This window comes from Felis catus, chromosome B2 (assembly GCF_018350175.1).
Source record: "Felis catus isolate Fca126 chromosome B2, F.catus_Fca126_mat1.0, whole genome shotgun sequence".
Taxonomy (NCBI): domain Eukaryota; kingdom Metazoa; phylum Chordata; class Mammalia; order Carnivora; family Felidae; genus Felis; species Felis catus.
The window spans coordinates 13,112,253-13,184,341 of record NC_058372.1 but is presented as its reverse complement, the minus strand read 5'-3'; the positions used below and the strand labels follow the sequence as shown (position 1 = coordinate 13,184,341).

Here is a 72,089-nt window from a genome sequence, read left to right as displayed (position 1 = left end):
AACGTGGTGGTGACTTCAGGCCCGTCCAGATAACCCAAGATATCTGATTAGCAGGTCAAGGTCACTTGATCAGCAGTCTTAATTTCATCTGCAATGTGAATCCCCCTCTGCTGTGTAACCTGATAAGTTCACAGGTTCCAGGGTAAGAAACATGGAAATCTTCGGGGGGGGAGTCATTGTTCTGTAGGTAGGAAAACAATTTCCTTTCCTTCTCTATAATATTTGCTTCTTGTTATGGCGGTATTTGTTTAAAAAAGATTTTTTTTAATATTTATTCATTTTTGAGAGACAGAGAGAGAGAGAGAGAGACAGAGCACGAGCAGGGGAGGGACAGAGAGAGAAGGAGACGCAGAATCCGAAGCAGGCTCCAGGCTCTGAGCCGTCAGCACAGAGCCCCACGTGGGGCTCGAACTCACAAACTGAGAGATCATGACCTTTGCCGAAGTCGGACGCTTCACCGACTGAGCCACCCAGGCACCCCGTTCCTGTGGTATTTGTGATTCTCAGAGTTTCATAGGATCCTTCTGGCCTCAAACTAGTGCAGCTTCAGTGTTCTAGAGGCCATTTCATTAAATGTCCTCTGGGCCCATAAGGGCTGTGACGCTGGTTTTTCGCTGAAGACACAAAATCTGAAATCGGATCAGAGAGCAGAAGCATCTCTTCTTTCTGCTTTCTAAGCCTCTGCTCCTCACAGCGTCAATATTTCTGTGCAGTTGCCCGTTATAGAATCCTCATCCCACGGTGCTCCTATTTAGGGTGTACTATATGCATTCGTTCCTTTTTCGTATGGCCTCCTTGTCGGAATAAATCCATCTGGGAGCAGAGAGTGTACTTTCTCCTTTTTGGCTTCCTTTTTTCGAGAGTCTGTGGAAACTGCTTAAACTGCTTAACTGTTAGCCCAGCTCCTGGCTGGGACAGATCACCCAAGCTGCCTTCATATTAGAAACTGTCTTAGGCTATTTCAACAGGTGAGAAACGATCCCCTTTCTCTCTTTTCCTCTGTCCTTCCCAATCTCATTGGCTATAACAACATGCTTTCTCATCACTCCATCATCCAAACTGATCACGCTGGAAAACAGACTACTTACACGAGAAGAGCCATGGCAACTGAGAATTCATAAAGAAACAGAAAACAGATGTAAATCGTGCACACTTTGCACTTGACCTGTATTGATTGTCGGTGGTCCAGGAAACCCTGACGATGGAAGTTAATTCCCTATTTTGGACTCTTCGGTGTTAGCATTTGGGTCCCAGTCACCAAAAGATGTCCACATAGAAAGCTCAATGAGGGGCGCCTGGGTGGCGCAGTCGGTTAAGCGTCCGACTTCAGCCAGGTCACGATCTCGCGGTCCGTGAGTTCGAGCCCCGCGTCAGGCTCTGGGCTGATGGCTCGGAGCCTGGAGCCTGTTTCCGATTCTGTGTCTCCCTCTCTCTCTGACCCTCCCCCGTTCATGCTCTGTCTCTTGTTGTCCCAAAAATAAATAAACGTTGAAAAAAAAAAAAAAAAAGAAAGCTCAATGAGCTGTGACCTCATAACTCAGACCAAAACCTCTGCTCTTTTAGTGATCTAAATTTAGCTGAGTGTAGATTCCGTTGTGACCGTGTTAGAGGAGGTCAGAACCTCATGTCTGAAACATGGCTCAGTATCACATCAGAAAGAATCACCATGTTCGAATCATGCTGATTTCATGACTTTTACAAAAGGATGTGGAGTCATTGCTGCAGAATCTATTTGGGGTTCCTATAATCCAGCGGTGGGGGTGGGCATCTGACTCCCCCTGGATGCATTTGAATAATGAGTCACTGGCTTCTGAAGATGCTCTGTTTGGTGCCTGGTGCCTACATATTTTTTGAAAATCTAAATCCAACAAAGGTTTCTTTCTTTCATTCTTTCTTTCTTTTTTTTTTTGGTAAGCATCTCTGCTTCTTTTTTTTTTTAATATTTATTTATTTATTTATTCAATGTTTATTTATTTTTGGGACAGAGAGAGACAGAGCATGAACGGGGGAGGGGCAGAGAGAGAGGGAGACACAGAATCGGAAACAGGCTCCAGGCTCCGAGCCATCAGCCCAGAGTCCGACGCGGGGCTCAAACTCACGGACCGCGAGATCGTGACCTGGCTGAAGTCGGACGCTTAACCGACTGCGCCACCCAGGCGCCCCAGCATCTCTGCTTCTTAAACCAAACAACTGGTTTTCATGAACTCCCAGGCCTCTAAGACTCCTTTCCAGCTAAATAGCGCAAAAGGCACCTGAAGTTCCTTCCACAGTCAACAAGAAGCCTGAACATGAGCTAGAAAGGGTAGGCCTAGAATGGGACAAGGCCTGGCGCCTTTCTTTGCCTCTCTCCCCCCGGCCTGACAGGCGTGGTGCGTCAGCCCTGTGCGATCGGTCAGCGCTGTTCCCAGACATCATTTTCTGACCATTTATTCAACTCTCTTCCCATCATGTCCTTTCTTGGTTCCCTGTAATTACCCAGCAGTGTGCATCTGGGCTGTCAACAGGATCTTCTGAGTGAAATATAGCTAAATAAATTTCCGTAATGAGGAAGGACCACAGTAGAAGGGGAAGCTCTACCAATCCCTTTAACGGTTCTGCTTGGCCTCACTCTCACAAGACGGCTTGTTTATTCATCGCTATACTAATAAGATGGTGTTCCAACGAGGGTGAGATTCTCACCTGGCGTTTCAAATCAAGCCCCCACTCCCAGCCAGGAACCCCTGTGTTAATGTAAGATGTGGAAACCAGCATCGAGAATGTGGAGAAGACTCTATTCTTGATCAGATATTTATGAGAAGGGGCTTTGCCAGCTTGATTCCTTCCTGTTCCAGGCATTAAAAATGTGTCTCTCTGTTGGCTGACATATGATTTTGTGGGTATTAGGAGAGCTCAGCCTACTTTGCTGTCCTTAGGGGAGGACCTCTTGTTCCCCGTGGGAGGCAGAATAATGGTCCTCCATGGATGTCCGTGTCCTAATTCCTAGAACCTACGGCTATGTTACTTTGCGTGGCGAAGGGAATTTCACAAATATAATTTAGGTTAAAGACCTTGAGATGGGAATGTTATCCTGGATCACCTGGGAGGGCCCGGTGTAATCATGAGGGTTCTTGTAAGGGAAAGAAGGAGGTAGGAGAACAGAAGTTGGTACGGCGCAGTTGTAGGCTGGTGGCCACGAGCCCAGGTGGACGGACAACGTCTAGAAATCAGAAAAGGCAAGGGAACAGATTCTCTCCTATAGCTTCCAGAAGGAACGCAGCCCTTCTGACATCTTGATTTTGGCCCAGTGAAAGCCCTTTGCGAATTCGGACCTCCAGAACCGGAAGCTCATAAATTTGCTTTGCTTTAGGCCCCTAAATTTATGGTGATTTGTAACAGTGGCAAGAAGAAACAAATGCATCTCCCCCCACCATTGGCACAGGTTGTAATTAGGCTCGTTTAGTGGCGAGGATTCAGTGCACCTGAAACAAGGAGATGTTTATGCTCAGGAGACCTGTGCCCAGAAGCCCACCCACCAGGAAGAGCAGGATTGGAGATGGTTCCGGGACCTCAGCAGGAGACCCGGTGGCTCCTGGCCTGACTGGGCTACTGGGTGAGTCTGTTTCTCCTTTCCAGCTGGCTTATTCTCCCCTCCCCCTCCCCCCATGTTCTCTGTGTTCTGTTTTTTATTCCTGGTCTCTGTTGCTTTTTCTGCTTTTTCTCCCTCATAATTTGGCCCTGAGAATGATGCATCGTGGCTGCAACTCTATTCCCTTAGCTTCAGGTTCCCTGTTATCTGCTCCACTCTTTTATTTTTTTAACGTTTATTTATTTATTTTGAGAAAGACGGTGAGCACACGGGGCAGGGGCAGAGAGAGAGGGAGAGAGAGAGAATCCCGAGCAGGATCCGTGCCGTCGGTGCAGAGCCCAAGCATGGGGCTGGATCTCGTGAATGGAGAGATCACGAGCTGAGCTGAAATCAAGAGTCGGACGCTTAACCGGCTGAGCCATCCAGGTGCCCCTGAACCATTCTTTCAGTATGCCTTAGTTCACATTCCTGAGGACAACCTGACTGACCCAGCCCAATTACCGTCCTGGACCATGTCATGGGTCAGCCTACATGTGGGCTGTCCTTAGATAGAGTACCACTCCTATTCAGAGTGATGCTGAGACATAGGGCTGCCTGAGAGCTATGTCTTTACTCGAGCATGGCTGTCCAGAAGGGGCAGTGGGTGGGTGGAAGGAGGGGGTGCTGATGATAGTTACTGAAGCCAATTTAGGGCACAAATAATGACGTGGGACATTGATTTTCTTTCTGAATCAATAGTGTAGAGGCAAGTTTATATGGAATTTGTCGCTGATTAATTGTAAGGAGCCTTGGAAAGCATCTGGGTCAGCCACCTCCCCTTCTCCCTCCCTTGCTGACTCTCGAAGCAAGAATGAATATTCATTTTCCGTCCCCATGAAGCTGTGGATTTCAAAGACAATGCGCAGCAAGGTAATACTAAGGCAGTGCTGGTTGTAGAGTTTGGTCAATGGCGTAAAAGACCAAATCAGGAAGGATCATGGCCAAGGAACAAAAGAAAACCAACAGCTAATATCTGTGAAGCCACTGCTCTATGCCAGATACTGTTATAGGTACTTGAGTTACACCTGTGAGCAAAACAGCTCCCTCCTGGGGCTGGCATTCTAGAAAGGAGAGGCGAATACCATCATCATCGTCATCAAAATCCCCTCAGTAAAGCTGGCTGTTCGCTCAGTACCCAGTCCCAGGCACCAGGAGGAGATCTGGACAAGCTTGTGGAAGATCGGAGGAGACAAGCAGTTGCTAGTGGGCCAGGAGGTCAAGGCAGGTGTCAAGGGCAGCGAGCCCCAGTGCTGGGGGCAGTGCTGCCACCAGGTAGTGGAGCACCTTCCGGAAGGCATGAGGTCATGGGCATTGCGGAGAGGACCTGGACGGCTGGAGGATGATGGTAAAAGAGATGTGGTGGTGAGGAATAAGATTCAGAAATAAAATCTCTGTTTCCCAAAAACTCTTATTCTGAGAATCTCTGTTGTAGAACCGGGGAGCTTAGGAAGCTCAGGCAGGTGGGAAGGATGCAGAAACGAGGGCATAAATTTGGAGGCTCAGTTTCTGAAGGATAAGATGAGAACCCAGGCTAGGGTCAGATCGGAATCAGCAGCACGACCCGCTTAGCCACGGAACCCTGAGCTGCTGCCCTCAGGGACTCCCCAGTCCACCCCCCGGGGAGTCTGGAGCGGACAGAGCTTGAAACACACAAGCCAGGCGCGTAGGCCTCGTGGTCCCGGCTGTGCCAACGGGAACAGGGCAGGAATCTGGACAGGTGCTTGCCATCGGCCTGGTCCTCAGGTGCCCTTTCCTTGTGTTCCCAGTTCAGATTGCCAGAGAGCAACAAACAGCAAGTCTAATACTTCTTCCTTACAGCCAGACCTCCAAATATTTGATTTTTTTTAAATGCTTATTTGTTTTTGAGAGAGACAGAGCACAAGCAGGGGAGGGGCAGAAAGTGAGGGAGACACAGAATCCAAAGCAGGCTGTCAGCACAGAGCCCGACACGGGGCTCGAACCCATGGACCACGAGATCATGACCTGAGCCGAAGTTGGATGCCCCACCGACTGAGCCACCCAGGTGTCCTTGAATCTCCAAATATTTTTTTTTTAATTTTTTTTATATGAAATTTATTGACAAATTAGTTTCCATACAACACCCAGTGCTCATCCCAAAAGGTGCCCTCCTCAATACCCATCACCCACCCTCTCCTCCCTCCCACCCCCCATCAACCCTCAGTTTGTTCTCAGTTTTTAAGAGTCTCTTATGCTTTGGCTCTCTCCCACTCTAACCTGTTTTTTTTTTTTTCCTTCCCCTCCCCCATGGGTTCCTGTTAATTTCTCAGGGTCCACATAAGAGTGAAACCATATGGTATCTGTCTTTCTCTGTATGGCTTATTTCACTTAGCATCACACTCTCCAGTTCCATCCACGTTGCTACAAAAGGCCATATTTCATTCTTTCTCATTGCCATGTAGTATTCCATTGTGTATATAAACCACAATTTCTTTATCCATTCATCAGTTGATGGACATTTAGGCTCTTTCCATAATTTGGCTATTGTTGAGAGTGCTGCTATGAACATTGGGGTACAAGTGGCCCTATGCATCAGTACTCCTGTATCCCTTGGATAAATTCCTAGCAGTGCTATTGCTGGGTCATAGGGTAGGTCTATTTTTAATTTTCTGAGGAACCTCCACACTGCTTTCCAGAGCGGCTGCACCAATTTGCATTCCCACCAACAGTGCAAGAGGGTTCCCGTTTCTCCACATCCTCTCCAGCATCTATAGTCTCCTGATTTGTTTATTTTGGCCACTCTGACTGGCGTGAGGTGATACCTGAGTGTGGTTTTGATTTGTATTTCCCTGATAAGGAGCGACGCTGAACATCTCTTCATGTGCCTGTTGGCCATCCGGATGTCTTCTTTAGAGAAGTGTCTATTCATGTTTTCTGCCCATTTCTTCACTGGGTTATTTGTTTTTCGGGTGTGGAGTTTGGTGAGCTCTTTATAGATTTTGGATACTAGCCCTTTGTCCGATATGTCATTTGCGAATATCTTTTCCCATTCCGTTGGTTGCCTTTTAGTTTTGTTGGTTGTTTCCTTTGCTGTGCAGAAGCTTTTTATCTTCATAAGGTCCCAGTAATTCACTTTTGCTTTTAAGTCCCTTGCCTTTGGGGATGTGTCGAGTAAGAGATTGCTACGGCTGAGGTCAGAGAGGTCTTTTCCTGCTTTCTCCTCTAAGGTTTTGATGGTTTCCTGTCTCACATTTAGGTCCTTTATCCATTTTGAGTTTATTTTTGTGAATGGTGTGAGAAAGTGGTCTAGTTTCAACCTTCTGCATGTTGCTGTCCAGTTCTCCCAGCACCATTTGTTAAAGAGGCTGTCTTTTTTCCATTGGATGTTCTTTCCTGCTTTGTCAAAGATGAGTTGGCCATACGTTTGTGGGTCTAGTTCTGGGGTTTCTATTCTATTCCATTGGTCTATGTGTCTGTTTTTGTGCCAATACCATGCTGTCTTGATGATGACAGCTTTGTAGTAGAGGCTAAAGTCTGGGATTGTGATGCCTCCTGCTTTGGTCTTCTTCTTCAAAATTCCTTTGGCTATTCGGGGCCTTTTGTGGTTCCATATGAATTTTAGGATTGCTTGTTCTAGTTTCGAGAAGAATGCTGGTGCAATTTTGATTGGGATTGCATTGAATGTGTAGATAGCTTTGGGTAGTATTGACATTTTGACAATATTTATTTTTCCAATCCATGAGCAGGGAATGTCTTTCCATTTCTTTAAATCTTCTTCAATTTCCTTCATAAGCTTTCTATAGTTTTCAGCATACAGATCCTTTACATCTTTGGTTAGATTTATTCCTAGGTATTTTATGCTTCTTGGTGCAATTGTGAATGGGATCAGTTTCTTTATTTGTCTTTCTGTTGCTTCATTGTTAGTGTATAAGAATGCAACTGATTTTTGTACATTGATTTTGTATCCTGCAACTTTGCTGAATTCATGTATCAGTTCTAGTAGACTTTTGGTGGAGTCTATCGGATTTTCCATGTATAATATCATGTCATCTGCAAAAAGCGAAAGCTTGACTTCGTCTTTGCCAATTTTGATGCCTTTGATTTCCTTTTGTTGTCTGATTGCTGATGCTAGAACTTCCAGCACTATGTTAAACAGCAGCGGTGAGAGTGGGCATCCTTGTCGTGTTCCTGATCTCAGGGAAAAAGCTCTCAGTTTTTCCCCGTTGAGGATGATGTTAGCTGTGGGCTTTTCATAAATGGCTTTTATGATCTTTAAGTATGTTCCTTCTATCCCGACTTTCTCAAGGGTTTTTATTAAGAAAGGGTGCTGGATTTTGTCAAAGGCCTTTTCTGCATCGATTGACAGGATCATATGGTTCTTCTCTTTTTTTTTGTTAATGTGATGTATCACATTGATTGATTTGCGAATGTTGAACCAGCCCTGCATCCCAGGAATGAATCCCACTTGATCATGGTGAATAATTCTTTTTATATGCCGTTGAATTCGATTTGCTAGTATCTTATTGAGAATTTTTGCATCCATATTCATCAGGGATATTGGCCTGTAGTTCTCTTTTTTTACTGGGTCTCTGTCTGGTTTAGGAATCAAAGTAATACTGGCTTCATAGAATGAGTCTGGAAGTTTTCCTTCCCTTTCTATTTCTTGGAATAGCTTGAGAAGGATAGGTATTATCTCTGCTTTAAACGTCTGGTAGAACTCCCCTGGGAAGCCATCTGGTCCTGGACTCTTATTTGTTGGGAGATTTTTGATAACCGATTCAATTTCTTCGCTGGTTATGGGTCTGTTCAAGCTTTCTATTTCCTCCTGATTGAGTTTTGGAAGAGTGTGGGTGTTCAGGAATTTGTCCATTTCTTCCAGGTTGTCCAATTTGTTGGCATATAATTTTTGATAGTATTCCCTGATAATTGTTTGTATCTCTGAGGGATTGGTTGTAATAATTCCATTTTCATTCATGATTTTATCTATTTGGGTCATTTCCCTTTTCTTTTTGAGAAGCCTGGCTAGAGGTTTGTCAATTTTGTTTATTTTTTCAAAAAACCAACTCTTGGTTTCGTTGATCTGCTCTACAGTTTTTTTAGATTCTATATTGTTTATTTCTGCTCTGATCTTTATTATTTCTCTCCTTCTGCTGGGTTTAGGCTGCCTTTGCTGTTCTGCTTCTAGTTCCTTTAGGTGTGCTGTTAGATTTTGTATTTGGGATTTTTCTTGTTTCTTGAGATAGGCCTGGATTGCAATGTATTTTCCTCTCAGGACTGCCTTCGCTGCGTCCCAAAGCGTTTGGATTGTTGTATTTTCATTTTCGTTTGTTTCCATATATTTTTTAATTTCTTCTCTAATTGCCTGGTTGACCCACTCATTCGTTAGTAGGGTGTTCTTTAACCTCCATGCCTTTGGAGGTTTTCCAGACTTTTTCCTGTGGTTGATTTCAAGCTTCATAGCATTGTGGTCTGAAAGTATGCATGGTATAATTTCAATTCTTGTAAACTTATGAAGGGCTGTTTTGTGACCCAGTATATGATCTATCTTGGAGAATGTTCCATGTGCACTCGAGAAGAAAGTATATTCTGTTGCTTTGGGTTGCAGCGTTCTAAATATATCTGTCAAGTCCATCTGATCCAATGTCTCATTCAGGGCCCTTGTTTCTTTATTGACCGTGTGTCTAGATGATCTGTCCATTTCTGTAAGTGGGGTGTTAAAGTCCCCTGCAATTACCACATTCTTATCAATAAGGTTGCTTATGTTTATGCGTAATTGTTTTATATATTTGGGGGCTCCGGTATTCGGCGCATAGACATTTATAATTGTTAGCTCTTCCTGATGGATAGACCCTGTAACTATTATATAATGTCCTTCTTCATCTCTTGTTACAGCCTTTAATTTAAAGTCTAGTTTGTCTGATATAAGTATGGCTACTCCAGCTTTCTTTTGGCTTCCAGTCGCATGATAAATAGTTCTCCATCCCCTCACTCTCAATCTAAAGGTGTCCTCAGGTCTAAAATGAGTCTCTTGTAGACAGCAAATAGATGGGTCTTGTTTTTTTATCCATTCTGATACCCTATGTCTTTTGGTTGGTGCATTTAATCCATTTACATTCAGTGTTATTATAGAAAGATACGGGTTGAGAGTCATTGTGATGTCTGTATGTTTTATGCTTGTAGTGATGTCTCTGGGACTTTGTCTCACAGGGTCCCCCTTAGGATCTCTTGTAGGGCTGGTTTAGTGGTGACAAATTCCTTCAGTTTTTGTTTGTTTGGGAAAACCTTTATCTCTCCTTCTATTCTAAATGACAGTCTTGCTGGGTAAAGGATTCTCGGCTGCATATTTTTTCTGTCTAGCACCCTGAAAATCTCGTGCCAATTCTTTCTGGCCTGCCAAGTTTCAAAAGAGAGATCAGTCACGAGTCTTATAGGTCTCCCTTTATATGTGAGGGCACGTTTACCCCTTGCTGCTTTCAGAATTTTCTCTTTATCCTTGTATTTTGCCAGTTTCACTATGATATGTCGTGCAGAAGATCGATTCAAGTTACGTCTGAAGGGAGTTCTCTGTGCCTCTTGGATTTCAATGCCTTTTTCCTTCCCCAGTTCAGGGAAGTTCTCAGCTATTATTTCTTCAAGTACCCCTTCAGCACCTTTCCCTCTCTCTTCCTCCTCTGGGATACCAATTATGCGTATATTATTTCTTTTTAGTGTATCACTTAGTTCTCTAATTTTCCCCTCATACTCCTGGATTTTTTTTATCTCTCTTTTTCTCAGCTTCCTCTTTTTCCATAACTTTATCCTCTAGTTCACCTATTCTCTCCTCTGCCTCTTCAAGCCGAGCTGTGGTGGTTTCCATTTTGTTATGCATTTCGTTTAAAGCGTTTTTCAGCTCCTCGTGACTGTTCCTTAGTGCCTTGATCTCTGTAGCAAGAGATTCTCTGCTGTCCTGTATACTGTTTTCAAGCCCAGTGATTAATTTTATGACTATTATTCTAAATTCACTTTCTGTTATATTATTTAAATCCTTTTTGATCAGCTCATTAGCTGTTGTTATTTCCTGGAGATTCTTCTGAGGGGAATTCTTCCGCTTGGTCATTTTGGATAGTCCCTGGCGTGGTGAGGACCTGCAGGGCCCTTCCCCTGTGTTGTGGTGTATAACTGGAGTTGGTGGGCGGGGCCGCAGTCAGACCTGATGTCTGCCCCCAGCCCACCGCTGGGGCCACAGTCAGACTGGTGTGTGCCTTCTCTTCCCCTCTCCTAGGGGCGGGATTCACTGTGGGGTGGCGTGGCCCGTCTGGGCTACTTGCACACTGCCAGGCTTGTGATGCTGGGGATCTGGTGTATTAGCTGGGGTGGGTGGGCAAGGTGCACGGGGGCAGGAGGGGCAGGCTTAGATCGCTTCTCCTTAGGTGATCCTCTTCAGGAGGGGCCCTGTGGCAGCGGGAGGGAGTCAGATCCACTGCCGGAGGTTTGGCTCCGCAGAAGCACAGAGTTGGGTGTTTGCACGGAGCGAGCAAGTTCCCTGGCAGGAACTGGTTCTCTTTGGGATTTTGGCTGGGGGATGGGCAGGGGAGATGGCACTGGCGAGCGCCTTTGTTCCCCGCCAAACTGAGCTCTGTCGTCAGGGGGCTCAGCAGCTCTCCCTCCCTTTGTCCTCCAGCCTTCCCCCTTTCCGAGCAGAGCTGCTAACTTATGTCCTCCCAGACGCTAAGTCGCGCTTGTTGTCAGAACACAGTCCGTCAGGCCCCTCCGCTTTTGCCAGCCAGACTCGGGGGCTTGGCTTGGCCGGCGAGCCGCCCCTCCGCCCCGGCTCCCTCCCGCCAGTCCGTGGAGCGCGCACCGCCTCGCCGCCCTTCCTACCCTCTTCCGTGGGCCTCTCGTCTGCGTTTGGCTCCGGCGACTCCGTTCTGCTAATCCTCTGGCGGTTTTCTGGGTTATTTAGGCAGGTGTAGGTGGAATCTAAGTGATCAGCAGGACGCGCGGTGAGCCCAGCGTCCTCCTAAGCCGCCATCTTGCCGCTTCTCCCCTGAATCTCCAAATATTTAAGGGCCCTTATCATAGTACCCTGGGCTGTGGTTTTCCAGTCGCAGTGGCAGGGGGGCCTGCGCACCCTCCCTGATGGGAATCCTATGCTACCGTCCACTATGGAAAGGAGAGGAAAGCAGACTTCCTCCTTCTGAGGCTGGTTTAGGGCCCGCCGTTCTGCGCACTCCCTTTCTGTTCTCTGTTGGCAGCCCTTCGGGCATCTCTGTAAAATTATCCATGCAATTTGCAAACCCTCCTGAGACTTCTCTTTTTCAGGCTGCATACGTCTAGTGCCCCCCTGACTCCTCAGGTGCACTTAGAAGCTTCCAGAACCTTCACGAATCTAGATCCCTTTCCCCAGATAAACTGTGTTTTGTCAGTGTGTGCTCTGTGCCTGTAAGTGGTCTGACCAGGACAGACCGTCACCTGACTATCACCTTGTCTGGTCTGGAGTCCTGGGGGTACCCTGGGTATCACTCCTCAGTGGCTGCCCACCCTCCTATCTACATGTTTGGCATTCATCAGCTCATTCTCTAAATACTTACTGACTCCTAACTATGGGCATCAATGTGAAGCCTTTTATTTTAAGGCCTGGGTTAAAAGGGAAAAGCGAAACACAGTCTTCATCCCGAAGGCCGCTGGGGAACGTGGGAGAGATGGAAAAGAAGGCATGATGGGGTTTACTTGGTTACAATTTGGTAAATGCTGAGGTAGGGGTATATATAGAAGGGGAGGGGCAGGCAATTCTCCCAAGAGAGGTTGGAGAGGACTTTTTCCTGACGAATTTGTTCAACCAGCCCTGCACTCTGGTCCCTCCTGTGAGACCTGAGGGTAAGGACGTGCCTCTACCCATCCTCCTCCATTTTCTCCCGTTGAACATGACGGAGTCAGACCCAAATGTTTCCAAGGTCCCCTCGTGTTTCAGCCCAGGTTCCGATCATGGTTTTCCATTGCTTCTGATTTTGTACCCTTCTCCTGGGGCTCAGGATGCATTTTTCTTGGGAAAGCACATTTTCAAGATGGAGATAAAGGATGCTTTGTTGGGTGCACAACAGCACTTTGAAGTCTGAGAGTACCATTTCTCAGAGGAATGCGTATGGTCTTTGGGATCAAATCTTTATTCTTCTAGGATTCAGAAAAATCTGCCCCCCCCCAAAACACCTTTGCTTTGCAGCTTCTTCTTTTTTATTTATTTTGAAAGAGAGAGAGAGAGAATGTGAGCGGGAAGGGACAGAGGATCTACAGCAGGGTCTGAAGGGGGCTTTGTATTGACAGCAGAAAGCCCAACACGGGGCTTGAACTCACGAACCATGAGATCGTGACCTGAGCCAAAGTTGGAGGTTTAGCTGACTGAGCCACCCAGGTGCCCCTGCTTTATGGCTTCTATTTCACAGTGGGATCCTTAAGCCTGGCTGCTAACTCTGGCAACACCCTACTCTCTCATCCTGGAGTAGCACAGGTGTTTGCTTCCGTCTGGCCTACATTTTCATCCCATCGACATGTCCGGGTTTTGTTTTTTTTTTTAACTTTCAAACCTCACCCAGTGTGGTGTGTTTATGTGCTCTGGGTGCTGCATGGGAAGTAGAAGCTAAGTGCTATTTAAAACACACCCTAGAGCTTGTGGTCTAGGACAATGGATTTGGAACATGGCCTCTTGGGAAGTCGAGAACGTTCTATTAACTTTTCCATGAACTTTTACTTATGTTCCCCTCATAATATATTTCCATTCTGGCCAGACATCCACAGCTCACCTAGGTAAAAATTAATGTGGAAGATTTCTAAAGTTGAAAATGCCACGTTAATTTTTTATTTTTTTATTTTTAGAGAATTTGTTTTCTTCTCCTGTTCCCCTAAACTGTTTATCATTTCCTCTTCTTTTTGGTAAAGGGGATTGATCTCTCTTTCCTTAACGCCGTAGATCTAAATTTCCCATCAGTGAAACATTGCTTGATCTTTAAAAATTTGAACATATACTCTAAAGAGTCTTTTAAAAAAATTTTAATGTTTATTATATTTGAGAGAGAAAGAGAATGACAGAATGTGAGTGGGGGAAGGGCAGCGAGAGAGGGAGACACAGAATCTGAAGCAGGCTCCAGGCTCCGAGCTGTCAGCATAGAGCCCGATGCGGGGCTCGAACCCACAAACCATAAGATCATGACCTGAACTGAAGTCAGACGCTTAACCGACTGAGCCACCCAGGCGCCCCTGAAGAGTCTTAATTACTGTTGCTAATGTCTTTTGACCCAGATTCCCTCCACTCGTCCTCTTTGACATGATGTGTATCCTTCCAGGACACTTGGATTTCTAGATCTTACTCAAGGCATCACTGAGACTCTGGTTATTGGGCACCCACCCCTCTCTGATTCTAGATATTTCAGAGTGTCTAGATATTTCTTCCTTCTACATTTAGGGTGTCTAGATAGTTCTTCCTTCTACATTTAGGAGTTTTGAGAGCGTGGTTTGTTATTTCAGATTTTTCTTAAATTATAGTAATTTCCAATTTGGGAGCTTTAACTGTTTTTCCTAGCACCCCCAGCTCTCCCTTGAACGTGCTCTTTGACATATGGAGAATTTCAGGTTTTTGAGAGAAAGCAAAGGAAGGATTCCAGTCGGCTCTGGAGCGCTCCCTGTGATCCTTTTGATTACGTCTTTGTCTTTTAAGCCTTTTATTCTTATCCTCCAAAAGGTTATTGTGACCTTCAGTTAACAACTTCAAGTGGAATCAAAGAAATCTCGCATTACTTTTCTTGCCGTTCTCTCTGTCTGAACGGGAGCCTGAGTACATTAATATGCTGTGCTGGCCGCTGTTCTGTAAAAATAAACAACAATGGAAAACCCAGACTCGGTAGAGATAGTTTGTAATTGTCTAGAGCCGGACGTAATGTGCATTTCTTGTCAAAAGCAATCAGAAAGTTTTTGAAAGGTCGAGTCTGTTCCGTAGACGCTAAACTGCTCTGCTCTGGGGGCCCACCTACTTGCTCTCTTCCTTATTTTCTTTATTTATTATTGAGAGACAGAGACAGAGACAGAGACAGAGACAGAGAGAGCACGCGAGCTAGTGGGGGAGGGGCAGAAAGAGAGGAAGACAGAGAATCCGAAGCAGGCTTCTCGCTAGCAGCGCAAATGGAACTGCGGGCAGTACGAAGTGGGGCTCAAACTCGCCACCTGAGCCAAAGTTACTGCTACGTATGCTGCTGGACTTTCGATGGCTTCCTTTTCTATGTTTAGATAACTACTTTGACACCCTTTCCTACCCTGAGAACTGTGCGCATGGGAAAAGTGACTTGGGAGTCCAGAGAGGGCTCTGTTTGGGGTACAGATTTTCCACTTTGCTCCTCTTCCTGGGGATCGGGGGAGAGGACCCCACCAGCTAACGGCCCCACCACGAATGTCCCCTTATCTTCTCAAGTCTGACATTTCATGGAGGAGGAAATTCTTACTCTGCTGGTTTGGGCAGAGCTGAACTCACCAAGGAGTAGAAAACTATTAAAGTGACACGTGGAAGAGGGTACAGAGCAGTGTCATGGTGTACCCGGGATGGCGACGTGGTGCGGATTTGCCAGTGCGGTGCTCTCTGTGCGTGTTTTCTTCTCATTTTCTTACGGTTTAGGACTCTGAGACTACTCAACTTGACCTCAGAAGACTCCATGTTATATTAGGAAGCACACAAAAGGAGACCCAGGTGCTAATCCTGGCTTCATAAACCGTAGTGTGCCGTGTCGATGCTGGTGGTCATTGTTACTTTTAACAACATTAGCTACCAGCGTAGTGAGTGCCTACCATGGGTTAAGCTTCCTTACATGCATTAGCTCACGTAATCCTCGTGGCAGCCCTTTAAAGGAATCGTTTTATTATCCTCGTATAGTAGGAGAGGAAACCGAGTTTGGGGGAGGTTGAGTGACTTATCCAACACCACATGTCTCAGTGGTATTTGAACCCAGCGTTGTCTGATCGCAGAGGATCCACCCGTTACCACCGAACCTCGCACTTTCTCTAGTGTTAGTGATACCTCTAATAAGAATAAGAGTAACCCGTATCAGTAAACGCTGCGTGGGCATCTATTTTCTCCCTCTCAACATTGGTAGAACCCATCATTTAACTTTGGAGCTAAAATGAACCTGAATGATCACTTAGGGCAGCCTCCTCTATTTACAATCGAGGAAACTAAGACCCCTAGAGAGGAGGCACCTTTCCTAAGCTGACAGTAAACCCCAGAGCTGACACCTGACCTCTGAACGATCTTGACTGTGTGTGTGTGTGTGTGAGCTCTATTTCCTCATCTCTTCTCATTCACTGGGAGATTCCACTTGGCCCCTCTTCTTGGAATTCTCTGCTTATTCCATTCCTTTTACAGGGATCACAGATTTCACACCTTGGATGGAGGCTAGGGACTCATGCTGTTTTAAGAAGGAAATCACTCCTGGTCTTGTCCAGTCTTCTTATGACTCAGGTTTGCCAAGTAGGTGACTTGTACCTGACCTTTGCAAATTATAGTTTCTCAAAAGGAGTGCACTCACTCCATATTGTATCATTTGATTGCCCTCTGTGGCCTCTTGTGTTTCTTTGGCAGTTTCCACTACAGTCTTCATGATGGGCCAGAACTGACCCTTGAGACATGATAGCCCAACATATGGAAGGCCTCTGACTCTGAATCCTCGCGTCAGATGGGGTACCATCTGCTGCAAAGAACAGGAAAGAATCAGAAAGCCCAGACCCAACAGGCTTAAACAATAAGATATTTGCTATCAAATCAATCAAGAGGTCTACACTGAGGGGCATTCTGCTGATGGCCGGTTCAGTGGTTCTATAACATCGTTAAGGACCCGTGTTCTTCCCATCTTTCTGATCTGCCGATCTGTGTGCCATGCGGCTTCCTTCATGCTTTTAAAATAGCAACGGTAGCTCCAGGCTTCCTATCATGTTGGCTCATGTTGGCTAATGTCCACTGGCAAAAATGGGGACAGTGGCAAGGAAGCCGTTCCCCAGAATCATTCCCTGTTCACTGGCCAGAATAGGGTCATGTGTCGTTTCCCAAGTCCGTCCCTAGTAAGGGAAGGGCATTACCATGAGTGGGTGAAGCTAATTAAGATTTACCCCATGGTCTTCCAGAGGAATGTGGATGCTTGATTAACATTGGGGTTCTGATGGCAAAGAAGAAGGGGATATGGAGACCGATTGGGTCTCTTGAAATGTTACCGTACTGGAATCATTTGAAAACTAAAAAGTCAAGCATTTTTGCATTATGTGATTTGTCATTTCTCTTTGCCCAATTATATCAAAAAACTCTGCCAGAAAATTAAGAAATTTTACTATTAAATTAAGAAAACAGTTCAGAGCACCTGGGTGGCTTAGTCAGTTAAACGTCCGACTTCGGCTCAGGTCATGATCTCGCGGTTCGTGGGTTCAAGCCCCATGTCGGACTCTGTGCTGACAGCTCACAGCCTGGAGCCCACTTCTGATTCTGTGTCTCCCGCTCTCTTTGCCCCTCTCCTGCTCACAGTCTGTCTCTCTCTCAAAAATAAATAAACATTAAGCAATTTTTTTAAAAAATTCAAAAAAATGATTAATGCACAGCAAGGATGTACTGAAACACTCTTATTCATTAGGGACAGCACTATAAATGACATTCAACCTTTTGGAAAACCACTTGGCAAGATGTGTCAAGATGCGAAAATAACTTTTTGACCTAATAATTCTGTTTCTGTGTAGCTATTCTTGGGAGTCAGTTCAGACGAAGGGGAAAACTATCAACATGCGGATACTAATCCCAATGTAATTCAGGGTAACACAAATTTGGCAACAACTACCCGGGAAGTTTCATGGTGGAAAAGTCTTGGACTTGGAATTGGACAAATGTGGCTGCATATCTGGCTTTACTGTCTCCTTGTAGCAGACCTCTGAACTTGTTAATGGTGGTCATGTATTTGACGAATGGCATTGAGGATTAAAGAAAATGCATGCAGAGCCCTAATTACATAGTAAGCACATGATAAGGGCTACACACACACACACACACACACACCCCTTCTGAAATCAAGGTTATCTCCTTTATAGATTATGCAGCCATTAAAATTTATATTAAAGAAGATTTTCAGAGCCAGCAGATAAACTGTTGATACCATAATAAAAAAATGAAAAATCAGGATACAAAATTACTACCAAGTTAAAAGAAAATCGAATGCAGTAAAAACAGAGCACTGGCCAGCATGCTAATAAGGTTATGTCAGGCTTATTAGGATGATAGACAATTTCCCCTCATTTTTTCCTGATATTCCAGTATTATATTTACAGTGGACGTGATTATTTTTAACACAAAGGTACAAAAATTTACCCAGAAGCCTCTTTAATATTTCCTTCTTCCTCATTCTTTTCTATGAACACATCTGAGTAAATTCTTCCACCGTGTTTTGGTGAACTAGTCTGGATTTATCCAGACCCTTTCTGCATCGGTAGATACATTTTCATCTTTTTCGAAGAAAGTTCTCTTCTTCTGTTTCCTCTTTTCTGGCTTTCTCTGTGCACCTTGGCCTCGTGCTGTTCGTGGGCCTTCCCCTCCCCCAGCATCCCTCTGTCAATATTTTCTGTGGGCTCCTCATTGGTCCCCCATACAGATTTTGTCTTTTAAATCGTCTCGCATTGATTCTACTTCTCAACGCTGGCTTCACGTCTTTTTCCCCACAACTGCCCATCAATCGTGTCTATCTGGAAGGCTGAGAAGGTCTTTCTGTTCATTAATTACGTGGCTTACCTTCACCTGTTCTCTCCCGTCTAGAAAATTACTTATCTCTACACACCCTTCACGAGAATATTGAGACATGCACAGATTGATGGGAGAGCCGAAGGACAAGGTCAGAATGCAGTTAGGAGCCAGGGGAAGCTGAGCGGCTTCAAGGTCATGCCATAGAAACAGTCTGCTTAGGGGAACGCTCCTGCTGGCGATCGTCACTGCTGCACACTGTCACTGAAAGCGGGATTCGAGCTGCCCCCTGGGCTTCTTGCCCTTGACTGAGAGTCAGAATCGGAGGTTGGAGAATCAGGCGAGCTGCGCCTAGGTCTGGTGTCCACAGCCTTGCTGCTGTGGGTGGGGAGAAGGGCGCGGGAGGGGGCTGCCAAGACTCACATAAAGCGGTGGGGAGAGGGGGTCCCCCACATGGAAAGCAAGTCCAGATCCTGGGCAGAAAACAAATAAATAGACAAAACCAGCCATCCTCTCTGCACTTGTTAGAATCCTAACTTCCATAAGACCTACGTCTGACTTTAGCATTGTTACATACCTTTCAAGCAGAATCCGTCTATGCAGCATTTTCTTTCTGCCTCTTCACCAGCGATTCTCTAGCTCTGGCATTGTAGTATGAGGAGAAATGATGTCTTTGACCTCCTTATTACAATGACCTTGCTTCACAGAGGGCTTTGTTTTTATCTCTGTCCACAAAAGCAGCCTTTTCCGTGATGGCTTTCTCCATGCCTGATTCTTAACCAGCCTGTCTGTCTCCTCGTCTGTTCGGGCCACCCAACACACACCATGAAGCACGCGTGGTAACTATTTTACCTGTTCACTGCGTGTTGCCTTTTCCCCGTTACACTGTAAGCACCTTGAGGGCAGATACTGCCCCTCATTGTTTTAGCCTCAGCACCTGTGACAGAGCCTGGCACGTAGAATGCATCGAATAAATGCCAGTTGAATGAATGGAAACATAAATCTCCCTTCCCTCTCTATCTTTTTTTTTTTTCTTGGTAACCATTTTATTTTTAAGTCATCTCTACACCCAACGCGGGGCTCAAACTCACAACCCCAGGATCAGGAGTCACGTGCTCCAGTGACTGAGACAGCCGGGCACACCATCCCTCTGTATCTTTTGTTCAGGGTTGTCAAGTGAGCATGTCCTAGATTTCCTGCAAACATCGGCAGTGAAATTTTCTTTCTTTCTTTCTTTCTTTCTTTCTTTCTTTCTTTCTTTCTTCCTTTCTTTCTTTCTTTCTGAAGAATCTTCATTAATCAACTCACTAGAGATGGTTCATTTGCGTACCATTGTGAAGCTTTCTTGATAATTCCTTCTTAAATCATAGATGACTCATTGTCAAGCCGCCTCCCAATTTGGGTTCAGAGAAAGGTAATTCTAGTACTGCCTTCAGAGCTATCACATGCTTCTTGAAATGCCATTAAAAAAAGAAAGAAAAAAGAAAGAAAGAAAGAAAGAAAGAAAGGAAGAAAGAAAGAAAGAAAGAAAGGAAGAAAGGAAGAAAGAAAGAAAAGAAAGGAAAGAAAGAAAGAAAAAGAAAGAAAGAAAAAGAAAGAAAGAAAGAAAGAAAGAAAGAAAGAAAGAAAGAAAAGAAAGAAAGAGAGAGAAAGAAAGAAGGAAGGAAGGAAGGAAGGAAGGAAGGAAGGAAGGAAGGAAGGAAGGAAGGAAAGAAAGAAAGGCACCACGGTGCAAATTTCTTCTTGCAAAGACCAAAGCAAATCCTCACATAAAACTTTTTGGGTCTTAAATATCTGTCTCTTGGTAACTTTTCTATTTTCAAGTGCAAACATAAGGGAGTGGAGATTTAAGCTTCTGCCGAGGCCAGATCTACTGCTGGCATCAGCTTCTCTGCTGACTGTGGGGCGGCTCCCTGGTGGATGGCCCCCTTTTCCGGCTGCCACGGGGTTTCTGTCAAACGCTTAGTGGAGAAAAACTATGCGTGTCTGCTTTGCCCCGGAGGATGTGTGCTATGGCCTTTTCTCAGTCAAGCAATTCTCCGCCCTGTCTTCCTAGAACAAAGCTTTATAAGGACTCCATTTACTGTTCTCAGTTGGAGTTCTTGAGACACATAGGCTACCCACACATACGATTTCTAAAAACATCAAAATATTATTTTCCCTGGAATCTAAAGAAGACAGAAAAGGAGATTAATTTATAACACACGTGTATTTCAACCAGAAGTATTGAGTGTTCGGCACAACCACTGTGGAAGGCAGAATGAAGCAGTCAGATGCGTCACCTGTCCGCGTGACCGCGTGACAACTATCGGAACAGGTGGGTGGGGGTGTGTTGTGTATGGACTGGTGCATAACTCTTGGTTAAATTCCAAACAAAACTAAGAGCTCCTCTTGATTCATAGAGCCGGTGCATTCCTCGAAAATGCACTGATTAAAAACCATGCCAAAAAAATATTTGGGGCTTTTATGTGAAACAGAGTAGAAGTCTCTGCTCAGAAAATTAGAAATGTTTCTCCCATTGTTTTTAATTATGAAAAATTTGAAACATGTAAAAGAGTTAAAAGAATAGCAAAAAATACTGATGTATATACCCTCCAACCAAGTTCAGCCTTTTTTTCTCTCTCTCTCTCTCTCTAGACTCATTTGAAAGTGGTTGCAGAGGAGCGCCTGGGTGGCTCAGTCGGGTAAGTGTCCAACTTTGGCTCAGGTCACGACCTCCTGGTTCATGAGCTTGAGCCCCCCGTCGGGCTCTGTGCTGACAGCTCGGAGCCTGGAGCCTGCTTCCGATTCTGTGTCTCCTTCTCTCTCTGCCCCTCCCCTGCTCACACTCTGTCTCTCTGTCTCTCAAAAATAAATAAACATTAAAAAAATTTTTTAGAAAGTGGTTGCAGATATCGCAATTTATTGCCGTATGCAACTTGTAAGAGTAAGGACATTTTCTCTCATGTGTGTAATTCTGTTATCACACCTAAGCAATTAACAACAGTTTCATAATCTTATCTAATATCTAGTCTAGGTGCAAAATTCTCTGGTTGACTAGAAAATTACTTTCAAAGCTGTGATTTTAAAAAATCAGGATCCAACCAACATTAATCTGTTGTATTTGTTTATATGTTTTACTAGTTTCTTTTAGTCTAGAACAATCCCTCTACCTTTTTCTCCCCCCATGAGATACATACATTTGGAAGAATCCAAGCCATTTGTCTTGTAGAACGTGCCACATTCTGAGTCTTGTAACTTTCTGACATAACTCTGCCATTAATCTTTGGAGCAACTTAGCTTTTCTCTCCCTAGAATTGGGATTTTCCATTTATCCAAAGATCTCTATTTTTTTTTAGTGGGGTACACATTTTAGAAACCAAAATCTGGGAAGCAGGTGTGATCATCGTTTTGAGGGTGTCCCTGTCAGTGGATAGAGCTAGGGTTACATCAGCATTTTTCATAATTGAGTTCATATGCTATTTTCAGTTCAAATGAAATATTCCCAAGATTTTCCCTTTATTGTATATATTTGTATCTCTTTTCTTAGGCTGAAAATTTTTATTTCTAATAGCTTTTATTTTTAATAGCTTTAACTTATTTACTGTCTTCTATAATATTTGAAAAAATCCTTAAAAATATGATATCAATAGTACTACTGACAATAAATCTTCTCAATCAAGTTTAAGATTTCTTTACAATTAATTTTGCCTTTAGAGGGGTGCCTGGATGGCTAAGTTGGTTGAACGTCTGACTCTTGATTTCGGCTCAGGTCATGATCTCATGGTTCGTGAGATCGAGCCCTGAAAGGGGCTTTGTGCTGGAGGCGTGGAGCCTTTTGGGATTCTCTCTCTCCCTCTTTCTCTGTCCCCCCGCCCCCCCAGCCCCCTGCAAAGTAAATAAACATTTAAAAATTTTTTACATGACCCTAAGAATGAATGAATTGTCAGAGAAATTTGTTCAAAAGTTACCAGGAAAAAAAAAGTTACTAGAAAGAATTGTCTTTGCCATTAGTTTTATGTTATGGTGATGGTTGTGTTCATTGTTTCTCCTTGTATTCAGTTTTGATTTTTACTTTTGATTTATTTTTTTAAAAACAGAGAGAGAAAGCGAGTGCACGAGAGGGGGAGGGACAGAGAGAGAAAGGGACAGAGGATCCAAAGCAGGCTCTGAGCACAGAGTTCGATGTGGAGCTCAAACTCTTGAACCATGAGATCATGACCTGAGCCGAAGGTGGACACTTAACCAACCAAGCCACCCAGGTGCCCCAAAACTATAACTATTTAAAAGTTATTCTCAGAGAAGGCTTGCCCCCTTTCCCACACATTGCACGCTGTTTTCTACCTACAACTTCCCATGAGTAATGATGTTCATTTTTGGCAAATCCTTCTCTCTTTATCCCTCTTAATATGAAAATGTATTGTACCAAATGACGTAGATATTCATAGATAACTTGAAGTCACTCTGTGTCAATCTTCTTACATGTTTTTTTATGGCCGTATCGCGCTCTATTATATAGATGTACCTTAGCGTTCTGACCAGTTTGAAACATTTGTATGGTTTCCAACCCTTTAAAAAAAAATTTTTTTTTAACATTTATTTATTTTTGAGACAGAGAGAGACAGAGCATGAATGGGGGAGGGTCAGAGAGAGGGAGACACAGAATCTGAAACAGGCTCCAGGCTCTGAGCTGTTAGCACAGAGCCTGACGCGGGGCTCGAACTCACGGACTGTGAGATCATGACCTGAGCTGAAGTCGGCCGCTTAACCGACTGAGCCACCCAGGCGCCCCCCAACCTTTTTAAAAAAAAGTTAACAACTAACGCTACAACACATTACCCTGTGCACATGTTGATCTGCATCGGTATGGTTGTAACTTGAGAGTGCTTGTTTACAAGTAGGATTGCTTGGGTCGAAAGTGTAGCATTTTAGATGTTGTCATGTTCTTCCCCATAGAAATGTCACCATTTTGCCTTCTCACGAGCTATGTGACAGAATGTGACAAACAACTTTTCCATCTACACAAACATCCACCACTATACTTTAAAAGCCACAAGAGATGTGGGACGGTTCTTTATCGGGTCCTGTGTCTCCACCTGCTAACTGCCAGGAGCCACCCTCACATTGTGCCAACCCAAGACTCCAGCATACGTTTGCAAAATGTCCCGGTGAGAACCTTGCTCCAGATTACGCTAAAAAATTACCCTTTGGATTAAGGCAGGTCTCCAGAGAGCTGTGTACCTGGACAACGTGTTTTTTGTTTGTTTGTTTGTTTGTTTGTTTGTTTTTACTAAATGGCACCTGGCGTTATTCTATTTGCCCACATGGACGGACGTGATGTGAAGCGACCATATGATTCTTCTCCTTGTAACTTCTGTAGAGATTCTCTTGTTCTCATCATCCCCCGGGCAATGTCTCCAAGGATGCTTTGAGGAGTTTTATTTCTCTTATTATCTCCTGCCATTGTCTTCTGATCATGAGTCACAAACTTGACCTTGCTCTCTGGTTTGTAATAGATGCTAGACCAAGCCGTGTTCTACTTCTAGCTATGATTTGCGCTTTAGAGACGAACCTCTCACCCTGGATTCATCTAATTTTCCTGTGCACTTAATTTCTCTTGGTTCTCCTGATTTATCAATTTTAAAATCAGTGGGATTATATGATGTTTTAAGTGGCACTAAAGAAATAAAAATTAAAACACCACCCCCCCTCCCGGGATTATTGTTAGGATTTTGCATGTAGAGGACCTAGCCCATGCCTGGCTGGGAGTAGAACATTACATTTTTGTCCCTATGTCTTGCCATTCTCTTTCCCCCGCAGCACACCCCAACCCCCTCCCCCATCAAAGACCTGCTCCCTGTGACTAAAGACAATGTTTGTGAATTATCTGGGTCCTCTGCCTGCCTGTTTATTCAGGTCTCCAGACAGGCTTTTGAATGTGAGCAAAATAGATTAAATAAGTGCTTCTGTACTACAGGCTACATAGGATGTTACTTTCTCTGCAATAATCTTTTTTTTTTCCCCTTTAAAGAATGGATAGATGTTCTTATATCTGACTTCATATGTAAGTATCAGTGTATTAGGCAGGATTCTCCAGGGAAACAGAACCAATAGAATGTATATATAAAGAGACTTGTTATAAGGAATTAGCTCATGCAATTATGGAGGCTGACAAGTCCCAGGATCTTCAGTCGGCAGACCCAGGGGAGTGGATGATATCAGCTCCTGTCTGAGTCTAAAGGTCTGAGGACTAAGAGAACCTATGGCAGATTTCTAGGTAAAGTTTGTAGGCTCAAGACCCAGGAAGGGTAGATGTTTCAGTTCGAGTCTGAAGACAGCAAAAGCTGATACCCCAGCCCAACATAATTCAGGTAGGAGGAGTTTCCTCTTATTCAGCCTTTTTGTTCCATCCAGGCCTTCAACTGATTGAGCGAGGCCCATCCTTGTAGGGGGGGCAATCTTCTCTACTCAGTTTACCAATTCAAATGTTAATCTCATCTGGAAACATCTTCCCAGATCCCCTCAGACTAATGTTTGTCCATGTGTTTGGGCAACCTGGGGCCCAGTCAAGTTGATGTAAAATTAACCATGACGATGAAGATCTCTGTGGGTCCAGAGTATAGCAGCTACAATCCGAGGAAAGAACACCTTGCAGGTGGTTTATTGTAGCTGACCGCCCCCCACCCCCGCATCCTTCTTTACCCTAGGCTTCGTCTTTTTACCCCCTCCTGCTGTCGTCCGGCTCGGATGACTTAGAACACTGCAGCCCCTATTTAGCCACAACACGACTTGGTTGGCTTTGTTACAATCATGATATTTTCTGGGAATGTACGGCCTTTTCACTCTGCTTGATAATTTTACTGTAAACTCAAGCCAGCAGTTTCCTCTTATTTTTTATCCTAGAGATTTCTGTCCAAATGCATCGTTTATTACCTCGTGTCCAAGATACGTTTCACACTTTTCAATCTCAGAAATCTGAAATCCCGGAGAATTTCTTGCAGAGAGCCCCGGGAGTCCTTGCTGATGCTGTCACTGGATTTTTCCCCTGACACGGAGCCCTCCAAGTAAAAAATGCTTCCTGCCTTCAAACAACATACACACTCCTTGTGGGCGTCCAGGAGCGGACGGGATCTTCACATTCAAAAGCTTTTTTTGATTGAGCACCACGCACAAATAACAGCTTCTGGCACTCATGCCACTCAGGCATTGTAAATTATCTTCTTGTCATGGATAAATGATGCTTGTGGTACATTAGTAGTTTCTATGAATTAAAAAAAATGCATTTTATGGTCTTGCATTTGTTAAAAGTCTAAAGTCCCTTTGCTTCACATTATAGATTTTTTTTTAAAATTTTTTTTTTCAACGTTTATTTATTTTTGGGACAGAGAGAGACAGAGCATGAACGGGGGAGGGGCAGAGAGAGAGGGAGACACAGAATCGGAAACAGGCTCCAGGCTCCGAGCCATCAGCCCAGAGCCCGACGCGGGGCTCGAACTCACGGACCGCGAGATCGTGACCTGGCTGAAGTCGGACGCTTAACCGACTGCGCCACCCAGGCGCCCCTAGATTTTTTTTTTTTAAGGGCAGAAAGGACCTTGTAGTTTTTCTGGTAACTCAGGCTGCAGAGCGAAGTGACTAAAGCCACATGGCTGGTTCCGGACAACGCTGGGAACGGCACTCGGGTATTCTGGTTTTCACCACATTGCACGGTCTGCCAAATGACTTACTGATGGTTGGTGGTGTTCAAAAATACCTCTTTTCCCACCTTCCTTCCTTGCAGAATTTATTTCTTTTGATGATCTGAGACAGGGAGAGAGAGAGAGAGAGAGAGAGAGTGGGAGAGAGAGAGAGAGAGAGAGAGAATGAATGAGCACAAGTGGGAGGGGCAGAGAGAGAGGGAGACACAGAATCCGAAGCAGCCTCCAGGGTCCAAGCTGTCAGAGCAGAGCCAGACGCGGGGCTGAACCCACGAACCGTGAGATCATGACCTGGACTGAAGTTGTATGCTTAACCTACTGAGCCACCCAGGCGCCCCTCTTCTGACGATCTTGAAGTGGCAGACTGGCATTGGTTTTGCATTTTTTTGAAAGCCAGAAGTAGGGTTTGGGTATACCGGAGATGGAATCATGAGCTTCTGAAATACAGGAGCCATATAAAGTTAAATAAACAAACAAACAAATACACATAGTGTGAAGTAAAGAAGTGTCGGCAGACGAGCTAGCCTTGCAGTTCAAGACCTCCCCCTGAAATTGCACTGAAACCTGAGGAAGGGATTGCGTAAGACTAGGACCCGTCAATTGGCTGCAGTCCCAGAAACATTTTACTTTTGTTGACGTTAAGAGATAGTGACCAAACTGGTGATTTAGCCTCCCTTCTCTTCGTTGGGTGGGATGCATGGAGAGGGTCCTGGGGTTCTTGTTTTGTGAGGGGGAGAGCTGTAGAAGATAGCAGAAGCTCAGAACTGCCTTCTCCTCCTGGTCTGCACACTTCAAGATGTCTCTGTCCACATTTATTGGAGGACCTTAATAGAGATTGCTTCCCAGCAGCCATGGTACCTGTCCAACCACTGGGGATCTCCTAAGAAAGGTGACATATGGGCATATACACCAATGGGTAGACATTTGTTACTAGTTCTGCAAACTATACAGTCTAATAGAGGAGCATGTCCGAAACCCATGTTGACCTGGAATTTAGCGGACTCTCACAGATGTCTGTTTTTCTTTTTTGAACTTGGGACTTCATAATTTTCTTGCAGTGTTTTTTCCCCCCCATGTGCTTTAAAGTATTTTGTTTTTCGAGTACATCCAATTAACTTATTTTCCAAAATAATAGGAGGAACTCGCCATGCAAGCAATAAGAAAATGTTTTCTGAAAATGAATAATTCCAGGACTGTTTCTAGGACAACCAGGAGGATAAAATAAAATGATACAGCAGCAGCTGGGAAAATGGAATTAGTGTAATTCTAGAAAGAACTAGTATGTTTTAAAATTACAAGTTACCAAACTGGTATCTTGGGAACTTAATAATTCCAGTCACATTTAAATAAGTGCCCTGGGTCATTTATTGTTGCCAGTTCTATATGATAGGCATCGTGCAAGTATAAAATGGAATGTTATAGAAATAGAATATGAATTCCTTCTTTTTCTAAGATTAATTCAGTGTTTCCTGAGATCACGGGTTTATGCACAAGCTATTCTTTCTTTGGTAGTGTGTTAGAAAATTATCATATGGGTGACACTTACAATGTCCTTTCTGTGGTTTATGTATACAATGGAATACTACTTGGCAATGAGAAAGAATGAAATCCTGCCATTGGCAGCAACGTGGATGGAACTGGAAGGTATTATGCTGAGTGAAATAAGTCAACCAGAGAAAGACAGATGTCATATGTTTTCACTCATATGTGGATCTTGAGAAACTTAACAGAGACCATGGGGGAAGGGAAGAGGGGAAAATAGGTAAAAACAGAGATGGAGCGAGGCAAACCATAAAAGACTCTTAAGTACAGAGAACAAACTGAGGGTGGATGGGGGATGGGGGAGAGTGGAAAGTGGGTGATGGGCATTGAAGAGGGCACTTGTTGGGATGAGCACTGGGTGTTGTATGTAAACGATGAATCACGGGAATCTACCCCCAAAACCAAGAGCACATGGTCCACACTGTATGTTAGCCAACTTGATGATAAATTATATTTAGAAAAATAAAAAATAAATCCCTCAAAAAAAAATCCTTTCTGAGGTATTTCGCTGAAGCAGTATTATCAGTATTATTTTGCTAGCAGGAGTCTTAAAACACACAAACATCATAATTAAGTGGGAAATGTAGTAGAGGGCTACACAGAGCTACTTTTTGAAAACTAGCCAAGTTGTCGATAGATTGTAACAGGCAAAAATCCCAAAACGTAATGAATCTCCACACTGTGCACCTTAAACTTGCACAACGTTGTGTGTCAGTTACATCTCAATAAAACTGGGGGTGGGGTGGGGAAGTAGTGACCCATGAAAAATGGGCAGAATTTGGAGCGCCAGGGCGGATCAGTTGGTTCAGCCTCTGACTTCGGCTCAGGTCGTGATCTCACATTTTGTGGGTTCGAGCCCCGCACGGTGGATTTGAGCCCCACGTCAGGTTCTGTGCTGACAGCTCAGAGCCTGGAGCCTGCTTTGGATTCTGTCTCCTTCTATCTCTGCTCCTCCCCCATCATTCTCTCAAAATAAATAAATGTTGAAAACATTTTTTTAAATGGGCAGAATTCTTTCTTATATTTAGAGATAAGTTTCACGCTCAAACTAAATGTTATCTTTTCTGTTATGTTATATGTATCCGGCTTATCAGACCAGCTTAATAGAGTGCAAGCAGCAATTTGCTTTACGATGTTCTACCTCTGCTTCTGCAAACTGATGCTCTCGACTGGTTCCTTCCTGCCACCGAATACAAATTTGGGCGGGTCCGAGAACTTTTCCAGTCCTTTTCATGACAGGTCACATTCAGGGAAGAAATCCAGTTCTGTGCAAAGTCTCATTCGATAATCTGCTGTTCCAGCTGGGACCTGGCTGGGGGTGGGAAGGCAGGGAGAGCGAGGTGGGTCAGCTGCTCTGTGTCCTTTCCCTGTGCCTCATTTCTGCTCACCAGGCAGCATCGGGCCCCTCCAGGGCTGCGGGAGGGGGAAGGGCTAAGTGGCATGAGGGTTTTGCTCACCTGGTACAGTTCTAGAATGTCGGGCCCCTGGATGGCACAGTCCAGATGCTGACTTCCCTCACTCGCGGGCTCCTGAGTGACTCTTTTGGAGGATCTCCAAATGCCACTCCTTAATGTGGGCAGTGCCTCCCTGGCTGGCCGTCTAGGAGCTCCCTCAGTGCCTGCCTTCAAGGGCCCACCCTCTCCTGTGGCCACCTGGCCTCTCCAGACCCTTCTCATAGGAGTTCCCCCCCCCCCCAAGGTGACCCAGCTTCTTCTGCAGGGTCCATCTTGGCCCCACGGGATCTCAAGCATCTTGGGCTCTCCAGTTTGGAAATGCAGGCCACTCTCAGCTCAACAATTTCCTCCCCCAGGCAGGAGACAAGTACTAGACCTGTGCTTCTCCAATTCTAGGAACAGACCAGCTCTCAGAATGGCTCACTTAAGGCTCTCAGAACGACTTACTCTAAAAATGGCTCAGGAAAGATTTCTTTGTACTATATTGGTAATTTTTCCATACATTTGAAATTGTTTCAAAACTCAAAAAGAAGCACATACATACAACACACATGCAAATACATATTCTAAAAACATAATGAGGATATACGTCATACACAAGCCTTTAACCTGGGTTTGTCAATTAATGGTATGTTTAAAAATTACAACATTAATACATGAAATACGTATGATCATTTAAAAAGCATATACAGTTCATTGTAGGCAGATAACATCCTCTAAGTAATTAAACGTCGTGTACTTTTATATCATTTATATTCTTTTAATATAACAAATTGTGCTATAATAAAAAGTAGATTTGGACAAAGATACCATTGTTACACATAATAAAATTCAGGGGGAATTCAGGCGTCTGATTTCTCTGCAAATTTGCTAAGCTATAAGGAAGCCCTTAGTGTAGTGTTAGTTATGGACTATTATCCACGAAAGCTGGAGAGGACTGGTTTTTCTTTGCTTCAGAGTTCTTTCCGACAAGTCTCGCTTACTTTGCAAGTGACATCGCAACGCTGTGAATTTTCTCCCACTTAAAAACCTAACACAAAATTCCTTTAAACGCTGTCAGAAGGCATTAGATCCTGAATACAGTCATTGGGTCCATGATCAGAATGTCGTCGGTGCCAATGGGTTATAATAAGAAAACAGAAGTGACCTTGGACATGGAACACGCCGGGCGCTCAGCTTTCTTCTACAAATGTGTTCAAGAAAAGCGTCCTCATGTGCCAGGTCTTTTAGAATACATTGCTGACTATGTCAGTAGAATTCTCTCAATGCCCCATGTTCAACGACTAAGCTGTTGGGCCCCAGATCGGCTGAAAATCGTGATAATGATACTCTACACTTATGTGGTGGCTTGTATGTTTCAAAGCCTTTTGTTTTTATTGCCTAATCCAATCCTTACAAACTCCCTGAGAGGGGATGGGGGAAGATATTATCTTTCTCATTTCATTGATGAGGGAAGCGACAATGACAATGCTCCAACTAAGTCACAGTGCTAAGAAGAGATGTACTCCTCACCCCACAAGCTGCCCCCACCTCACGTTTTCATCTGGGACTGCTGTCACCCAGTTGTGCAAAGATTTCCTTCCTCCCTGCCTCTTTCCCTCCTTCTCTCCCTCCCTCCCTTCTTTCCTTCCTTCCTTTTGTTTTTTTTTTTCATTTTTGTTTATCCTTTTTCACACCCTATATATTATCATCACCTGCCCATCCTATTTCCAAACCATATTCCAAATCTATTCTATCTTCTCTATCTCCACCACAGGGACCTCTGTCCAAACCGGCATCATCTCTCAGCTGAACGACAGCAACAGCTTGCCCACCTGGCCCCTGTTTCCACTTCTCCACCCCATGGTCGATTTTTCATATGGCAGCCAGGTGGCCTTCCCAACTCACATCAGCTTCTATTCCTTCTCTGCTCAGAACCCTTTAATTGCCCTTTGAATAAACTCTAAAGAGATCTTTACCCAGGCTGACCGTACGCAAACCCAACATGGCCTCTGTCTGTCTCTGACCTTGTCTCCCATCTGCTTCCCATCTGTATCTCCCACCATTTCCCACCTGCTCGCTGTGCCCTAGTCGTGCTTATCTGTCTCTGTTACTAGAACAAACCAAGCTCACTCCTGTTGCAGAGTCTTTCCTGACCTGAAATTCTCTGGTCTCAGTCCCTCCTCTAGCTTTTTCTCATCATCCAAGTCTCTGCTTGAAGGCTGCTTCTTTAGAGAAGTCCTCCCTGACCACCTCATCTGAAGGGGGCCTTGTCACTTTGGGTCATATTACTCTGCAGGACCCATACTTTGCTTATTCGTTTATTGTCTATTTTGATTGACTAAATATACTCCTATTTATTTAACAAGCATTTATATTCACTACTATGAGCCTGGGATTATCTAGATGTTTTAGCAACATTAGCTATTTAATCTTCATAATGGCCCTTATATACTTTTCTCAGATGAGGAAATGAAGGCACAGAAACTTCTTCAAGGTCACTTAGCTCACAAGTGACAAAACGAAGACTAGATCCAAACAGTTTGGCTTGAGAGTCCTTGCTCTTGGCTGGGGGTCTTGTCTATCGTGTTTATGAATGCCCATCATGGAGAACAGTGCTTGGCTCAGAGTAGGCACTCAGCAAGTATTTGTTGAACAACTGAATGATTTCCTGGTTCATCTGGAGGCCCTGACACCAGATCCCCATGAGTATATCTTGGGTGTACCCTACCATCTGTCTGATCCTCAGAACCCTGGTGTTATGCGGCAACTGGACTAGTTAACATTTTGTGCAATATTTGGACATAACTTCATCTTCAGCCAGAGTCATGTTTGAAACTAAAGTAATCACCTGCCTGAAATCTATCTACACAATGACAACTCACATTCACATGGTGATGTAATTTCTATAGTGCTCTACACATGCATCTTCTCATTTAACAGTGGTCAAAGGTAAGACACCGTACCAAACCCCTTCGGAGGATGAAATGAGACCGAAACACTCATTACTATCAGCTCAGCAGGTTAATGTAATAGCTTTTCACCTGCAGTTAAATCCAGACGAGAGCAACTAGATGCTGTGACTTTGCCTGTGTCTGTAAGATCCCCGAGGAACATTTACCTGGATTAGTAGCACTACTTTTGAGTTGGCAGGTTAGATCTTACTGAGAATGTCCAGTTGTGGCTAACAACAATACAAACAGTGGAGGGAATTAGATCTTATCGCAAGGCCCGGTCAAGCCAATTTATCAAATAATGGTATATTTCTACCATTCTATACTTCCCTCTTGTTTTCACAGAGCACTCCCATCATTACACCGCCATTGAACAACCCTGGAGCATTCTCCTTGTCTCTTCAGCCTGCCCTCTCCTGGTTAGCCTGTGCTCTGACCATTTCTAACTGCACCCCTTCCCCTAACACTTCCCTTTCCTGTGGATTTACTAACTGAGCGACTAGTTCTGGTAACGGTCAGCTCCAGACACAAAAGTCACTTCCCTCCTTGATCACTTCAATCCATGGTGCTTTCATTTTATGCTATTGTCACAGTCTGCCTCACTGGGCGACAGGCACCAGGAACCCAGCCTAGTTCAGTGTTAAGAACAGGGGCTTTGATGGCAAACGGCCTTGGTTCAGCTCCTTGCTCGACCACTTACTAGAAGCACAAACTTTGGCAAAGTACTTTGTGTTTTCTTAAAAAAAAATTTTTTTTAAATGTTTATTTTTGAGAGCGAGAGAGAGCGCGCGCATGCGCGCACGAGTTGGGGAGGGGCAGAGAGAGGGAGACACAGAATCTGAAGCAGGTTCCAGGCTCCAGACTGTCAGCACAGAGCCCGATGTGGGGCTCAAACTCACAAACTGGGAGAGCGTGACCTGAGTTGAAGTCGGATGTTTAACCGATAGAGCCACCCAGGCGCCCCAGAACTTTGTCTTTTCTGTGCCACCGTGTCGTCTATAAAATGGGGATAACATAGCACCTGCCTCAACAACTAATCTGTTGTTAGTACACAGAAAGCACTTAGAGCACTGCCCAGCCCAATGTAAGTTACATATCAGTATCATTGTTGGTAACAGCGATAGGTCTCGTACCCATTGCGTCTCTTGCATATATAATCACCATCCAATAAACATGTGTTGGGGACAGTACCATTGGTTTCCTTCATTACAGTTCTCAGTGGATTAAAGAATTATTCATCTCAGACAATCCTATACCACAAAGCACTTAACAGACCCTTAAAGCAAATTTGTAGAAGAATCACAATTTTTGCAATAATAGAAATAAAGCATGGTATTGTGAAATTTAATAACTGTTTTTTTTTTTTGAGTGAGAGAGATGAAATTGTTCATAATCTTTTAATAAGATGTCTCTGTCTACCTGTTTAGAGTTGTGGGCTGGTGCCCACAACCAAATATCACCCATTACCTTGAAGGTCGTCAGGACTGGTGTTAAGGTTTGGTGACTTTCTTAGATGATACCAGAAATGAAGGAGAATTGACTCATCCATCCAGTTAGGTTGGTTAAGTCTAGCTGATATCAGATGAACTGCAGATTACCTAAATACCTGAGTGTGAAATTAAATGTTTATTATTTTATACACTGAGATGTTGGAGTTTCTGTTGGGCAGAAGTGTTATAGTAAAAAAGTGCCTAGTATGGAAATCGGTACTAGGAGTGGAGTATCACCTAAGACAAAGGGCAGTGGCTTTAAGTTCAATCAACACATAGTAAGGAGACAATAACAGAGGTTACGTGTTGGTGAGCCATATTACGTGGTGGCAAAACACTTGGCAACATTGTCACCTGTCAAAATTGGAAAGACAAAAACAAAAACAACAAGAAGAAAACCTGACGAATTTGTGAAGAGGGTAAAGGTGGTTTTGAGGCAGAATGTAGATCATGTGAGCCGGTGGTTATAATTTGTACATGATAAAATACTAAAAGAAAGAGATCAGAAGATAACTGGTTGATTTGAAAACAGAATAGAGAAGAGGGAGAGAGTCCAGGAATTTTGAAACTCTTAGGCCTAACTAACAAACCTGTTTCTCATCTCCAACTGTTATACAGCCCAGAATTCGTGATCCCCAAAGACCGCCAGGGAGCTGAGTCCGATGCAAAAGCAAAAAGCCTTTATTCGAGCTAGCTCGAGCTCAATCCCCTACCTGCACTGAGGAAGCGGTGAGATACCGGAGAGAGAGAGGGAGTTTCAAAAGCACAAAGGTTTTATAGGGGTCTAGGGGCAGTTGGTGAGGTAATGGCTGTGGCCTCAGCCGATTGGCTGGGGAAGGGTTGGAGTCCTGTTACCGCAGGTCGCCAGGCGTGTTTTGATCGGGAAGTTTGAACGGGTGAGCGGGAGGTTACTCAAGGGGAGGAGGCGTGGTCTGAGGTTTCTGTGATTTTCCCAGAAAGGGGCCATGTCGGGGACATAGTCACTCAAGGTGGAGGACTCAGAACAAGATGGAGTCAGCCAGCTGGTGTAGGTCTGCTCTTTCACAACCAGCAAAAGAGAAAATTGAGAAGTCCTTTTGAGTTTGAAAAACCTGCTAAGTTTCAACCTCCAGGAAAAGACCAAATCAAGCTTTTAAAAGATCCTGGAAAGGATTAAAAATTAAAAAAAAAAAAATTGACCTAATAGAATTTTGTCCAGTGGGATACGATGGACCCATAGAAGCTTGATATATCAAAGTGACTCTTAAGAATATTGGATGTCTCACAACAAATTGTGGGTATAACTTTTGTTGCATGCAAAAGTCTAGAGTAAAATACAAAAAAAACAAACAAACCCGAAAAACAAAAAACAACCCCCCCCAAAAAAAAACCAAAAAAAAAACAAAACTAAAAACAACAAAACTTTTGAGTGAGCTATCTTGCACAAAGCACCCTAGGCTGTTCTAAAAGACACGGTGACTTTTCAAGACATAAAAAGATCTAAAGAAGCATCCAGGAAGGAAGGGTAACCAACTCATTATAGTCTGCTTGGGACTTTCATAGCTTTGGTACTGAAAATCTTGCAATCCAGGAACACTCTCAGTCCCAGAAAAACTTAGATAGCTGGTCAACCTCCAAAGAGGGCACATTCTACTATGCTATCTCTTTGTAGCCAAGGAAAACAATGAAGGAAGGAAGGAACACCAGACAGAGAGTAGCCTCAAGAGCCATGGAGAAGAGTGGAGGTGGAACTTATTCCCAGGAAGCAGAATCAAAGCTTAATGAAAGACCATTTCCTATCCGTTAAGGTAGAGGGACCTGATGGGATGTCAGAATTGCTGCGGACTCCTGACTATTCACGTCCTTCCTTGACCCACCTTGCTCAAGAGCAATGGTTTCATTCACTCCCCACTCTGTGTTGGAAAAATTTCAGACCCCATTTGGAATTCTGCCAGAGATCTGTCATGAGCTAAACGATAGGCCCAGACAAACTATAAAATGGGGGTTATTGTAGTGGCACATGGTTACCACGTGTCCTACTTTTCTTTCTGTAGCAACATTAACAACCTGGAGCTGAAGACCCGATTCCTCTTTGTTCCCTTTATATTTATGATTCACAAAAGAGAGCATTAGAGCAGGCTGTCCAGAGCAATTTGGTATGAATCATGTCTATTTGAATTGTTTGTACCAGTCAGCTGATGTGTCTGAGTTGCCTCATGCCTGATCTGTGTAGGGTGTCTCTCACTTATGCACAGCCCCCCTGGGCTAATCTGCTGTGGTTCAGGTGGTAAGTAGCTGACTCTACCTCCCTAAGATGCTAAGAACACCTAAGACCTGGGGCGCCTGGGGGGCTTAATTGGTTAAGTGTCCAACTTCAGCTCAGGTCATGATCTCACAGCTTGTGAGTTCGAGCCCCACATCGGGCTCTGTGCTGACAGCTCAGAGCCTGGAGTCTGCTTAAGATTCTATGTCTCCCTCTCTTTCTGCCCCTCCCCTGCTCATGCTCTGTCTCTCTCTGTCTCAAAAATAAATAAAAACATTAAAAAAAAAAAGAACACCTAAGACAGGAAGAAATATTGGGATATATTCCTCAAGAGGGGACTCTGTTTTTAGTATATACTTTTTGACCCCTTCAATATAGTCTTTGAAGTCTTAAAGAAAGGGATAGTGACATAGACATTTCATGCATCCAACAAGATCGAGAGGTGAAGAAAGAAAGTTTTGGGTCACTGGGGCCTTGCAGTGGTTGTGTCATTCATATGGGTAAAACCAACTGAGATGTGGGAGGGACAGTGCTATGTTATCAAATTTCATTCCATTTTCTTCTTCCTGGGTGTGTGTGTGTGTGTGTGTGTGTGTATACATACATATATATATATATATATATATATACACACACACATATATATATGTGTGTATATATATATGTATGTGTGTATATGTGTGTATATATATCCTTGTCTCTTTTATAATTAGACCTGGCCATCTGACTGGGTTTTGGGCAATAGCTGTTAAGACCCCCATGTCTTCTTCCACTTCCTCCATATTCTCTCTCCACTTCCAGAGCTCCTTTCCATGACAGCCGCCCGCCATGTTTTAGGTAGCAGCTCTGCATGATGAAAGACACTCAGACCCCTGATTTACTGCCTGAAGGAGGGACTCCCAGGAGAGTTGCCTGGCCGGCATTGGGCCACGATGTGGGAGGGGATAAACCTGTATTGCGTTAAGCCACGGAGATTTGGGGGTGGTTTGTCACACCTACAAGCATTGGTTATCTTGACTATTATAAAAGGCCAAGGGAACGAAAATGGAGACGCCACCATACAGTTTTCCTCTTACTTCAGATCCAACAACTGGTTTAAGGTGACGTTACTCCACTGACATCAGGATTTGTCACACATGTGTAAGCGATTGGCTTCGCAGCTCTTGGTTTGCAGTTGGGTGATTCAGAGAAGGAAAGTGTACCTGATATGAGCAGCCGAGGTCAAGAATATAAAAATATTTACATATAAGAATCTAAAAACAATGACAGCAGCGGTATAGGTTGTTTCATACTCTTCTAGGCTTTGGGGCAGCTAGTCACACCCAGCCCCTGAGATCTCCCTCCACATTCTTGTTCCTGTTCTTTGTTGGTCCCCAGAGGACCCATTCTCAAAGTATGATGCATTTATTTCTCTCTTGTCAGAAACAAACATTAAACAGCCCCTACTGGCGTGCTGAGAGCTTAAACGAGTCTGGAAGTCTTGCTGAGGCAAAGATTTTAAATGTATCTTAAAGCCCTAATAAGGCCCTTAACAAGCAACAAAAAGAAACCCACTCTCCAAAGCATTGACCTGGAAGTGTGTTTTTGTTGCTTAAATTATGATTACAACCTTCCGAGCTACGTCTTATTAATGAGTTCTAAATGGAAGTATTTATCTCAGGAGGAAGTAGTGTTTCTTCCTCTCATCCCTGGTGACAAACGAAACATACTAATTGATATGAAGCTGATTTTTTTAAGAGACAGGAAAGCCCTGAGGCCTTTGTCACAATGACAGTTGTCGCTGGAGCCATTACAGGACTGTCAGATCAGGGCTGAAAACAGGCTACTCTCTTTTTACAGCGTCCCTAGAGTACATGATTTTGCCATGCTTTCGTGGATCACACACACACGAGGAAGAGTTTTCCTTCTTTACTGGGCCTTATTACCTGCATGGGGACCTTGGGGAGCTCTGGGGAATGCCCTTCTCCTTTATGTTTTATGGGAAATTTCATATTACTTAATGACATTGCCTCCAATTTCATCAATTAGACATTGGATGTAGGAGATCAGGTAATCTCAAAAATGGGATAAACTAGCACAAAAGGAAGACAAAGGTCTATCGTTAACGCATACAGAGAATATACAAATCAAAGGGGGAAAAATAGATCAATTGGAAGACAAAAAGAAAAAAAGAGAGGGACATGAAAATTTGAAAATACCAAGGACCAATGAAAATCTTTTTTTTTTTCCTTTATGCTGTGCCTTTTATCGCTGTGACTTGTACATTCCGTAACTGGAAGCCTGTGTCTCTCTCTCTCTCCTTCACTTACTTTGCTCATCTCCTTACCCCCGTTCCCTCTGACAACCATCAGTGTGTTCTCTGTATTTACAGGTCTGATTCTGCTCTTTGTTTGTTTATTCTTTTTTTTTTTTTAAGATTCCGCGTATGCGTAGAATCATATGATACTTGTCTTTCTCCCTCTGACTTATTTCGCTTAGCATGATGTCCTCTAGGTCCATCCATGTTGTCACAAATGGCACAGTCGCATCCTTTTTATGGCGGAGTAATATTCTACTGAGTGTGTGTGTATGCGTGTATCACCAAAGATCTCCAAAGATCTTTTATTAAAAAGAAAATAAATGAGCTATAACGTAAATGACAAGAAGGGAAATAGTCCCTTACCTCCAATCACATTGGAAGAAATTTTCTTTTTTACAGTAACAACTTAGTGATATTGAAGGTGTGGGAAAGTAAGCATTTTCCACACACTGCTTGTTCCAGAGCAGAGTAAATTAGAGGATTCTTTGGAAATATTTATCCAAGATCGTAAAAATGGAATATCCAACTCTACCCCCGCCCTAGAAATTTATCCTAAGGAAATAAATGTGAATGTTTATAAAGATTTATCTAAGAGATGTTTATTGTGGAATTCTCTAAAATAATAGTATTGGGAAACAACCAAAAAAGTCAACAATGGGGAATTGGTAAGATAAATCATATTGTATCCACATGATAGAATGCAAGAGTCATTAAAAATGATATTCAAGGGGCACCTGGGTGGCTCAGTCAGTTAAGCATCGGACTCTTGGTTTCGGCTCAGGTCATGATCTCACAGCTCTTGAGTTCGAGCCCTGCATCAGGCTCCGCACTGATAACATGGGTCTGCTTGGGATTCTGTCTCCCTCTCTCTCTCTCTCTGTCCCTCCTGTGCTCTCTCTTTCTTTCTCTCTCTCTCAAAATAAATAAGTAAACGTAAAAAAAATGTTATCCTAATGATATTTTAGGATACCAATGACCTGAGAAAATGCTTCTGACATAATCGTTAAGTGAAAATGTCAAGTGGCAAAACAATGTTACCACAATTTAGAAAAAGAAAAAGAAAAAGAAAAAGAAAGCATATTTATTTACATAGAAAACATATTGAAAGAATACACACCAAAATGTTAGTAGTTAGTCGTTTTAATTTCAGTGTGATGGAGTTTTTCTCTCCCTGTGTGTGTACATGTGTGTGTGTTGTGGTTTTTTTTGTATCTTTTGGCATTTCCAACATGGGACTTATAGTTCTCTAATAATCAGATAAAAAGCTTCCCCACCCCATGTTTTAAATGTGACAACTTCTCTGAGAAGGCTCAGGTGGAAAGTCACTTGTGTAGCCACTTGTAATGGGGTTGGCTGGCTTGTTTTTTGCCAACACTTCATGTTTAACAGTTGAGAAAGAGAGAGAAGAGAATAAAAGAAGTCATTCAGGAACATTTGGGAGGAAGCAGGCCAGAAGCTCCAGGGGGCCGTGGGTCTAGGGTGCAAAGAGGGAGAAAGACCCACAGGTGGGAAAGGAGTAGAGACAAGATGGTGGGAAAGGCCAAAGAAACCTTGTCTGCAGTAGATACGATGCTCCCCCTCTAAGGCCAGCTTTTAATGCCTCATTTATATTCCCAGTGCCCATTGAGGATATGCAGGTAATGTTTTCTCTCTTTTTCAAAATGTATGCATAAAAAGTAGGTATTACCTTGGGCTACTGCTGAACAAGGGTATGTCTGTAGGTGCCTTTTTCTTTCCCTCATATCTTAAGTTTTATAAAAGATTAATTAGGAATTGGACCTAAGCAGGAGCAGTAAACTATTTTAGTTGGAACAAGAGAGAACTAATAGAAAGGGCAATTCCTTGTTCTCTGCTGTGGCAAATTGAGTTGCCGGCCAGGGGAACGGATGAACTGACCTGACAGGACCTTTTTCAGCTCTGGGGAGATTTGCTTTCTTAGCGCTCAACTTGTCAGTGTCCCCGATTCATTCTGATTCATTCCATACGAAGGTCATATTACAAAGTAAATGCTGGGGCCTCACTAGGCCTGGATTTCTGATATTACCTACAGTATACCTAGGCAAGTAAAGAAATCATGTTCTTTACTTATTGGGAAAAGGTGTCTTTCAATATACAGATCTTTCTTGACTCATGATGGGGTTATGTTCCAATAAACACAAAAAACATTGTAAGTTGAAAATATTGTTAAGTTGAAAAGTATTGGGAAAGTATGGGAAAATCATCTAACACAGAGCCCATTTGATAAGAAAGTACTGAGCATCTCATGTAATTTATTGAATGCTGTACTGAAAGTGAACAACAGAGTGGCTGCATGGGACGGAGTGATTGTCAGTGTATTGGTCCTTCACCCTCATGATTGCAAGGCTTTCTGGGAGCTACGGCTGTCCAGACTCATGCAAGAGTTGTAACACATATCACTAGTCCAGGAAAGGATCCAAATTCAAAATTCAAAGTACAGTTTCTACTGAATGTGGTCACTTTCACACGATTATAAAGTCCAAAAATTATAGGTTGAGCCATCCCAAGTCAGTTATTGAGTAATAGAGAAAGTGATGGGGAAGCTGGAGGGGTCAACAAGCATGCATACAAGTCTGAAAACCCTGTCTCATATGGAACAATGGAAGGAACGAGGCTCTTTTGCCCAGGAAACGAAGCTTTAGTGGGCACATGATCGTTGTGCTCTGCTCATTTAAGAGACGTTGTGAGAAAGAGAGGGTAGGTTTGCCCTGTTCAGTTGCAAAGAGCAGAAAGGAGGACCAGAGGCTATTAGGATGCTGGCTGTGTTTCAAGAATAAGAAAATTCTAATAGCAGCAATTGCCCAACAACGGGATTTGTGATCAGGAGTAGAAACCAGGAGTTTCTATCTTGACCCTTGTTGTGGGTTGGCTTCCATGGAGGCAGACTGAGGGACAGAGATTCTGAAGAAGGTTATTGGGGGTATTCTTGGGATCAGTAATGGTGGGAGGGAGGAAGCAGGATTAAGCAAAGGAAGATGAACAGAGGTGTTGGACAATGGAAAGCTTAACTGATACTACAGAGAGCTCCGAACATAACAGGGTCTTTGAGCGACGTCCTGAGTTTGAGTGAAAGGGTCCAGCCTTTATGCCAGCAGCCATGAGCTTGGATATGGGGGCTCTTTTCAGCTGAAGACTGTTTTATGTTTGTATGGGTATCTAAGTAGCTCATCACAGCATTTGTCATGATGTGGGAAAGGTTAGGAATTTTAAACAAGACATAACAAGTGATACATAGTAAAGAAAATATTGATTTGGCCATATTAAAATAAGAACGTTTAGTTTTCAAAAGATGCCAGTACAGAAAATACAAAGAATACTTACAATCTGGGGGAATATTTTAACACATACAACCAAGAAAGGATTAATGTCAAGAATATATAAATATAGGGGCGCCTGGGTGGTGCAGTCGGTTAAGCGTCCGACTTCAGCCAGGTCACGATCTCGCGGTCCGTGAGTTCGAGCCCCGCGTCGGGCTCTGGGCTGATGGCTCGGAGCCTGGAGCCTGTTTCCGATTCTGTGTCTCCCTCTCTCTCTGCCCCTCCCCCGTTCATGCTCTGTCTCTCTCTGTCCCAAAAATAAATAAACGTTGAAAAAAAAAATTTTTTTAAAGAATATATAAATATAAATATAAATATATAAATATAAATATAAAAATAAATAAAAATAAATATAAATATAATATAAATATAAACATATATATTTATATATTTATTTATATATTTATATATATATATATTTATATATATATATATATATATATATATGAAATGAAAGAATAAACAATACAGTAAGAAAATGGGCCAGTCATGAACAGCCATATTATATAAGGAAAACCATATTTGGCCAATAAACGTATAAAAAGATGTTTAATTTTATTAGTGACTAGAGAAATGTAAGTCAAGTTCACAGTGAGAAACAATTTTATATGCATTCGGTCGGTAAACATTAAGAAAGCTGATGATGCAAGCATTGGAGGGTATGTGGATAGACAGAATTTCTTATGTTGTTGGTAGGAGTGAAAATTGTTATAATAATCACTTTGGAAGAACAGTTTGGCATTACCTTGAAAATTAAATATTCACATGTTATATAACTCAGCAATTCTGCCTATAGGTATACTCCTGCACATGTACAAGAGTAGACATAGGGGCACTATTCGTAATAGCAAAATCCTAGAAACAACCCAAATGCCCACTAAATAAAGTACATGTACACAATGGAATATTACAGAGCAGTGAAATTAAATGAACTACACCCAGCAGTATGGATGAGTCTGAGCAATTTGATATTCAGTGAAAAAACTAAATCCTAGAATAATAATTACAGTGTGGCACTCTTTTTATGAAGTCAAAAGGCAAACTAAGTAATATATTTGGGGAGCACATATATATGTGAAATACGTAAACACGAGAGAACAATAAATAATATTGTGCCTCTGGGTCCAAAAAAGGAGGAAGTGAAGCAGGAGAAATAGGAAGGGAAAATAAACCCAAGCTATTGTTGGAGTGGTTCAAGGAGAGGCCAAAGGTTCCATGTCAGGGGCGTGATGCTAGTAATTTCCTTTAAAAACCACGCAGAGCTATAAGGGGCTGCTTACTAACCTTTATCGTTATTCTCTTCTCCACGTGGAGACCCTGGAACCCCAAAGGCAACTTACAGTGCATATCTCCCGTTCCTCAAATTAGTCTATTGTCCTCCACTAAATGACCTGCTGAGTGACATTTAAGCCACCTTTCAGATGGAGACACTTGTCTGTGTTTTGATTATTCCCAGTGACTTCACAATAGTAACGGAAAGGTCCTTGAGAGTTTTGTTCTTTTTTTTTTTTTTAATCATTATTATGGGAGAGTGCGCTCTGCTGCCCTGCGTTTACTTCTGGGTAACAGACCCAACTGTGTTGTAATTTCAAGTCTTGGGACGTCAGAATGTCTTCCAAGTGGAATGGGTGCTTCAAAAAATGGGGCGTTTTCTTATACTTGGAGGTATTCAAAAGAATAAAAAGGAGCATTTGGAGGATGTTACTGAGAACATTTGAAGCAGGCAAGCTTTTTAAAAAATGTTTATTTATTTATTTTTTATTTATTTATTGCGGGGGGGGAGGGGGGATGGGCAGAGAGAGAAGGAGAAAGAGAATCCCAAGCAGGCTCCGCGTTGTCAGTGCAAAGCCGGACGTGAGGCTTGATCCCACAAGCCATGAGATCATGACCCGAGCTGAAATTAAGAGTCAGATGATGCTTAACCGACTGAGCCATCCAGGCACCCCTGAAATAGATAACTTTTTTTATTAAAAATTTTTTTTTAATGTTTATGTATTTTTGAGAGAGAGAAAAAGACAGAGCGTGAGTGGGTGAGGGGCAGAGAGAGAGGGAGGCACAGAATCTGAAGCAGGCTCTAGGCTCTGAGCTGTCAGCACAGAACCCAATGAGGGGCTTGAATCCACGAACTGGAAGACCTGAGCCGAAGTCGGATGCTTAATTGACTGAGCCACCCAGGTGCCCCTGAAACAGATAACCTCTAAGGCACCTTCTAACTCAGGAAATGAGCCCAGGTCAACTGTCTTCCAGAGGACAGTCAGAGCAGTGTGCCTTTCGATTGAGTGGCATTTGAAGCTCTACCCATCCCCCATCCTCCAGTTAGCAATTCTGTCATAAGTTAATAGCCTGTCCCATTAGCTTAGATTATAGCAGTAATTAGATATCTGGCATATGGGTATTTATGAGCCTTCAAAGTAAGGGCCAAGAAATCACAAGACCAAACCGTTTTTATCAGCTTCTCCCCTCCCCTGCAACAAAATCCCATATTCACGGAGGTAAAGACAAAATAAGAAATGTGTTTGGTACCCTTCATGCATGTGACTATTTCTTAAGGTAACAAGCACCCTTAATTGATCTTGACAGCTAGAAAGTCGTTCATTCAGGTTATTCTTTCTCACAGTTTTTATTGGGCATCTTTTTTGGATTCCAGGCTTCTCTGGATGAGCTTGTGATTTGATTGTCTTATCGGGGAACATTACTCATTAAAAATAAATGTACAGAGAGCTTTAGAGATTGAAATTTCATGTTTTATTTGTTGAAAAGAAAGAGGTCATGTCAACTAATCAACCTCAACATCCGTAAATGCAATTCCCAAGCCTCTGAAAGCTGGGTGTAAAAAAGAGATTACAAAACCCAACTCATTAACGAGTCCTGAGGGAGACTCCTTGAATGTGTGGGTAAAGTAGGGTTCCACTGAATACAGACTGACCATCCTGGTGGTCCCACTATGCATGCCTGGGTGCATCCAACAGGATGACTGATTTTGAAAAATTTTACGCTGGGAGCCAAGATAGTTTAGTTACATTTATGTAAACATTCTGTTTGTACAGCAAAAATAGGAAATGACTCCTTCTAGGGAGATCATGACTTTCTATGATCTCCTTTGTTATCTTTTTCTCCTTTAGCATGGTGTTCAGTAGGGAAGGAAAGGCAGGGGTTTTGAATTAAGAACAAAAAAGAAAGTGAGCTTTTGATTAGTTCTGTTACTTATTAGTTTCATGACTTTAATAAGATATTTTAGGGGCATCTGGGTGGCTCAGTCGGTTGAGTGTCCGACTTCGGCTCAGGTCGTGATCTTTTGGTTTGTGAGTTTGAGCCCCACGTCAAGCTCTGTGCTGACAGTTCAGAGCCTGGAGCTTGCTTCTGAGTCTGTGTCTCTTTCTCTCTCTCTCTGCCCCTCCTCCATTTGTACTTTGTCTATTTCAAAAAATAAATAAACATTAAAAAAACAAAAAAAAGATTTTACAGCTTTGAAGCTTACTCGTTTTTAAGATCAGAAAAATAATTATGGTCATCCAATAGATTTATATGAGAAATAAAATCAGTTATCTATGTTGTTTAGAATTCACTTTGCTCTAGAAATTATTTAAGGTAACTTATAAACAAGCCTCTATTCAACACAAACACACACACACACACACAACCATACATGTCACATGGATGCCTATGACTTATACATATACTGTATGTGAATGTAGCACTCATTAAAAACACAGATAAAATATGAAAGGAAAACAAAGTGGAAACATATACTGAGGACAGAAATGAGAATAAAAATATGGGTGGAATACAAATTTGGTTCTCATCTTTAGAGCAGCTAGCAAAAAATATAAAATAAAATAAAAGGAATCTAGTCTGTAGAACACTTCACAGTGTCCATAATATAAAAAGAAACCAGTTGTCCAAGAAAACTACCAAACATCATTGGCTCCAAAACCAGGAAGAACATTTTTCCGTATAAAGAAGACAGTGCATGAGGTGATGGGCAAAATCTTTGACAATGATCTTACAGTAAATACAATGATGGGCTTCATAGGGTTGTTTGCTATATTGATGTTTTGATGGCATTACACCAAAGTAAAATACAACTAGAAAAATAAACCAAAACATGTAAAAGTCGCATAGAATGTATTTCTAGATATCTTGCACCTTGATGATGTAGCTTGTCCATCTGGGAGAATGGATGAATAGTATATATATTTCAAGTAATCTTCTTAAACTAAGTAAGACAATGTATGTTGATAAGCCTATAAACAACAAAGGCCTGCAGAACGATGCATGATCATTCTTCTGGAACAATGCTTACCAGAAATCTAGCTTTTTCCCCTACTTGTGGACCTGCCATGATTGTAAAACGACTCGATAGACTTACCTCTGATAAAGTTGGCTCATAAAGACTTAAAGTATTATCCTTCTTAGAAATATCTGCATTTAAATAAGCAACTCTTGAACATCCCAAACCCCTAAAGGTCCAAAGGAATGAGTATTTTTTTTAAGTTTATTTATACTTTTGAGAGAGAGAGAGAGAGCATTGGGGAGGGGCAGAGAGGGAGAGGGAGAGAGAGAGAATCCCAAACAGGCTCTGAACTGTCAGTACAGAGCCCAATCCGGAGCTTAAACTCACAAACCATGAGACCATGACCTGAGCTGAAATCAAGAGTTGGACACTTAACCAACTGAGTCACCCAGGTGCTTCAAAAGGGATGAGTCTTTAATGGGAATGCTTTTTTCACAATGACAGGAGGAGTAGGAGGGAGGTATTTTTTTTTCCTGGCATTTTGCTATCCCCATACATGATCATTGACTCCACTACATATAAACTGTGTGTATTTTTAATTTTCAAAGTTTTTTTTTTTATTTTTTTTTCAACGTTTATTTATTTTTGGGACAGAGAGAGACAGAGCATGAATGGGGGAGGGGCAGAGAGAGAGGGAGACACAGAATCGGAAACAGGCTCCAGGCTCTGAGCCATCAGCCCAGAGCCCGACGCGGGGCTCGAACTCCCGGACCACGAGATCGTGACCTGGCTGAAGTCGGACGCTTAACCGACTGCGCCACCCAGGCGCCCCATAATTTTCAAAGTTTTAGAAACACTTTCCATTTTCTAAGGCAAAAGCTTTCATTGGCTGCATCTTCTAAGACAACTGTTGCTAATGGAATGTAGTTACTAGTATGTCCTTAATGACTCCAGGGTGATTTTGCCTTGAATACATCTTATTTTGTTTCCAATGGCAATGTCCCATTCAGAGTAAGGTCTGATGGGAACAAGCTGTTTTCAAATGGCTTTTCCTCCCTGTAAACAGCTCTTACCATTCATTTCACTAAAAGGTTTCTTCTAATTAAAGCTCATTATTTAAAAAAATTCACTGTCAATCTATGTATTAGGTAGGAAAATGCTCTGAAAATGAAATACCTTGCTGTGTCACAAAAGAAAACGAATTCTTCAAACTGTGACTGGCTTTAGAAAGAGATTGCTATCTGGAAAGCTGACCAATACTGTCTGTGTATCAATCCATGAATGTATGATCATCAGTCTGGAGTGGGAGCTGTCATTCCAACCAGTTTCATGAAAAAGATCGCAATAAGCAAGCTGACATCTTTTATGATGACCCCTGCACTCACAATATCTTCAGCTGACAATTGCTCACCTGTCAGTCTCAGAACCCTTCCTATTAAAAAAATACACCAACCACTTAGTTATGTTAGACTGAGAGTCTATGTGTTCTGCTGAAATTCATCAATGTTAACAGCAGCAAAAACCAGACCATAGACTGGCTCTGTATGTCCTTCTAAATAAAGAAGAGCTTCTTAGAGGCTGAAATAGTGTCTCTTTCAAGGAAAACTGTTGTTTTTAACCAATCTGTCTTTATCCATTTTACCCAGAGAAATCGTTATTCACGGGGTCAGTGGGGGAGTGGGGTGGGGAGAAAGGGGGCATCACTGAGTGAAAGGCTGAAAATCGTTAAGAAGAAGCATTCACTCCAATTCCCTAGGGCCCTGGTGAATACAGAATGAGTCCAGGAAAAGAGTGAGAGTGTGAATGGTCATCAAATTAATGGCCAGTTGGAAAGCTCCTGTATCCTAGGTGGGAATGGGGTGTGTTAATTGGGTTCCAATCAGGACACAGAAAGCACATGGTAACTCAAACAGGGAGAATCTAATATAAGGTATGATTAAATCACGACGGAGTAACTATAAGGATCTAAAGATAACTGCAAAGGGTACCACAGGGCTAAGGAAGAGTATCCAAGGAAGGATAAATCCAGGAGGCTGCCCTTCCCCAAGCTTGAGGTTCAGATCTTACTAGAGAAGGTATAGTTGAAACTTATTGGGGGAAAAAAAAAAAAAGGTATGCAGGGTGCAAGTGAGTTGGGCGGGGGCACAGAGAGAGTTTGGACGCCATCGTGAGCCTAAAACTGGATTGCTTGGTGTCCACACTAGGAGGGCCATGGGAAGGGGGTCACAGCCCCAGGCAGGACTGCAGTCATGGAGAGATTGTAGACGTGCAGCTGGGGCAGAACACCACCGGGTGTCCCTGCACACAAGCCCCATAACAAACCATACAAGAAGAACAAGAAAAGTAAACAACAGAAACCAGAATCACGAGGAGAAACCTCCTTCCTCCCGCAGCTCCCTTGCGGTGCTCTCTACTGACAAGGCTTATATCACATGCAGTGCAAAGGAGGAAAGCTCACCAAGTCCAATCTATTCTGGCAGAGCAGGTACTGGAGGGCGAATTTGGAGCAGAGAAGCAATGCGTGAGAACTGGCTCATTTGTGACGATACAGAACATCTCCCGAAAGCCATGAGAAGGTAGGAAGGGGGAGGGAGACAGCAGTCCCACCCACCTCATATGCCAAACAGCCTTGGTGCTGTTGTATAAACGCAGAGGTTGGCGGAAGCTGGTCTGTATGGATGATGAGATACACAACACTGATGGTCTGCACGGGCCAAGTTGAGCAGCCAATCTATACACTGAAGTAATTGCTCATCAAATGGATTAATTTTGTTCCCGATTGCATACGTGAGGTCCCACTCTGTGTATTGCCATTGCCCAAAAATATCAATCAGATCGGCCAAGTCAGGGAAGAAGTCAGCGGGTTGCTACGGGTCAGATCAACAGTGGGTTGATCTTTCATCTTTCAGAGAGCCGATGCAGAACTGATCAGACAGCTTACCTCTGCAAGAGTTAAATAGGCCTCTGCACTTGGGGAGGGCTGTGAGGGAAGTGGAGGGGGGCACAGAGATGGCTTTGACAAATGGTACTAAAACAAAATGGTAGCTTATAATGCCCCCTCCCTGCCTTCCTATTACCATGGCAACATGAGACCACTCCACAGGTTGTCCATTTGTAGACTCTCCTTGACATTCGTCTCAACCCGATTTCAACCCGGATGGCAATGCTAGAGGGGAGGGAGTGGCGGGGCGGGGGGGGGGGGGAGGAGGTTGGGGGGGGTGAGTCAGACCTGGGTCCTCACGTTTAGGCATTGTGGAGCCCTTCACCCTTCCGTGTGTGGATTCAGGCTCCAAGTCTCCAGAGGCTCTTTCTGCTCCCCAGGAGCACTCAGAGCTGTGTGGTACTGAGCCATCAAGATGTGCTCCAAATTGGAAATGCATTTTTTTAAATTAAAATAAAGAGAAAAAGCACCAAGGGGGATAATAATGGGAACAGCACGTGGGAACACACGGTTGCTTAGACAGCAGCGTGACTGCCTTTGGTTGGGAACAGAGAAACGGTCAAAAACATCTTTCATTGATCCTAACAGGCTGCAACCAATTCGTTGAAAAACATTACACCTCTTGAGTGTGGGTCTTTTCAGTTTTACAGACAGAAAAATTCATACCAAAATTAAAAAAAAAATATGCTGGGTCTCAGTGACTTAGTTTGGGTCTGTAAAGCTATAGAGTGATGATGGAGAGTGGTGGCAAGTAATTATTTGTTTAATATAATCAGCTTAGGTAAATCATTTTAAAGTATCAAACTGTGTGTGTGTGTACATATGCATATATACATGTATATATACCTGCATATCTGTATCTATATAATACATGCACGGCTTAGACTTTCTAAATAATTACCCAAGTGACAAAGTAAATGTAATCTCAGTGAATTAAAACATTAAAGTTTGGTTTTACCAGAGGTTAGTCACAAGGAATGGTTAAAAATTGTTAAAGGAATCCATTATTCAACCATTAATAGTTACCAGCAGAAGGAAGTTTTTTGCTGTTTTTTTTTTTTTTTTTTGTATGTGTGGGTGACATTCTAGAAGATGACTTTTGCGGTGACATTCTGTTGAATCACAGACTGAACTGATTGATAACAGGACTTAGTAGGAGCACGGGGTTTTTTCATAAGTGAATTATATTTAGAAGATAATTATGTTCGGAAGCCTTTTCTGTTTTCAGATTTCATTAAGCCCCGTGGGGTCTCGCAGAATTACTTGTCTAGAATCATCAATGAAGAAGAATAAATGGTAGGTCCGTGACAGGCCTGAGTATTTTTCTCTCAAGACAAGTGGATCACTCATGGGTGAGCCCGGCTGTTGAACCATGGCGCATGTGGGGGCCGTGGAGGCCCGGCTGGAGAGAGGTGTGAAGAGGCTTGTGGAATGTGCTGGAACTGTTACAGTCCTCCCGCATGCCACACCACGTTCCTGCCTCATAACGACGCTGTGACACAAACGAAAGTCAATGTTTTGACTTTCGGTGAAAGTCAATGAAAGAAATGTTTTCATTTTGTAGACGAGGAAAACCCAGAAAGGTCGAGGGATTTTGATGCCCAAGGCCACACGGCTGACATGTGACAGAGCCGGGATCAGAAGCCCCATCTTCAAACTACAAATGCTGCCTTCTTTCCACTTCACCGCAGTCACCCGGAGTCCCTGAGTTCCTTCTCAAGTTGTCAATTTTTGTTATTATTTTTAAACCCGTGGACGAATGCATGGGAATTCATGGTAAATGGGTGGTGTAGTTCATTTTATGAGGATGAATGCCTTCCTTCATCGCTAAATAATAAGAAGAAACTCCAGATGTTTTCATTAAAAAGTATTTAGTAAAAATGCCTGAAGAGTTCTTTATAAATCAGAGTTAAACGAAAGAGATTAAATATCAATAAAGAGGGCGTTTGATCAGCTCTCATGGACGGATGAGGTTTGGTTCTATTTCTAAGGACATGCTACGTAAATGAAAGAGACCTTGACTTGCCCTAGTAAGTCAGCGTGCAATATCAACCTTTAGCTAAAAGTGTGCCTGGAAAATCAAGTGGCCATGTCCTGAATGTGAGATGTATTTGGCTTGGGCCCTCATGGGATGGAGAGGGAATGGAGAAAGAGAAAACCATTTGTTCATGCTTCTTAGCTTTTTCCTTGCAAAGAAACAAGTGCCAATGGCTTTAGGAGTCATGGTAGGAAACAACGCCCTGGGCATAAATAAAAAATGTTGTTTGGGGTTGTAAATGGAAATGACTCCCCACTTTACTAGCTAATGATTGACTTCTCGGCAACTTGGATAAAAGTGATTTGGGGGGTGCCTGGGCGGCTCAGTCGGTTGAGCCTCCAACTTCAGTTCAGCTCACAATCTTGGGGTTCGTGGATTGGGGGACCTGTATCGGGTGGTCTGGAGCCTGCTTGGGATTCTTTCTCTCCCTCTCTCTCTCTCTACCCCTTCCCCACTTGTGCCCTCTCTCTCTCTCTCAAAATAAATGAATAGACTTAAAAAAATTTTAAAGTGATTCGAAATGGACTGTTACACTGGGTGAGAAGAAAACCCAAAGCCTTGGCCCCGCAGCCAACCAATAACAGCACAGACCAAAGCGTATGTACTTAGTGTTTCCTGTACCCCAGGCTGTGCCAATCTTGTTACATGGGAGAACCCATTTAAGACTCCAGAACAATGCTATGAGGGAGTTAATATTATTTTCTCCATTCCGTAGAGGGGATGGTTGAGGCTTAGAACTGGCTTATGATTTCATTTACTGAAGCAGCTGGCTTATGATTTTGTCACCCTCCTCCCTTTCTTCCCCCTCCTCCCCCCTTCTCCCCCTCCCCCTTCATCTCCGTCCTTCCCCTTCCTCCCCCTTCTCTCCCTCCTTCCCCCCCTCCCTCCTTCTCCCTCCTCCCCTTCCCCATCTCTCCCCCTTCTCCCCCCTCTGCCGCCTCCTTCCCCTCCTCTCCCTCCTCCCTCCTCCTCCTCCCACTCCTCTTCCTCCTCCCTCTTCATCATTGTCTTCATTGTCATCGTTTGAAATGCCAGCTTTTCTCTGTTCCTTTAAAGACCTGTTGTGCTATGATTCCATATTGTTGTTTTCAGGATTAAAACCTAGACGGAAATGTGCTTCTGTTTTGGTGTAGTAGATCAACTCTGAGCCTTTTTCCTTTGATGACCTCAGATATAATAAGGGTTTGGGAACTGAGGCTGGTTGTGAAGAGAGGTTGGCGAAACGGATGCAGCTGTGGAGTCTTAAGTGAGGGCACCGGGGACCCCAACGCCAGGCGGGTCAGGAGGCGGCAGTCAGGATGACTTGAGATGCTCTCAGAAGCCAGTGACAAAAGGGAGGGAATGAGCCATACTTAGAGTTCCTGTAGCTTCACCTGAGGACAAAGAGGGAGCTGATTGGGTGCTCAGGCAGCCAAATACAGGTGTTTAAAGTGAGTTCCTTGTCACAACCCTGCCCGGTTTATGTGGGACCCCATTGCTTCTTGTTTTTTGACATCTTCATATTCCTCCCAAAAGTATGCCGTCATTTTTTGTAAAAAGAAGTTGAAGTGATTTCAACTTGTTTTGAGATGCCTTCTGGGAATTTCTGTACACCTTCCTAGGCACCTAGAGACATACTACAGGTGGATTTAAAGCGATAGTCTGCCATCAGTGTTTTGTTCTCGGTGACCTTAGCTGAACTTAGGAAGAATCTCAGCCTTTGAAACTGTTTACTGCTCTGTCTGAAGCGAGTCGAAGCATTAAACACAACACGTGCTGTTACCACCCCAGACTCCTTGGAGACCCCTGGGGCACTTCCTAGGAACCCCTAGAGTTCCGGAGAGCAAAGTTTGAGAACTATTTCCTTGAAGAAAGTACATCTGTTTGTTGGTAGCCACTGGAAAGATGTCTGAAAGCTTGTCTGTTACCTTGCCCTTGAAAGCTGTAGAAAATTGTCTCACATTTCATATGCCCAAAGGTATAATACGTGCATAATTATGGATGAACTGTCTTTGCATAAATTTTCAACTATTAAAGCAATTAATGATTAATGACTAGATTAGGGAAGATGCTCAGTCTCTTCTAGAATCTTAAGCTCATCAGCCTTTACTGAAAACAGTAGATCAAAAGGACATTCAGGAAGTATCTGGTTGAGGGTAAAAGACTGTTAGAAAGAAGGAATTCTAGGGGCACCTGGGTGACTCAGTCGGTTAAGCATCCAACTTTGGCTCGGGTCATGATCTCACAGTTCATGAGCTCGAGCGCCATGTTGGGCTCTGTGCTGACAGCTCAGAGCCTGGAGCCTTCTTTGGATTCTGTATCTCCCTCTCTCTCTGCCCCTCCCCTGCTCATGCTCTGTTTCTCTCTCTCTCTCTCTCTCTCTCTCTCTCTCTCTCAAAATTAAATTAATATTAAAAAATTTTTTTAAAAAAGAAAGGAGGAATTCTGGTGCCAACGGTTTTATTGTCAGATATGTGACATTAACAGAGCACAACTGAAATGAAAAAAGGACAGATTAAAAAACATTCACACTTAGGGGCTCCTGGGTGGCTCAGCTGGTTAAGCGTCCAACTCTTGGTTTTGGCTCAGGTCGTGATCTCACGGTTTGTGAGTTCAAGCCCCACATTGGGCTCCATGCTGACAGCGCAGAGCCTGCTTGGGATTCTCTCTTTCCCTCTCTCTGCCCCTCCCCTGCTCATGCTCATGCTCTCTCTCTCAGAAAAAATACTTACGCTGAATATCAGGGTGAAAATAAGAGTATCTTAGAGATAACCATTTTTAAACGTCCACATATTAGCCATATTAGCCTTGAATACAAAGGTTTTAAAAATATTGAGCAGGATTTGACTGGGCTTAGTGTATAATCTTGGAGTGTGTAGTTAGTAATTTTTACATAATCTATATGTGTCTACAGAAGATGTGTCAATATACAAGTTATTTAATTTAGTAACCAATCCACTTAAATCAAAATGTTCCAAAATGTGCATTTTTGAGATGGATAATCCACAGATTGGCCATAAATACAAATGTGAACATACTTCCCTGAACTGTAGCCAAATTGTAGGTCTCTAGGGAATATTTAGGAAAACTCTCTTTGACTCTTAATTATTTAACTGGAAGATGGTGCTGGTTCGCTTTTAAATTTGCCCTCTTTACTATCTTGTTATCCCCACCACATCAATAGTATGGATAAAATTTTCACATTCATCGATGTGGCTGCATTCGGGTGATTTGTCCTGATTTAAATTTCTACTTTCTTTCCCACATTGTGACCAGTGCAATAATATAGTTGTAAGGGGCTATTAATGCTAGCCAATGGCCTTATCGCGTATATCGTTGCATACGGCGACATTTGAAAATCCCTAATCATATCACACACACAAAAAGTTTTTTCTATTATCATTAGACTCAGAAAGACTGGCCAGAGATTGTTCTTCTCTCTGCATAACTTACAAATTCATGGAGCGTCAGCTCCGTGATAACCATAAAATGAGGGTTAGTAACATCTACCTTCTACAGTTATCATGAGGATAAATGAAGTAAGGGAAGAAAAAGTACCATCGTAAACCCCGAGGACGATCAAAATGAATCGTGGAAATGGAAAGACAGGAACACGGGAGACAAGTGAGGCTGTAGCCACACAAAAAAGCCCCTCCCGCTCCTGCTGTCACAGAGCTCCCCTTTGATGGCTCAGGCTCCCGTGCCCTAATGAGAACGTGTGTAAAGTTGCCATGGTTTCCAGGTCTCGAAGGCAGCTCTTCTGTCTTCTGCAAGCCCAGAGGAGCAGCCTGGGGAAGCACTACAAATACCTGAAGACTAAAACTCAGTTCTGGGCAAAGCACCTGAAGTTTTACAAGCTTTGTAGGATAACCGTGTTCAGTTCTGACACAAATAGAACGCACCACGATCCAATTTCTCTTAACGCTTCCTACGGAAATGCAGGAAGTCACCTCATGAGGTTGTTTAGAAGTTGTCGGTCAGCCTTACTATCTCTTCCTCTCCTTTTGTCTGACAAAAACAATGCAGCGAAGCAAAAACCTACCAGTGACTCAAGGCCAAGAATTCTTCTGGCTTTTAAGGTTGAAGGTGTTTTCGAGTGACCCCGGTCGAATAGGTTGGGCTTTGGGGAAGAGGAGGGTATGGAAATGGCCGGAAACAGAAACAGAATGAAGCCAGTGTAATATTATAGATGAACTGAATATCAAGGGTTTTAAAAACCCCAATTGTCACTTGGGTGATTACGGTCATTTGTTTGCAAAAGAGTAAGTGGTCAGAAGAGAAGGTTGACCAGTCACCTTCTAGCCACTGTTGCCACTTCTGAGCCTGTGTTCCTCCCAGGAGAGCTTTCTCCTGATCTTTCTACCTGGCCAACTCCTACTCATGCTTCAAGACCCAATTCCAGTTTCATCTGGTAGGGCCACATGAGCATAGCATGACCTCTTGCTCCTTGGGATCCCTGTCTAGGTGACTCTTAGTCATGTGACATCTTTAATTATTATTTTACTTTTCATGTGCACATCTCTTAACTGCTCAGTTAGGCACACGCTTCTTGAGCGCTGGAAAAGAACATGGTCTTTCAAGACTATGTGCACAGGGGGGCGCCTGGGTGGCGCAGTCGGTTAAGCGTCCGACTTCAGCCAGGTCATGATCTCGCGGTCCGTGAGTTCGAGCCCCGCGTCAGGCTCTGGGCTGATGGCTCAGAGCCTGGAGCCTGTTTCAGATTCTGTGTCTCCCTCTCTCTCTGCCCCTCCCCTGTTCATGCTCTGTCTCTCTCTGTCCCAAAAAATAAATAAACGTTGAAAAAAAAAATTAAAAAAAAAAAAGACTATGTGCACAGGAAATGCTTTTAAATTAACACGGGTTGAGTTGACAGAAAAGTTTCAAAGGTGGCTGGATAACATTTTCCCAGCAGGTAAACATGAAATTCCAATCAGAATTCTACTATTTGGGATGCCAGAATATGATTTAAATGGCTGACTTGGTCATGGGGACACAGGTCTCCCAAAAAGGACAGAGGCTGCTGTTAAGTATCAGAAGGTCAGAGAAGGAGAGGATTAATTTCCTCTGGTTTCAGAAAAGGAACCGAGAAAGCAGCCTGTTTTGCTCACATGTTGAAGAACTGCATTTCTAACTTCTATGTGCGGATCGACTTCTACCCTGGATTTGGACGTATGTCGAATTTAGAGACATCTGAAGCAAACTACTTAATTATTTCCACTCTGGTTCATAAGGAAAGAAGAATTTGGGGGCTACACATGAAGCCCAGATCAGTTTTCCATGGAAAAGCTTTGAAGAGCATTGTTTTTATCAAGGATCCCTGGAAGAACTTGTACATTTGTGGGGACGAGCTTGGCTGTGAGAGGGCTTGAAATCAGAAACCTCGATTCAAACCTCTGGCTTTTCAGTTTGAAGTTGAGATTACCCCCTCTCTCTCTGATTCGTTCCCTGGTTCCTTCCTACATTTACTCTGTTTTCTAGAGACTGCCCAGTTCCTGTTTTAACCCAGTTTACTTGCATTTTGGGGTAACTGTGACAATTTATTCAGTTCTCTAATCTGGGAGCATCAGTTGACTTTTGAAGTCGTGTCTTTCACGTGTGATTTGGGAAACTTCTTCTTTAGAAGGTCTTTCCTCAATTATCCCAGAATCTGCGAGTTGGAAGGGATTGGTTTTATAACCAATCACGCTTGATTCAGGCAGCTCTCTGCCTGGCAGGAATCCCGTGAGCCTTGAGCCCATGGGGAAAAAAAACAAAAACAAAAACAAAAACAAAAAAACACACCAATTATATTTAGAATTACAAATCCTCTCAAACCTAGAAAAATGTCTAGTAGACACACAGCATTCCACAGGCATATAAGAATGAGAATCCTGGAAGAGATTGAGATCCTTCAAGGATTATTTTTTTTCTTAAACATGGCTTTTTATCCTAGCTTATTCCTAATTTATTCTGAAAAATTTCCAGGGACGAAAAATTCACTACCTCCTCTAGCCTTGTTCTAATCTTGACAGCCTTTGAAATCAGAAAATTATGTGAAGCCTAAACTCTTACCGCAGTCTCTGCCTGACCTCCCTTGTTTTGTCTTCACTGGAGCCTAGAATGTTCAGTTACCCATGCATCAGAGGCAACCCATTGTGGGCAGCTCCGGGGGTTTAAAAATTCTGGCATGGGCCATTTTGTTTGATCTCTTCTCTCGGAATGAAGACGACTTTCTCCTAGTATCTCCTGAGCTGTGTTATACAGGCCACCTGCTCTGGTCTGCTTTGTCTCCCGCTGTTCCCTGAACATTTCTATCCCGCGTGTTCCTCTCTCTGTGTTTTCTTCATGCTGTGTCCCCACCCGGTGCACCTTGCTTCTTTGTCTCACCACTAGGGTATAAACGCCAGGAGTTTATAAGCAGGGACTTTGTCTCTTTGCTCACAGCTGTATCGTTAAGTGGTTCCAACTGTGGGGCATTCCACACCTACTGGTTAAGCGACATTTAAAAACTGATACTCAAGTTCTACCCAAACATCCACACCCTTCTCTAGGGAAAGAGAAGAGCCTAGCCCTTCATTCAACACAATTAAATGCGTGCCTATGACATATCCAATATTGTGCTCCTATATTTGCAGTCACAAATTTGTCAAATTGCAGGCTTCCTTCACGTGATGAATGAGCTTCCCGCTATTGTGGGTGAGTGAAAATATTGGTCTCAATAACACATCAAGGTAATGTTCTCCAATTCCAGACCCAGGTCACAAAGAGGTAATAGAGACTTGGCATTTCTTGAAGGCTTGGCATATTTATGTAACGAGCACTCATATACGACTTACCGTGTGCCGGGCAGCGTTCTAAGGGCTTTGTAAATCATAGCTCATTTAATTCTTGCATCCCATGTGTCAGATACAATCACTCTCATTGTCTTACAAGTAAGACTACTGAGGCACAGAGACATTAAGTAACTTGCCCCAAATCCCACAGCTAGCAGAGCCAGGATTCAAAGTCCAGCAGCGTGGCTTTCAAGCCTGGGCTTTAACCACTATACCACACTGCCTTCCCGGTGTACTGCTAATCCAGGCCTTACATTCCTACCTCTGCTGGGTAGGACCACCTTCTGTGTTCTGGAACGCTACCCTCTGCCCATGCACGCACTGGTATTAAGATTCAAAAACCCCAGGTCGCCTTTTTTCTTTCTCAACCCGCAATCAGCAGTTTCCAGACTGGCTTTCGCCTACTCCTCTTATTTTGCGACCGTGAACGCAGCAAATACAGCTTGTTCATCTCCCCTCCCTCCCTCTGTGTTCCAGACCCAGTGCAGTGCTCTGGGCATCGTAGGTGTTTAATGGGGATTTATGAAATAAATACATGTGTTTAAAGAATTGTTCCTGTTCTTTTTAAAAGCAAATTGATCATAAAAGTTTAAAAAAACACTGAAGTCCGAGGCGCCTGGGTGGCTCAGGTGGTTGAGTGTTCGACTTCAGCTCAGGTCATGATCTCACGGTTTGTGGGTTCACGCCCCACGTCAGGGTCTGTGCTGACAGCTCAGAGCCTGGAGCCTGCTTTGGGTTCTGTCTCCCTCTCTCTCTGCCATCTCCTCCCATCTCCTCTTGTGCTCTCTCTCTCTCTCTCAAAAATAAATAAACATTAAAAAAAAAAAAAACCACTGAAGTTCACCTGTCACTTCTAAGATGGAGTCCAGAGAAAGTAAATAAATGATCCACTCCAGCTGTGGGAACAGGCCAGGGTAGGCACCCAGAGAGTCCTCAAACCTGGAGACTGAACCGTCTTTAACATATGAGGGAGGTCGTTGTTCAGTGGCACAGTGGCCAATGGATAAAAAGTTGTGTTTAAGGAGAAGGATAGAATATAACGTAAGAGGAGAGTTTCCTCTGTGGCGACTTTGATAACATGGTAAACCTTTATGGCATTTTTTTGATAATTTGCGTTTGAGAATGTCTGTGGTAGATTAAAAATGGCCCCAAATCCTTGCCTACTCTCATTCAGCCGTGGGGTCTAATTTCCCTTGTCTTGAGTCTGGGCTGGACTTCAGTGGCATGTGTGACTGATCGCATGCAGGGGAGGTGATGCCATGTGACTTCCCTGCCTAGGTCGGCAGGAGCCTTTTGGCTTCCATATTGGCCTCTGGGAACACTGGCTCTTGGAGCCCAGCCACCATGCTGTGAGGAAGCCTGAGCAGCCCACAGAGAGGCCAACACAGAGAGGAGCCAAGGTCCACAGCCAGCACCGACTTGGCCAGTCATGTGGACAAGTCATCCCGGAGCGGACCCTGCAGCCCCAGTGGAGACACCCCCGTGGAGCAGAGATGCCCTGGCCTGGCAGGGCCTTCCCCAACTCCTGACTGAAAAACATTGTGAGCATAATGAAAGAGTTGTTTGAGCCACAAGCTTAAAAGGCAACCAAGGAAAATGGCAACAATATCATAAAGATCACAGTGAGAAACAGCTACAAACAGCCCATCAAAGAGTTTTTCACTGCATGTGTTATTTCCCCCAAGCATGCCCACTAACACTACATATTTAACTTGCCCTCACCGCCGGAGTCGTGTGGAACTTTGGAAAGAAACGGTTCGTTTCTAGGTCATAGTTCAAATCTGTCAAAGGAAGGCAAAAAACAAAAACCAAACAACAACAACAACAACAACAAAAAACAACAAACAAAAAACCCCACAAAAAACCAAAACCACCCATGACTCTTTTCCTAGCTTCAAATTGTGAGGAGATTAAAATGTGACAGTGTGCCTTAAAAAATTCAACACACAATCCCACAGTTCCTTTAAATCCAGATCTATGGGGCGCCTGGGTGGCGCAGTCGGTTAAGCGTCCGACTTCAGCCAGGTCACGATCTCGCGGTCCGTGAGTTCGAGCCCCGCGTCGGGCTCTGGGCTGATGGCCCAGATGTAAATTTGGGGACGCCTGGGTGGCTCAGTCGGTTAAGTGTCCAACTTCAGCTCAGGTCATGATTTCATGGTTCGTGAGTTTAAGCCCCGCACTGGACTCTGTGCTGACAGTTCAGAGCCTGGAGCCTGCTTCCCATTCTGTGTCTCCCACTTTCTCTGCCCCTCCCCCACTCGCACTCTGTCTCTCTCTCTCTCTCTCTCTCTCTCAAAAATAAACACTTAAAAAAGAAAAAATTGGGGCGCCTGGGTGGCGCAGTCGGTTAAGCGTCCGACTTCAGCCAGGTCACGATCTCGCGGTCCGTGAGTTCGAGCCCCGCGTCGGGCTCTGGGCTGATGGCCCAGATGTAAATTTGGGGACGCCTGGGTGGCTCAGTCGGTTAAGTGTCCAACTTCAGCTCAGGTCATGATTTCATGGTTCGTGAGTTTAAGCCCCGCACTGGACTCTGTGCTGACAGTTCAGAGCCTGGAGCCTGCTTCCCATTCTGTGTCTCCCACTTTCTCTGCCCCTCCCCCACTCGCACTCTGTCTCTCTCTCTCTCTCTCTCTCTCTCAAAAATAAACACTTAAAAAAGAAAAAATTGGGGCGCCTGGGTGGCGCAGTCGGTTAAGCGTCCGACTTCAGCCAGGTCACGATCTCGCGGTCCGTGAGTTCGAGCCCCGCGTCAGGCTCTGGGCTGATGGCTCAGAGCCTGGAGCCTGTTTCCGATTCTGTGTCTCCCTCTCTCTCTGCCCCTCCCCCGTTCATGCTCTGTCTCTCTCTGTCCCAAAAATAAATAAACGTTGAAAAAAAATTAAAAAAAAAAAATCCAGATCTATGACATCTAGAGAAACCTAGGCCTTTTAGATCAATGATTTCAGAGGAATGTTACGCGGCCGACGTAGGGCGACCCCCTGGTCTAAGAGGCAGAACAAGACTGTTTTTCCACTTGTAACCCTCAAAACCTATGATTAAGAGTTGATTCATTTGTCTTTGTAAGATCCTCTTTTAAAATGCAAATATCCCGGGAGAGTTAGCACAGTAACAGTTACTATAGCTCTCAGTCATTCACACGTTAGACCGAGTAAGCAAAATTCTAGTTCACTGTGTAAGCATAGGGGGACAAAGGGTGACTCTTTCTGAGGGACATCCAGAGGACACAGGGAGGCAGAGGAGAAAGTTTGGGACACAGCAAGGTGTACAAAAAGCGAGGTGGGAAGTGTCTGAGAGTTTCTCCTACCTTAATGGCGTCTTTCGACTGATCAGAGCTTCTGGGACTTATAAGAACCTTGGATAGATATAGGCTCAGAAAGGGTTAAACAGGACGCCAAGAGGACTGGGTTATTTCCTCCAATTATTACCTCTGTAGGGTCTCATCACATTCTTCCTCCTCCCAATTTCATCTCCTTTCTGGCCCCTTTAAAGTGGGAAGATTCCACTAATGCTCTTTGAAATTGGATTTTCTTGACCTCTTGGTGACTGTTATTATCAGCTAAACAGAACATTCCTGTCTTTGCTCTCCCCACATGGCCACAAATGCTCCTGGCCTTATAGCTTGTCCGCTCATTATCAGGATATTCACAGAATAGTCAGAAACCCTAAAAGAGATAGTTAAACAGATTTTTTCCTTGAGGCTTGCACAAGATGTCTGCTGACTGACTACGGACACTCCATCACTTCCCAAATCCTTTGGGGACACAGAAGGAAAAGTATTTTTGCACCGTGGTTCAGATGATACATGTTCATAGATTTATTTTTATATTTTACTTATATACGTATATAAAATATTTATTTATATTTATTTTATAATATTTATTAATTTATTTTTATTATAATTGAATTCTTATTATGAATATTATATTATGAATATTAATAATGTTATTGTTATTTATTATGTTTATTTATTATGAATATAAATTTACATGGTTCTTTTTTTTCTTTTTTAAGTGTTTATTTATTTTTGAGAGAGAGAGAGAGAGAGAGAGAGAGAGACAGAGTGCAAGTGGGGGAGGGGCAGAGAAAGTGGGAGACACAGAATGGGAAGCAGGCTCCAGGCTCTGAACTGTCAGCACAGAGCCCAGTGCGGGGCTTAAACTCACGAACCATGAAATCATGACCTGAGCTGAAGTTGGACACTTAACCGACTGAGCCACCCAGGCGTCCCCAAATTTACATGGTTCTAATTCTTTCCTCATTGATTGTTTCATTTCCCCTTATGGCTAATTAGTCACAAAGCAAAGACTATTCTGAGAAAAAGGGGATATTTCCCCTCGCAGTGCCTCACCCCACACACTTTGCGAAGGTCCTCCCGTAAAGAGGAGCCTATTATATTGGTGTTCATCTCTTTGAAGGGAGGGAGGCAGGACACGTGGAGTTTGAGGCTGCCCTTTTATCAGGGTCCTTTCCTTCCTTTTATTTTTCTCCAGCCTTACGCACTCTGGTGGAGACTATAATATCTGAGCTCTCCTTGGGGCGCACAGTTAGACCACATTTCCCACCCTGCGGTGTCCATGCCAGGTCATGGGACTGATTCTTGCCAATGTGGCTCCTCCCGCAGAGGAGGAATATGTCGCTTGCCTGCCCAGGTCTGTCTTCGACATGCTTTCCATCTTTCCTTACGCATCTGATGAATGGAGAGAACTCAGGCAGGGCCACAGTTTCACAGGAGCCTGGGTTCCCAAAAGATCGCACGGAACAGACCTCTGCATTGACCACACTCAATGTGACTTGACTGAGAAACTTCACGGTACTAAATCACATCGTGTTGGCAATGAAACCTATCCTTACTAATAACTGTCAACCTTTCCCTCTTCTCCTCACCTATTCTCCCTGGCCAGGTGCTTGTGTAATCCTCCAGTGTGAGGCCATCGCGTCTCCTAATGACTAACACCCAAAATTATTTGTTCATGGCTCTCCAAGCTGTTAGTTCCTTAAAGGCAGGAGACATGTACTGTTCTTCTTTGTATCTTTACTGTCTTTTATGCAGCGAGCTACATAAATGAATATGTAAGGTGCTATGAATAAGTGTGTTATTAAGATAGATCCTTCTTGATATATTCACCATCAAGCTGGGGAGGCAAGATGTATATATATGTATATATATATACATATATATACATATATATATACATATACATATATACATACATATATACATATACATATATACATGTACATATATATACATATACATATACATATATGTATACATATACATATACATATATATGTGTATATATATGTATATATATATACATATACATATATATGTGTATATATATATTGATATATTCACCATCAAGCTGGGGAGGCAAGATGTATATATATGTATATATATATACATATATATATACATATATATACATATACATATATACATACATATATATATACATATACATATATATATACATATACATATACATATAGGTATACATATACATATATATATATATATATATATATGTAAGTGAGTATAAGGGAAATGCCAGGGGTGTGCACGAAAAATTATTGCAGTAGTAGATCAGAGGAAGGAGCAAATATACAGCCTGGCGTGGTTGGGGATGTTTTCACACCAGAGAGTAGAGGTGAGCTACTCTTTGCAGGGTGGGTAGAATTCTAAGAGGTGGAGAAGATTGGAGAAATCCTAGAAAAGGTCAAAGAGTCACCCAGTGACATTAAAATAATTCCGACAGGCGTAAGGACACTTGACATCTAGGTGTGCATCATTCTTCCAGAAGTGAGGCCCAAGGCCAGTCAACTCATCAGCAAGATGATACTTCTCTTTGCCTCCTGGCGTGTCACGCTTTTATGTAAGTTTTTGAAACAACTCTCTTGATTTGTGTCTCCATAAGATACGCCAATATCGTTATCGATAGTATTGTCCGTACCCTGCATGTCATTGTCTTTTCCATGGATAAGCGGAGTTTTACCTGGCTTTCTCCCCTCTTTGTCCATCTATGAGTACTTTAAATTTGCAGTCTCGGTCCCTTTTGGAACAAAGAGCTTAAGTGTAAAAGATATCGGCTGTCTACAACCAAGAGAGAGCTGTTGGTTCATTAGGGGAGAAGGGGCTAGTGGTTCATTGGTAGTTTTCAGATGAAGACTATACTAGGAATGCAAATGAAACAAGGCCAAGTTGATTGTCGTCCAGGAAGAAGCCTAGACAGAGAGACAGCTGGAGAGAGGGACAGTCATCAGGAAGGGAGTGGACGGAAGAGAATGCTGGGACTCCAACAAGGACTTTGGAGGGATCATCTCTGAGAGCCTCTTTCCATGTTTTTTTTTAACTGGACCCATCCTTTTTTTTTATGCCCAGCATCCCGGCCCCTACCCTTCACCTTGCCCAAAGCCACTGGAGCGCTCCACGTCTGGTTCCACGGGCTTTATTTCTGTATTGGACATGGTGGTGACTGTGGGGCCCAGACAAGAGAAATGGAATATTTATATACAAATGTAGTTACGAAATTCTTTTACATTTTCTATTTTATTCTTCAGTGCCCTTGGAAACTCAATACGGTCTGTTCCAGATGTGCAGTCACAGCTTTCTCTGTCTCCTAGAGCACTGTGGTTCCCACCATCCATCTGGCCCACAGCAAAGTCTGACTTGCTCCGAGGTTTACTTCCTGCAAGAACTTTTTCCTTCCTCTGTGACACCCATGGCCCTGCTCCTGCATCTATATGATGTGGCATAGTTTTTACCCATTTCTCTTCTCAACAGACTCTGACCCTTTGATCCTCTTTGATGGAGGGGAGTTTGGTTGTTGTTGCTGTTGTTGTTTTTTGGTTTTTTGGTTTTTGTTTGTTTTTGTTTTTGTTTTTATGACTGTCATATCCCTGGTGAATGGGACCATGTCTGGCATATGCTATAGATCTTCAACGACCACTTGCTGCCTGAGTGGCTGGTGATGCTATGAACGGACAAATAAATGGCATTCCCTTCAAGGCAAGGCTTGTGTCCCTGGCAGTCCGCATGTTCCCTGAACAGAGTTTAAATTCGGTGGATCCTCTTTAAAAAAAAATTTTTTTTAATGTTTATTTATTTTTGAGAGAAAGAGAGAGACAGAGTGTGAGCAGGGGAGGGGCAGAGAAAGAGGGAGACACAGAATCCGAAGCAGGCTCCAGGCTCCGAGCTGTCAGCACAGAGCCCAACGCGGGGCTCAAACCCACGGACTGGGAGATCATGACCTGAGCTGAAGGTAGACGCTTAACTGAGCCACCCGGGCGCCCCGAAATTCAGTGGATATGCTTAACGACGATCTTTGGAACTAGTGCTTAGGGGACGAGTTGTGTGTTCTCTCCTTATTTCTTTATTCGTTGTGTCCAACTTACCCCCCAAAAGGACTTAAAGTAGCTGAACATTAGGAGTAAAGTTTCTTCCTCAACTATTCTACAGCTTGCAGGACGGCTCTTTTGAGCTCCTAGGAGCCACCTGGGACTGCCACTTTCATGAGGGAGCCAGAAACCATCAGCCCTTCAGCGATGCGCTCTTGGGTTGGGGCGTTTGCATGATTTAGCCCACACACATTCCCCATGCTGAGTGGGGCAGCCCATTTACATGGGAGGGAACACACAGTTAAATGATGCTTTTTCATATCCTGTCACAACTACATATTTAGCAGGACACTCAATACCAAATAATAGACGGGCCCTAAAAGTCACTCATCAGCTTTAGACCCATTTCTAGCAGCATTCGAACCTTTTTAAAAAAAAAAGATCTCGTGCCCCTTAAAAGCAGAGGCTATGCTTTGAAGCTCCGTATATGGTCAGTGCCTGTAGTCATGTTCAAATTTATGGGATTATAAGGCCAGGTCTTTGCCCGCCCTAAAAGTTGGAGTCCAACTTAAATCACCATGGTTTGCCGATTTAAATCACAAGAGCTCTGACTCATAAGCTCACAACTTCCCTTTTGGACACGGGCTGGAATGTTCCTTTCCTCATTTATGCCCTTCCCCCGCCCTCGTTTTTCTCTTCACATCAACACAATCGTCAATGTATCAAATAGCAGCGTGGAAACCTTATTTGAGTTGCTACATTTTACCTTAAATATCACCCACCCAGGGCATCCAGGGAGCACCAGCAGATGCGGTTTCCCTGGCTAATGGCCAGCCTCTGAGGAGCCATCGTTCCTGAGGGAACACGTCCACCTCTGTGGGTTTATTGTGTGAAAAGTCGCTCTTTCCATGAAGTCGTCTTAATGACGGAAAACGAATCTGTCTTGCTTTGTGCTTTAAACCGGCTGCCCCGTGTGCTTGGGCCACATGTGCACGGTTGTCTATACAGCCAAACAATGGGCCTCTGTGGTGTTTTGTGCTACATAGAAAGTAATGTTTTCATTTTCTCTCCTGATAGAATGGATCCAGGCAACCCCGGGCACCACTGTAAGTGGGTTCAAATCAGATGGTTCAGCCTCCCCAGTCCCTCTCCTGTTTTGAGCCATCACATCTCCTCACCCATCCAGGGTTCCCCCAACCATCTCCTGTTCCCTCCAAAAGAAGAAGATGTTGAACTCCTAACCCCCAGGACCTCAGAATATGACCTTATTTGGACCCAGGATCCTTAGAGAGGTAATCAAGTTAAAATGAGGTCAATGGGGTGGGTCCTTATCCAGTACGACTGGTGTCCTTCCTAGAAGGGGCTATTGGACACAGAGACAGACACGCACAGAGGGAAGATGATGTGAAAACACACAGGGAGAAGACCGGCATGTGACCAGGGCCGTGCATCTACAAGCCAAGGGACGCCAAGGATCGCCAGCAAATGGTAGAAGCTAGTACACACAAGGATGGGTGCTCCCTTGGAGACGTCAGAGGGATCATGGCCCTGCTGACACCTTGAATTCCGACTTCCAGCCTCAGAACTGTGAGAGGATAAATTTGTGTTGTCTTAAACCGTTCAGTGTGTGGTACCTTGTTATACTAGTTCATAGAAACTAATACTCTTCTCTTCCCCTCCCTCAGAGTCCGCAGAGGCCCCACAGTTATGCTCCACTGTGGCCTTATAAGTGGCAATCTTTCTTTGCCCTCCAGGTTCAATGCATGCCAGTCTTCCTTCCTTCCTTCCTTCCTTCCTTCCTTCCTTCCTTTCTTTTTTAATATTTATTTATTTATTTTGAGATAGAGAGTGTGACTGGGGTAAGGACAGAGAGAGAGAGAGAGAGAGAGAGAATCCCAGGCAGGCTCTGTGGAGCTGTCAGCACAGAACCTGAGGCGGGGCTCGATCCCATGACCGTGAGATCATGACCTGAACTGAAATCACGAGTCAGACGCTTAATGTACTGAGCCATCCAGCTGCTCCAAAGCTCGCCAATCTTAAGTCCCACTTGCCCACGGCCTTGTCCTTTTGGGGATCATGACGTAATAATGAAGCAACTATCTATAACAAATGCACAGGAGAGCGTGAATGGTGGTTCATGACAGATTAATGCTACCTTTCCCAGGTTGTATGTAGCAATTACCAGAGGTTTCTTAGGAAGAACGACTTACACTGACGTTTCTCAAACTGAAGCCAGAGGTTCCTCTGAGCATTCCGTAATCTTGTGTTTTTATCTTCAAGACGATCCAAAAAAATGTTGATTAGTGTTCTAGCTATAACATAAAACTTGTTTTGCTGCAGTCCTTACAGTGGAATGTAATTTTTATAGAAGACATTTTTTATTTCTTACTTTTACTTTTTCCAGCTTTACTGAGGTACAACTGATGAATAAAAGTTGCACTCATTTACAGTGCGTGACGCGATGTTTTGATGTATACGTACACTGGGAAATGATTACCGCCCTCGAGCTAATGGACATGACCATATCCTCACATAGTTACCGTTTATTTTTCTTAAAATTAGGTTTTGATGAAAAAGAATGAAATCTTACCATTGGCAACAACGTGGATGGGACTAGAGGCTGTTATGCTGAGCGAAATAAATCAGTCAGAGAACGATAAATCATATGATTTCACTCCATATGTGGAACTTGAGAAACTCAACAGATGACCATAGGGGAAGGGAAGGAAAAAATAAGATACAGAGAGGGAGGCGAACCATAAGAGACTCTTAAATACAGAAAACAAACTGAGGTCGGGGCGCCTGGGTGGCGCAGTCGGTTGAGCGTCCGACTTCAGCCAGGTCACGATCTCGCGGCCCGTGAGTTCGAGCCCCGCGTCAGGCTCTGGGCTGATGGCTCAGAGCCTGGAACCTGTTTCTGATTCTGTGTCTCCCTCTCTCTGCCCCTCCCCCGTTCATGCTCTGTCTCTCTCTGTCCCAAAAATAAATAAACATTGAAAAAAAAATTAAAAAAAAAAAGAAAACAAACTGAGGGTTGCTGGAGGGATGGTGGGTGGGGGATGGGCGAGATGGGTGATGGGTATTAAAGAGGGCTTAATGAGCACTGGGTGCTGTTAGATGAATCACGGGGTTCTAATCCTGGAGCTAAGACCACACTGTATGGAACCAACTTCAATCTAAATTAAAGCGAACAAACAAACAAAAAAAGGATCAATTTTTCCCAGACCGGAGTTTGCAAGACACTTGGCTTTCCTTTACAAAGGGGCCGTTTGGGGCGCCTGGGTGGCTCAGTCGGTTAAGCGTCCGACTTCGCCTTGGGTCACGATCTTGCAGTCCGTGAGTTCGAGCCCTGCGTCGGGCTCTGGGCTGATGGCTCAGAGCCTGGAGCCTGCTTCGGATTCTGTGTCTCTCTCTCTCTCTGCCCCTTCCCCGTTCATGCTCTGTCTCTCTCTGTCTCAAAAATAAATAAAACGTTAAAAAAAACAAAACTAAACTAAAAAGGGGCGGTTTATGTCTCAAAATTGAGAAACACTGCACTCCACGAGGGATCTAGTCAGAGGGGAAGTGAGCTGACAGGTGGAACTTCCCTCTTAACCACTTGCCTGTTGTGACGCTGAGCTGGACCTCACTTGGTGCCGAGCCAAATTTTCTAGCTCATTATTAGCTATTACATGGACATAGGCATTCGCTTGAGGGTTTTTAGAACCTAAGAAGATTGTTCACCTGTCTCTCTGCCCACTTCAGCTGCCTTTCTAAATGACACTCTCTCCTCCCTGACCGCCCCTCGTGGAGCAGATAGGCCGCGAGCTACTTTTAAAATCGATCATTCAGGGTCTTGGAGGCTGCGAGATGGGGCAGAAGTTCCCTGGAGTATTTTGAAGTAAACTTCAAATTATAAATGAAGAGACCGAAGGAGTGGGAGCAGGGACATACGTGGATGGGCTGCATTCCAGCCCTGCTTCACCTTTAGGAAAATTACTTCCCCGGCAGAAGACTTGAGTTCACCTGCTGGGAAAGCTCTTGGGAATGAGGGTGAGTCCTCATTGGGGGGTGAGTCCCCTGACTCCGAGTCTGGTGGGAAGGTTCCCCGAGGCACCCTGCATGTGTGGGTGTGTTGGGCAAGAACCCCCTTCTCCAGGCCTCGTCCCCTCCCTCTGGGCATCACAGGCCACGAATGAAGATGCACAGCCTCTGTTAGCAGGGAGGGAAGGACCCAGGTGGGCGGGGTGGCCTTGGGCTCACGGGAAGCCCTCTGAAGGCCTCCTTCCCACGGCCCATCCAGGGCAGAGAGCTTCAGGAGGTGCCAGGAGCAAGTCTGTGTGAGCAGGCTACACTCTGTCAGGGTGTGGACGCCTGACCCCGGATGTTTGTGGAACAAAACGATAAACAGCATAAAGGCTTATCATGAGATTCCTAACTATTCTACATTTTCAAAGAAGGCCAGGCAGTTGCTAGGCATTAGGCCTTCAGAAGGGCTGTGTAGGAGCCGTAGGTCATTTTTGCCTTCTCTTCTTCTCACCATGGAAAACAGCGATGCACGCAGGCCACCTTGGAAAGGCCCTCTTCCCGGACCCCTTAGGCCTCAGCCGAGAAATGATAATAAATTATGTCATCTTTTGCCACGTCCTGGAAAATCTGTCTTAAGCACACACACACACACACACACACACGCACACAATCCCCACAGTGTTTCATTAAAACACAATATTTACACATATTCTCATACGCTTTTTGTGATGTGATTTTTTTCATCACGTGTATTAGGTTTTGATTAAACGCTGATCAGGGGACACAGAGTTTCAGTGAGGCAAGATGAGTAAATTATAGAGATCTGCTGTACAACATGGTACCTATAGTCAATACTACTGGATTATAGGGGCGCCTGGGTGGCTCAGTCGGTTGAGTGTCTGACTTCGACTCAGGTTATGATCTCACGGTTTGTGAGTTCGAGCCCCGCGTCGGGCTCTGTGCTGACCGCTCAGAGCCTGGAGCCTGCTTGGGATTCTGCGTCTCCCTCTCTCTCTGCCCCTCCCCCACTCGTGCTCTGTCTCTCACTCATAAATTCACGTTACGAGAATGCTGTATTATATTCTCAAAAAGTCGTTAAGAAGGTAGATCTCGGTGAAGTGTCTTATCAAAATTGCATGATAAAGCATAACAGCATAACATAACAACATAACATACCACAGCAAACATAATACAACAACATAGCATAACATAAAACGTAACAACACAATGTAACATACTGTAATGTAACAAGTATATTCAACGAAAAGTTAGCTTTCTCCTTTCCCAGTTTTTCAGGATTTCTCTTCAGAAGCAACTAATATATCCTTCCAGATGTTTTCATGCTCCGACAGATATGCATGTCAGTGAATGTATGTGTAGTTTTTACATACGTGGGAGAATACCTTGCTTTATTCACTTAAGAACACATCTAAGAGCTCTTTTCATGCATGCACAGAATGATCTAACTCCTTTTTAAAATCTTTATACTATGGGTCCTGCAGTGAACATCTCGTACATACATCTCTTATCAGCTGTGAGGATTTGTTTGCCTGGTATGTTTCTAGCAGTGAAAGTGTTACATCAAAGGCTTTTTTATTTTGATAGCTATTGACAAATGTCTATTGATAGCTATTGACAAATATCTCCCTCTAAAGAGAGTATGTCAATTTATGTTCCCTGCCGCTCTGCTCTCTTACCAGTGCTGTACATTTTCAACTTTCTGATCATTGTAAAATATACAGTAAACAAATATATCTCAAGCAATTTTCTTGCTTCTAGGTCACTATTCACTTTGAAGCTAGAGTGGTCTTTCTCAGATGTAAGTCCAATCTTGTAAGTCAGCTGTATGGAACTCTTCCGTGGCTCCTTAGTGTCCTTGGGATAACATTTCATTTCCTTAACTGGTTCACAAGGTCCTCAGGGTTTGGGCGCCTGCTCAGGTCTCCACTATCATTCCTCACCTCTTCCCACCCTGCGCTCCATGTTTCAGCCTCGCTAGAATGCAACGGCTTCCTCAGACAGATCTCACTCTCTCCCTCACCTCATCCACGCCTCTTCTCCATGCTCCTCCCTCCTGAGGACACTCTTCCCTTCCTGTCTCCCCTCCTCTGGCTCACTCCTACTCATCATTCTAGCTTAGATGTGGCACCCACAGTGTTATAATGGGGAATCCCTTAGCTGTCTGAACTTCAGTTTTTAACTTATGGAACATTTGGTACGCACATAAAATAACGTATGCAATTTTTATGTAAGTTATGAAGCGTAATCATAAAAACAAACATCTATGCATCTACCAACTCACCTTAAGAACCAGATGGCTGCTACCATTGTACTGTGTGCTGCTTTCCTGTCCAACACTGCTCTTACCACACTGCATCATAACGGGCTCTATACTTGTCTGTATTTCCCACTGTAGCGTCAGTCCTGGGCCACAGTTCTCTGTCTGACTTGTGCATAGTGATATCCTAGGGTCAAGTGTAGGAGTTGATAAATTGCAGTCACTTGACAACATTTAAAAATGAATTTTATTAATATCTAAAGAACCTGCGTTCCTTATGTACGATGGAATTTTATTCCGCCGTAAATAATGAGGAAATCACACCATTTGCGAGAATGTGGATGAATCTTGAAGATATGCCAAGTGAAATAAATTAGACAGAGAAAGACAAGATCTCATTTATATATAAAATCCAAAAAAAAAAAAACCCCTCTCAAAACTCCGCAACAAAACCTCCCCAAACCAAACTTATAGAAAAAGAATTCAGACTTGTGGTTACCAGAAGAGGCGAGTAGGGTGGAGGAGTATTGGAGAAAGGTGGCCAAAAGGTACAAACTTCCAGTTATAAGTTAACGAAGTAATAGGGATGTAACGTCCAACTTGATGACTAGTTAACGTTACTGTGTGATTTGTAGGGAATTTGTTAAGAGAATAAATCCTACGAGTCCCTGTGACAAGGAAAATAATTTTCTTGTATCCATGTGAGATGACAGATGTTAGCTGAACCTCTTTGGTAACTACTTCACAATATATGTAAAGCAAACCCTCATGCTGTATATGCCTTAAACTGGTACAGTGATACATATCAACTATTTCTCAACAAAACTGGAAAAATCATATCTGGAAAGGGGACTACTGAAGAAAAAAAAAAAAAAGAAAAAGAACCTGGCTCCTAGAAAACTGGTCAGTTACAAAAACCTACTGTTCATTCATTCTGTACTTTGGGTCATTTTCCCAAGGTTGGGGATCAATTTGTACAGCTTACGCCTTCTTCTCTGGCTCCTTTTGTGAACTAGCCTGCTAGGACATATTTGTTTTCTTTTGTTTTCTGGTTACTATTGTTCATTTAAAATTTCAAATCATGCGTCAACAAGGGAAAATAGTTCCTGACTTACCAGTGATCTACATTACTGTTGTAATTCCAGAGCGAATGAGCTTACCCGTCGATGGTATTAAGCAGATTCAGTTACTGTCCAAAGCTAAACA

At 43.6% G+C, this 72,089-nt stretch overlaps 1 long non-coding RNA gene across 2 annotated transcripts; it reads right to left on the bottom strand.

Moving 5' to 3' along the window:
• Positions 1 to 25,783: 25,783 nt before the first annotated feature.
• Positions 25,784 to 34,122, bottom strand: LOC123385684. Of its 2 annotated transcripts, none has more exons than XR_006598643.1 (3): positions 33,357 to 34,122; positions 28,644 to 28,814; positions 25,784 to 26,063 (listed from the first exon to the last, which is right to left on the bottom strand). It is a non-coding gene; the product is annotated as an uncharacterized LOC123385684 (long non-coding RNA). The 2 variants fall into 2 exon arrangements; XR_006598644.1 differs by having other exon boundaries at positions 33,970 to 34,122.
• Positions 34,123 to 72,089: the final 37,967 nt, after the last annotated feature.